Source organism: Vanessa cardui, chromosome 28 (assembly GCF_905220365.1).
Source record: "Vanessa cardui chromosome 28, ilVanCard2.1, whole genome shotgun sequence".
Lineage (NCBI taxonomy): Eukaryota > Metazoa > Arthropoda > Insecta > Lepidoptera > Nymphalidae > Vanessa > Vanessa cardui.
In genome coordinates this window covers 6714673-6786761 of record NC_061150.1, presented here as the reverse complement: position 1 = coordinate 6786761, position 72089 = coordinate 6714673, and the positions used below count along the sequence as shown (strand labels likewise).

General features: G+C 34.7%; 4 protein-coding genes across 4 annotated transcripts in view; 1 reads left to right on the top strand and 3 right to left on the bottom strand.

Moving 5' to 3' along the window:
* LOC124541729 (serine protease snake-like) overlaps positions 1-433 on the bottom strand; it is a 13875-nt gene extending 13442 nt beyond the window's left edge. Inside the window, exons 1-2 of the mRNA XM_047119666.1 lie at positions 317-433; positions 155-237 (exon numbers count right to left, since the gene is read on the bottom strand). The gene's annotated coding sequence lies outside the window, so the exon portion shown is untranslated. The remainder of the gene's footprint in view (positions 1-154; positions 238-316) is intronic.
* A 27813-nt stretch (positions 434-28246) lies between these two features.
* On the top strand, positions 28247-32632 carry LOC124541666 (cardioactive peptide). The gene is made up of 4 exons (XM_047119593.1): positions 28247-28367; positions 29641-29722; positions 30220-30287; positions 32200-32632. The coding sequence occupies exons 1-4, from the start codon at positions 28296-28298 to the stop codon at positions 32353-32355; spliced, it is 378 nt and encodes a 125-aa protein (XP_046975549.1). The 5' UTR covers positions 28247-28295; the 3' UTR covers positions 32356-32632.
* Positions 32633-34101: 1469 nt separating this feature from the next.
* On the bottom strand, positions 34102-38723 carry LOC124541514. The gene is made up of 5 exons (XM_047119429.1): positions 38711-38723; positions 37932-38051; positions 37100-37168; positions 35213-35346; positions 34102-34410 (listed from the first exon to the last, which is right to left on the bottom strand). The coding sequence occupies exons 1-5, from the start codon at positions 38721-38723 to the stop codon at positions 34249-34251; spliced, it is 498 nt and encodes a 165-aa protein (XP_046975385.1). The 3' UTR covers positions 34102-34248.
* Positions 38724-49567: 10844 nt separating this feature from the next.
* On the bottom strand, positions 49568-70377 carry LOC124541709 (serine protease snake-like). Its single transcript, XM_047119644.1, has 10 exons — positions 70056-70377; positions 66460-66560; positions 58641-58735; positions 57122-57237; positions 55724-55875; positions 54642-54751; positions 54026-54178; positions 52078-52207; positions 50657-50788; positions 49568-49860 (listed from the first exon to the last, which is right to left on the bottom strand). The coding sequence occupies exons 1-10, from the start codon at positions 70120-70122 to the stop codon at positions 49693-49695; spliced, it is 1224 nt and encodes a 407-aa protein (XP_046975600.1). The 5' UTR covers positions 70123-70377; the 3' UTR covers positions 49568-49692.
* Between the last annotated feature and the right edge of the window lie 1712 nt (positions 70378-72089).

The following is a 72089-nucleotide window of genomic DNA, read 5'->3' as shown; positions in this document are numbered from 1 at the left end:
AGGCAATGAGGCGAGGTTATACTTTTGATGAAGCTTTTTGCACCACTACTCCAAGGGCCAAGCGTTTCGACAGCAAATTACTATAAATAATATATATATACAGACAAATTGTAAACCTACTTTTTGAAGTCGGTTGAAATAAAATAGTACGTACCATTTATAAATACAATTTCGTGCTCTTTGAAAACGTCTTCTTATTTCTTCAAATCTAACAAAAATCACGATTTTCTTCTATATCTGATCACATACACAATTATTATTAGATTAGATATAATATATATGTATATATTAAAATTATATATTATAGTTGTTCAACCTTAATAATATATGTGTTTATTGCACTGAAGCTATATCTCGAACTGAATCACAAACAAGAAACTAGTGATGTGCTTATAAATATCTATACATAAAATAAAATTAGAGTGTCTGTTTGTAATATTAAAATAGTCCTTATTTACTCAATACATATGTATACACGGTACATATAACAAAATAATGTTTTTTACTATTTTTGGTTGTCTGTCTGTTTGTTCCGACTAATCTCTGGAGCAGCTGTACCGATTTTGACGGGACTTTCACAGGCAGATAACTGATATAATAAGGAGTGACTTAGGCTACAATAATATTTTGTTTTTGTTAAATTCAAACGCGTACAAGGTCGCAGGCTAGTCGATAATTATTAATTTGCTTGATTTTATTTAGACATTTTCGTTTTGCTTTATCTGTTATATAGCGACGAGGTCATGACATGACCTTTCGCGAATATTATTTATAAACATTTAGTATTCATATGTTTGTATGTTGAAAATAATAAAACATAACAATTTTTATTTCGTACAAATCATTTCCTTATATACTAACGACCGGCCTCGGCTTCGCACGTGTGCAATGCTGATACTAAATATACTGCACCACTCCGAAGTCTCTGGTTCGATACCCGGCCTAGTCGATGTAGAAAAAGTTCATTAGTTTTCTATGTTGTTTTGGGTCTGAATGAGTGTTTGTGGTATCGTCGCTTCTTCTGATTTTCCACCACACAAGTGCTTAATTAGTAATGTATGTGATGTTGTCCAATATTTTTAACTTTGCAGCTACAGACAAATTTAACTTTGCCGTTTCATAAATTTAAATAATTTGTAAAAAATACGTCAGTAAAGAAGGTATATTATTCAATACAAGATTACACAGACGATAAAAAAGCGTAGAATTAATACTTGTTGACTTCCAGGCAGGATATATTACATACTTATATAACTGTAATTAACTAACATGGCTGTATTTTTAAGTTTTAAAAAAGAGTAACTACTGAGTTTGTTGGCCGTCCTTCTCGGTAGAATGTACTTTCCGAACCGGTGGTAGCTTCGCTTAATTGTTAAATGACGATTCGAAAGTCCTTGTAAAAGCCCACTTGAATAAAGTATATTTACTTGGTGGTAGGGCTTTGTGCAAACCCGGCTGGGTAGGTACCACCCGCTCATCGGATATTCTACCGCTAAGCAACAGTACGCAGTATTGTTATGTTCCGGTTTGAAGGGTGAGCGAGCCAGTGTAACTACAGACACAAGGGACATAACATCTTAGTTCCCAAGGTTGGTGGCGCATTGACGATGTAAAGAATAGTTAATATTTCTTACAGCGTCATTGTCTATGGGCCATAAGCTCGTCCGCCAACCTATTCCATAAAAAAATATTATTATTACATTGTTAATGACAAATTTATTATTAATAAATACAACCGAAGTTTGACGCTAGTGTATTCTACAGACAAGAGCACGTTTATTGAGTGTTGCCATCAAGAAATATTTCGATAAACAATAATTATCAGCTGTTATGACAGTTATTTTTGGCGCTAATGAGATAATCAGTTATCAGGATTTGAAGTGTGAGTCAGCTAGTGTTACTACAGGTCAATTTAGAAAAAAAAATCATAACGTTCTAATTTCAATAAACAGTGGTGACCACATACCATCAAGTGGTCTATATCATGACCACCCACCTATTATAAATGGAGGTTCAATCAAATTTTACATAATGATATTGATTCATTATTAATAATTAAAAAATATGCATGTACTTATGAACGGTCTTTATTATTTAATAATAGCTATTGATTACATGCAAATGATTATTTTAATAAAGTAAATTAACAGCCTGTAAATTTCCCACAACCCTCTCCTTAATGGACCAGGAGGCCTTAGCCCAGCGCTAAGGCCTCCTCTTCCATTAAGGAGAGGGTTTGGTACATATTCCAGCACGCTGTTCCAATGCGGTTTGGTGGAATGCAAATGTGGCAGAATGTCAATGAAATTAGACACATGCAGGTTTCCTCACGTTGTTTATCTTGACCGAGCACGAGATGAATTATAAACATAAATTAACTACATGAATATTCAGCGGTGCTTGCCTGGATTTGAATCCGAAATCATCGGTTAAGATGCACGCGCTCTAACCACTGGGCCAACTCGGCTCATTGTCGGAAACCGCATTAAAATCCGTTGCGCAGGTTAGAAGTCCTAAGCGTAATAACAGGAAGCGTAGTTCTATACTATGTTATGATATATGTATATGCAAAACAAATCTATGTGCAATTAAAAATACATAGTTTGAGAACCGGTATTGATTGTAAGGCGAAATCAAATTAATATCTCTAGATCTAAATCAAAGTTGTTAAGGCATTAGGTTGTTTTTACATGTGCGTTTAAAAAAACGTCCGTTTTATTACTACCACTAGACTACCACCGCCCATGGACATCTGCAGCACCGCGCAGCAGCGTTGTCGGCCTTTGAGGAAGGAGTAAGATTTTCTTGAAGGGTCCCATGTCGCATCGGTTCGGAAAAACCGCCGGCGAAAGCTGGTTCCACAGAGTGATTGTGCGAGGCAGAAAATTACTTAGAAATCACGCTATTGTCGATTTTCGGACATCGAAGTGGTGCGGGTAAAACTTCCGAAGGTGAAATTCAGCAGCCTTGATTCATCCGAACAATTGATATATATATTATGTAATATATATATGTACATGAGCAGTGGTCCTCTTACCACCAGGTGAGCCATTATGAACTAGCGACTAAATATACCACATAATTTGTTTATTTGCGACATCACTTTAGAAACATCTATAGTCATCAGTGTTTCTTTATTATATTATCCATTATACACAAAAAACCCTCCTCTCGAATCACTACTTATTAAAAAAACTTCATCAAAATCCGTTGCGTAGTTCCAAAGATCTAAGCATACAGGGCAGACAGCGGTAAGCAATGATATAATGATACTGTGCAATGATAATGAAGAAAGTATGACCAATAAATGTATAAAACGCCCCGTTTGAATACAACCTTAATAACTCAAGGTCAAAAGATTCCACCAAGAATTATTATTGATGCGAAGAATTTTTATATGCAACTATAAATATACATATACATAAATATTTTACAGATTATACTAGCAAAATACAACAGACTTGTAGCTGTATAATATACTAGGAAAGCGCCACGGAGTTTCACGAAATTATATGCAATTTTGTTGTTAATTTTATTTATGTAATACTAGCTTTTGTCCTCGACAAAATAACCCACAATGATATAAAATTAAAAAAAATAGAAGTAACAAGTTGATCCTCGTTGATTTCTTACATCTTGTGTCCGAAAATCCGAAAAAAAATAAATAAAATAAAAATATATTAAATATAATTTGGCGCTATAAAAATGAAACCTTATTTAAATGAAATATTTATTGTCAAATAGTACACATTAGTTCACATAGAATTTATATTAGTTAATAACAATTTACTATAATATTGTTTACATTTTTATTGATAACTTTAACCGACCAGTAAGTATATTTCACTCTCTAAAATTAATTATTTTATTTGTTAATAACAATTTAGACAATCGCAATCAAGAATCATTAATCTTTTCTTTCTTTTTTCTTTTTGGTATAGGTTGGCGGACGAGCATGGGGGCATCTGATGGTAAGTGGTCACCATCACCCATAGACAAAGACGCTGTAAGAAATACTAACTATTCCTTACATCGTCAATGTACCATCAACCTTGGGAACTAAGATGGTATGTCCCTTGTGCCTGTAGTTACACTGACTCAGCCTTCAAATCGCAACACAACAATACTGAGTATTGTTTGTCGGTAGAATAACAGATGAGTGGGTGGTACCCAGACGGGCTTGCACAAAGCCCTACCACCAAAGAAATTTAATTTTCTGCTACAGCTGGATCTCTTAAAAATGAGACCAGAACTCATGTTTTATGTGCCATCCCTTAATCACTGGGACAGAAATCGGCTCACGCTATCATTACATAGTATAAAACAAAGTCGCTCACCGCTGTCACTATGTATGCTTAGATCTTTGAAATCACACAACGGACTTTGATTGGCTTTTTTTTATATATAGAGTGATTCAAGAGGAAGGTTTTTTGTATATAATACATGGACGATATAGTAAAGAAACGCTGACAATTTAGACATTCCCTCGATAGACAATATAGTAGAGAAATACTAAATTTTAGAGGTTTCTTATGTGCAAAAAACAAATTCTGTAGTATATTTAGTATCAGCATTGAACCCGTCCAAAGCCGGGGCGGGTTGCTAGTTATATAAATATGGTCAGTAACATTAACATGTACTATAAAATAATATTGAATAAGACATTTATATCTATACATAGAATAAAATTGGAGTGTCTGTTTGTAATATTAAAATAGCCCTCTTTTACTCAATGCATATGTATACACGGTACATATACCTAAATTTTACAATTTTTTAACAGTCTGTTTGTTCCGCCTAATCTCTAGAACGGCTGTACCGATTTTGACGGGACTTTCACTGGCTGATAAGTGATATAATAAGGAGTAACTTAGTTTACAATAATATTTTATAGTTAAATTCAAAGGCGTACCATGTCGCGGGCACAGCTTGTATATATAAATGTTTAGTAACATTATTTGCGTGGCTATAAAATAATATTGAATTAGTCATTAATATTAAGGCCTTTTTCGAAATTGTTTCTTAATGCAACTTCGCTGTTAAGAAAACGTCATTGTGATGGGGTGAGTCTTAAGTGGGCAGCTTATTTAACCTAAGTAAAATGTTTCATAAAAGTTAGCAAGAACGACACTTATGTACTTACACACTAGTACATAACGTGGCTTCGCTTGTTTTTACATTTTTATACGGTTCGGAAATTTTAAAGATCATAATTTGACTGGTTTTTAAAATCCATTTTATATTACTTAGTAGAGGTTAAGGAACCCAGTAAAAGTTGATTTGTTATTTCTAGTACATGTTTTCCGAAAAATATTATAATAATAATTCGAAATAGCTACTTAGACAATATGGCGCTGCAATGGAGTCGGTGACGTCACCTGCCTGTATTTTAATCTGTGGTACACATATGACTTCGTCATAACCCAATCAAGAGCGTTTTGTGTCACGTGTCAAACGTTTGAATAAATTGCATTTTTATTTATGAATTTATGAATAAATTAAATATTATTTTCAACTTTCGTATTGTAGATGATAAAAAAGCGTGGAAATAATACCTGTTGACTTCCAGGCAGGATATATTACATACATATATAATTGTATTTAACTAATGTGATCGTATTTTTTAAATGTCGAAGAAGAGTGAATACTGAATTTCTTGCCGTTTCTTCTTGGTAGAATATACTTTTCAAACCGGTGGTAGCTTCACTTAATTGTAAAATGACGATTCAAAAGTGCTTGTAAAGGCCTACTTGAATAAAGTTTATTTTGATTTTGATTGCAATAAATGACACTTTATTTTTCGCATTGTCAAATAGCCTTTTATGTAAGATCAGCAAAACAATACATTGTTGTTGTCAATTACGTACGATATTCTATATCTATTCTATAGTATATAATATTATAAATGTTAAAGTAACTCTGACTGTCTGACGCTCTTTTACGACCAAACCGCTGAACCGATTTTGATGAAATTTGGTGTGAAGCAAACTTGAACTCCATGGAAGGACATGGGCTACTTTTTTATTAACACATGACAACCAACACCGTAAAACGCGAGCTAATCCGCAGGCAACTACTAGTAAAAATATATAAGTATAAGTTTCTTCTTTTTACGCTTAGATCTTTCAAACTACGTAACCGATTTTGATGCGGTTTTCATCAATAAATAGAGTAATTCATGAGGAAGATTTAGATGTACAACACATGTATATGCATGATATAGCAGAGAAATGCCGAGGATGTGAATTTTCCTAGCTGAAATAGATCTATATGTTTTATTTTTATGTTAGTTCTACAATGTAAAATTTGTATATATACCCTTACGTACCCGTGTGACGGATGTGTGATGGTTATATATAAAAAAAGTAAAGTAATAGCCTGTAAATTTCCTACTGTTGGGATAAGGCCTCCTCTTCCATTAAGGAGAAGGTTTATATATAGTGGTGCATGCCTGGATTTGAACCCGCAATCACCGGTTAAGATGCACGCGTTCTAACCACTGGGCCATCTTAGCTCATAATAGTTATATATATAAATAGATATATAAGCCCAACATAACTTATCGCGAGTTCTCCGAAATTATAAATTGACATGATATTTTTAACCGACTTTTAAATAAGGAAGTCATCAGTTCGACATGTATGTATGTAACATTGTTAGAATTGAATTATATTTGAGTATAACGATCCATTTATGCTTCCGAGCATGTGTGCTTGATTTCGTATGTGTATGTATGTCCACGAATTTCTCGAAAACTAAAAGTCGTATCGAGATGATGATTTTTCATCTAAGTTAGCTACACTTCAACTTAGCGAACAGTGTAATTTTATAAATTATTTATATACCTAGCTATTTACTCGATATTAGTTCATATAAATACTTAAACATGATAACTGAAGGCTGTATTTTTTCTTTAAACAATTAATAATATAACTATATACATATAACATATACATGAGTAATTGTTAAAGATAAATCGTAAAACCACACATGAAAACACAAACAATAGCATTAATCACAAACATAATTAATAAACCAATGAATAATATAATATTAGTCTATATGTATAATAAAATTGGTGTGTCTGTTTGTATTGCAAACGCTGGTTGAACCTTACGAGATAGATCAAAATACTACAGAATTGTACAGCTTCAAAAGCTCTTCAAAAAAGTCCGCCATGGTATATGTCTATCTCTTAGGGATTTAACCCACCATAACCATTTCTATCCTTTACTTTTTACCACAAATAATGGCTTATTTTCGAAGCGATTTGAAGCAAAACAGGGTTAATCCTTATTCAATTTAGTACCTTAAATACATTGTGCATTTCTAATGACCAAAAAACTGTGAACGTTAAAAGACATTCTGTATTATATTTAGTACGGGACGGGTCGCTAGGATAATATTTATTTTATTTATTTATTTATTTATAAACACTTTATTGCACACAAAAGACAAAAGATACAGTGTACATAACATTACAAGAACATATAACAAAAAAGAGAAGCGTGAAAAGGCGGTCTTATTGCTTAAAGCAATCTCTTACAGACCCTTTAGAGTAAGAATTTGTCTGTGGGAAACGGGATGGTGCAAACAAGCATGTTTTATTCTTAAACAACTAAAAATTAATCTTTAAATAATACAAATAATATATAACAAAATACATATATGTAAGTTTAATAAATACGTATGTATTATATATACCAAATAATTATATAAAAATAAAACTTACGTACATAAAATATAATACTTAATAAATAAATACTAATAGTATGATAATATAGGAAATAGTATTTACGCAGATTGAATAGATAAATAATACTTATGTAACCTATTTTTAAATATATAAATTGACTCAGATTGACGAATTTCGGCAGGGAGGGTATTCCATAGCTTTGCAGCTGTCATCGATATTTAATATATTGAATGTACTTGTTAGAAATGTTTTTAAGTAATGCTTCAATCCGATCAATAATAACGTGCAAGCAAGCAACAAAGAATTATTAATATTGTTGGAACTACAATGTCTGCGGTAAGTGCCTTGGACAAGCGTTAAATTAAATATTTTTCAATCTCTTTATAATATGTTTAAAACCACAAAACTTAATATAAATATTTTTCTGAAGCACCTTTCTTATATATGTATATTGAATAGCGTCACGCCCCGGCTTCGCACCGGTGCAATACTGATACTACATATATTACAGAATTTGTTTATTTACGACATCACATTATAAACTTCTTAAATTATCAGTGTTTCTTTACTATATTGTACTATATTGTTGTGTTATATTACACATATAAACGTTCGTTTTGAATCATTCTATGTAATAAAAAATTAATTAAAAAAATATAAATTAATAAGTTAAGCATATTAGTCAACACAATTATATAAAAAGCGTGGAAATAATACTTGTTGACTACCGGACAGGATATACTATATTTAATTGTATTTGACTAACCTAATATAAATCAAGTGTTAGAAAAGACTAACTATTGAGTTTCTTGGCGATTCTCGGTAGAATCTACATTTCGCACCGGTGGTAGCTTCACTTAATATAATTGTTAAATGACGATTCAAAAGTGCTTGTAACAGCCTACTTGAATAAAGTATGTCTTGATATAGATTTTACATACTATATAACGTACTAACTATGTTATTTCTTATCAGTATAAACTAGTTACTACTTTGACGTTAAATAATAAAAGTTTCAGTGAAAACAAAACTGTAAAACAATGCTGAGTTTACGAGTTCAGAAATGCTGAGCTGAGTTATCTAAATAGCTTTATTTTTTATCTACATACCCTAATTGAACATAATAAAATAAACTTCTGCTGAGGTGGCCCAGTGGTTCGAACGCGTGCATCTTAACCGATGATTTCGGGTTCAAACCCAGGCAAGTACCGCTATATATATGTGCTTAATTTGGCTTTATAATTCATCTCGTGCTCGGCGGTGAAGAGAAACATCGTGAGGAAACCTGCATCTGTCTAATTTCATAGAAATTCTGCCACATTTGCATTCCACTAACCTGCATTAGAACAGCGTGGTGGAATGGTGGAATGAATGGTACCACCCACTCATCAGTTATTCTACCGCCAAATAACAGTACTCAGTACTGTTATGTTCCGGTTTGAAGGGTGAGTAAGCCAGTGTAACTACAGGCACAAGGGACATGACATCTTAGTTCCCAAGGTTGGTGGCACATTGACGATGTAAGGAATAGTTAATATTTCTGACACCTATGGATGGTCTATGGATGATGGTGACCATACCAGTTATCATCAGGTGGCCCATATGTTCGTCTGCCAACCTATACCAAAGAAAGAAAGAAAGGAAAAGAAAAAAAATGGAACGACATTTAGAAATAATTGTAAAATTTCATTTTTTACCTTCAGGGGATTAATATTTAATAAAAACAAAACCAATAATAAAGTAAAATAAAGTAACAGCCCGTAAATTCACACTCTTGGGCTAAGACCTCTGCTTCCATTAAAGAGAGGGTTTGGAACATATTCCACCACGCTGCTCATAATGTCTATGAAATTAGATAAAAACAGGAAGAATGATGATCTTTTGCTGTTTTCCTTCCCCGAGCACGAGATGAATTATAAACACAAATTAAGCGTGTGAATATTCAGTGGTGATTGCTTGGATTTGAACCCGCAATTATCGGTTAAGATGCACGCGTTCTAACCACTGGGCCATCTCGGCTCGTGATATTTGCGTTATATAATAATAATAATTATATCAGATTTTAAATTAACATGGTTATTTTTATTATTAAAGTTATTAATTTCGGGATATTTACCATGTTTTTTATTTCTGTTCGGTGGAGCTCGATATTTCGACATTATCTACGAATGTCTTGTTAAATATATAATGTTTTAAGAATAAAAAACATGGTAAATATCTCGAAATTAATAACTTTAATAATAATTATTATTATTTCCAAGCAAATAAATCAACAAAATCCAATTCCATCCTAAAAACTTTTGTGTAATGGACACCATGATAAAAAATCTCTTAAAAAGTACGTTTATACGATTTCGTTATAATATTTCATTAATATAGTATTTCTATTTGTTTTATTTATCATATTTATATCTCATTTGTGTGTACATATACTATAACTGAACCTGCGACTTTACCTGCGTGATATAGATAAGTCAAAAACTTCCAAGCCCCGTTTTACCCCCTTAGGGAGTGGAGTTTCGTAAAATCTGTTCTTAGATATTTACACCCTGTAGGGATACAGTGTGACTTAAAGATGGGTGCAAAGCTTAGAGGAGAAGCTAGTATAGGCAGTTCAAAACTATTTAGGCAAAGGTTGTCATAGACAAAGTCTGCTACTACTTACTAGATCATAACTTTGCTAATGTGTAAGATACCTTCATAAATAATACCTCAAAAGAAAGAGGAATAATCAAGTATATTTTTAGAAAGCATTGAACCAAAAAATATTATCTCCTTTTTTATTAATGAATGTGAAATCAACTCAATAGAATTTTGTTTGATAGATTTCACGCACTTAAAATGACTGTGTTTTTTTTTTCTTATGACGTACTAGCTTGATAATTGCTTTCCGAAGATTGGCATTAACTTAGTAAAATAAAATAAAACTTTGACTACTTTTTTTATATTAAGCTAGGTATTTTTAAAAAAGTGCAGATTTTTGGGTCTTTTTAAAAAAAATCTTTAATTCTTGCTAGAAAAACAGGCAGACTTTGTCTATGACAACTTTGGTCTAAATAGTTTTGAACTGCCTATACTAGCTTCTCCTTAAAGCTTTGCACCCATCTTTAAGTCACTCTGTATATATATCTATTAGTTAGACACTGAAGTCCGAAAGAAATCCGAACTCAATTAAACAAAAAAGGCCTTAAAAACTAAATTATATTTATAATTCTTGAAATCTTATTGTACATTGTCACGTTGACATTAATAGTTAGTGAATGAATAAAAATAAACAAAAGAAGATCACAGAACATTCGATTTCGCACATTATATTGTCTTTTTAAATATTGTTAAAGAAGGTTTTATATGTGTTGAAATAATGTTAATTAAAATTAAATTAATTTAGATGTATACATAATACGAGTATATATTATTAAAATAAAAATCGTAGGCGCGAACAATATATATATAATTATATAGATGTATGTCTATTTAACATAACATAAATTAACTGTCAAAAATAGTCTTTCTTTATTGGCGGACCAGCAAAAAACCAATTGCTGTTCAGTGGTCACAACCACCCTCAGACAATGGCGCTGTTAGAAATATTAACCATTCCTTGGGTCGCCACCAACTTGGGAACTAAGATGCTATGTCCCTTGTGCCTGTAGTTACACTAGCTCACTCACTCTTCAAACCGGAACACAACAATATTGCGTACTGTTGTTTAGCGGTAGAATATCTAATGAGTGGGTGGTACCTACCCAGGCACGCTTGCACAAAGCCCTACCACCGAGAGGGTTCACTCACCCTTCCGACCGGAAACCGACAATGCGAAGTATTGCTGCTTCGGTACCATATCTGATGGGAGGGCTCAATTCTGTCAGAATTTCATTAATTTCTAGATATCTTAAATGTTTATGTATGTTGCGTATTATTTGAAGCTAAATAGCTCCATATGACTTTTAGCTTTCGAAAAATTCGTGGACAAACATACATACATACATGTCGAACTGATAACCTCCTTATTTTGAAAGTCGATTAAAAACAAATGAAATACTCGAGGCAAAATACAGATATATTGTTGAAATAATTTTTTGAATGTTGAAAAAGAGAAACAACTGAGTTTCTTGCCGGTTCTTCTCGGTAGAATCTACTTTCCGAACCGGTGGTAGCTCCTCTTAATTATAAAATGACGATTCAAAAGTGCCTGTAAAAGCCTACTTGAATAAAGTTTATTTTGATTTTGTAAAGGCCAACAGTAAATCCATTCGAAAAAAAAGGGGACTGCGCTTTTATGTATTGACGTCAGCAACATTAGTTAGCTTAGAACAATCATATTCTAATAAACAGATATGTTATATCCATACTAAACAACAGAAAAAAGTGTGCCGCGCCGGGGACCGTTTATTTTACATTTCGTTACAAGTAAAAGGGATAGCCTGATAAAAACAATAAGTAAAAGGGATTACTAGATGTTTTGATTACGCAAAACGTATTACTACGTAATTATGATGTATTATAACGTATTACTACGTAAAACACTAAAGGCAAACGTCCCAATTAGGACGTTTTTTAGTCTTTACTTTTTGCGCGTTAATAACATATCTGTTTACTAAAACATCATTGGCTTAGAACATATTGGAAGTCATTCGTCAAAATCATTCAATCTTCAAATTTCGTAGAACGTTCCCGAATTTCAATAAAGGAGTAATCGATGGAAAAATTGTGTGAACACTGTGATATTATATGCGCCACTGTCTCTCACGTCCTTGTTCCTTGACCTTGCTACAACAAGAGCCTGTAAATTTCCCACCGCTGGGCTAAATACTGAGCGGAGAATGCCCAGCGATTAGAACGCGTGCATCTTAATCGATGATTGCAGGTTCAAACCACCAAGCAACGCTGAATGTTAATGTGCTTAATTTGTGTTTATAATTCATCTCGTGCTCGGCGGTGAAGGAAAACATCGTGAGGAAACTTGAAATTCTGTCACATGTGTATCCCACCAACCCGCATTGGAACAGCGTGGTGGAATATGTTCCAAACCTTCTCCTGAAAGGAGAAGAGGGCTTAGCCCAGCAGTGGGAAAATTACATGTTGTTGTTGGGCTAAATCCTCCTCTGCTCTTGAGGAGGAGGTTTGGAAGATATTCCACCAAGCTGTTGGAATACATATGTGGCAGAATTTCTTTGTAATTAAACACTTAAATAATTATTTAAAAAAGATTTAACACTGGATATTTGTCAATATTTAAAGGATAATTATCGATCTGAATTTAGAAACGAATACGATATTACTATTAGACGACCTCAGTAGGTCCCGGGTTCAATTCCCGGCCGAGTCATTTTAGATTATCATTAGTTTTCTATGTTGTCTCGGGTCTGGGTGTTTGTGGTACCGTCGTTACTTCTGATCTTCCACGACACAAGTGCGTTAGCTACTTACATTGGGATCAGAGTAATGTATGTGATGTTGTCCAATATTTAATAAAAAAGCAAGTAGCAAAATTCACGGTTGCATTCTTTAAATAAAATTTTTATTTTAAACAGTAGGTTTTCTGCATATAAACTTTTAAACAGACTGTACACCACCTAATGATTTTTAATAATCAGATTGTATGCTAGTGTATAATAACACTGAATATGAATGAACGAATATTCTTTAAATAAGTATACTAAGCATGGCAAAGACAGTCATTAGCCGTTTTTAAAAGCATGGTTAAGGACTTTTACTTATCGCATTAGTCCTAAGCAGTCGTTGTTGTTGTCAATTTCTTGTTTAGTTAATATCTCCTATTTTATTATATATATTCTATGTATTTATTTATGTATGAATATATTTAATATAGTATATATGTATATTTATATTATATATATTTATTGTTATTTGTGTATTATGTATTATTTTATTATATATTTATACCACATATTAGTAAAAAGTTATTGTACCCTTCCCATTTATATTAACATTATGATCCTTTACCCAAAGGTGGCCTGGAAGAGGCCGCCTGTTGCACCTCATGCGTGTAACTACAACTTTTGTGTAACAAAAATGTTATTTTTTAGTTTTAAGATTTGGTGCAATAAAGAATATATAAATAAATAAAGACTGGCAAGGTCTTTGGGATTTTCCCATGTGTAACCAGCACAGTACAGCACTGAAGGTTGGAGTAGGAACAGTGCAAAATAGTGGCTTTATCGTTGTGAAAACACATACCTGCGCTTTAATGGTACAAAATGTCACAAGAGCCTAAACGTTGAGATGGCCCAGTGGTTAGAACGCGTGCGTCTTAACCGATGATTGCGGGTTCAAACCCAGGCAAGCACCGCTGAATATTCATGTGCTTAATTTGTGTTTATAATTCACAACATCGTGAGGTAACCTGCATGTGTCTAATTTCATAGAAATTCTGCCACATGTGTATTCCACTAGATATAATATGTTACAAACCGTCTATAAGAGAGAGGGGGCCTTATATCAGTAGTGGGAAATTTACAGGCTGTTGTTGTTGTTGTATCAAACCCGTGTAAAACCAGGGCGTGTCGCTAGTTTCTCATGAGTTACCCTTCCCTATCAATGATGTGATATGTACATACAATGACAATTACATTCGTAAAAGTAAAAAGTGACAGCCCGTAAACTTCCCACTGCTGGGCTAAGGCCTACTAATAAGGAAAGGGTTTGGAACATATTCCACCACGCTGTTCCAATGCGGGTTGGAATACACATGTGGCAGAATTTCGATGAAATTAGACACATGCAGGTTTCATTCAGGTTAAGCACGAGATGAATTATAAACACAAATTAAGCACATATATACAGTGGTGCTTCGCTGGGTTTGAACCCGAAATCATCGGTTAAGATGCACGCGTTCTGACCACTGGGCCATCTCGGCTTACATTCGTATATATAATAAAATATTATTTCTGCGGTTTATGGTATTAGGCATGGGTTAATTTATCACATATAGCTTTCATCATCCATAGCTTTGTAAATGAAGTAAAACCGTACTCATTGACTTGTATTAGACTGACATCGCGTACAAAAACAGCGGGTCTTTGAACAGAGGTGAGGAGTATCTCATATTATAATATATTTTATGTTATTGTTTACAGTTATGGCATAACAACAACAGCCTGCAAATTCCCACTGCTGGGCTAAAGGCCTCCTCTCCCTTTGAGGAGAAGGTTTGGAACATATTCAACCACGCTGTTCCAATGCGGGTTGGTGGAATACACATGTGGCAGAATTTTTATGAAATTTGTCACATGCAGGTTTCCTCGCGACGTTTTCCTTCACCGCTGAGCACGAGATGAATTATAAAGACAAATTAAGCACATGAATCAGCGGTGCTCGCCTGGGTTTGAACCCGCAATCATCGGTTAAGATGCACGCCTTCTAACCACTGGGCCATCTCGACAGTTATAGCATACAGTTTCATAATTATATATATAAAAGATAAAAGATAAGATTTTTTACATAATTCAAAAAATAAAAATAGCCTAAGTTACTATTTATTATATCAGTTATCTGCCAGTTAAAGTCCCGTCAAAATCGGTACAGCCGTTCCAGAGATTAGCCGGAACAAACAGACAGACGAAAATTGTATTTTTTTTTATTTTGGTATATGTACCGTATACATACAATATGCATTGAGTAAAAGAGAGCTATTTTAATATTACAAACAGACACTCCAATTTTATTATATGTATAGATTAAAAATTACAATGATTTGTAGTTTGCAATGAAATTAAATAAAAACAAAATGTAAACCGAATTATGAAAAGATCTTAAATCTCTCTAACCAAAATAATATATTACATAATTTATAGTTCTAAATTATTTATCTGTAGTTACTAAATAGACTGAAAAAAAAAACATTTTAATTTAAAAATAAATACAATGTAAAAAACTTTTAGTATCAAAGCGCTACTCCACGCATGCTCCTATTCTTCAGAGCCCGCCCGCCCTGAGTTTGCTTATATAGCGCGACTCAGCAACCCTGCTGCATTCCGTGTTCGACTCCCGGACGAGGTAAGTCGATATTAACCTTATTATACCCTAAGTCACTAATTTTAAGATATGGGAATGAAACGATCGCCTGCTGGCTATTTCTATTCATATTAAAAATATGTATTTAACCAAGTTTGAAAAAAAGGCGCGCTGAGTTTCTTTCGCCGGTTCTCAGGTCAGGGTGTTCCCTTTTCCGAACCGTTATCAGTGTTTAAGCCGAGATGGTCCAGTGGTTAGAACGCGTACATCTTAACAGATGATTTCGGGTTCAAACCCAGGCAAGCACCACTATATATATGTGCTTAATTTGTGTTTAATTCATCTCCGCAAATATATTCAGGATATATTAATTTACAGGATTTATTAATCCACCAATCCATTTTGTAGTCGCGCGGACTAAACTCCAAGACTTATAATATTGAGTTCCTAAGGTTGGTGAAGCATTGCTTTTTCATAGGATAGGCGATCAAATGCCTTATGATCAGTTATATCATAGCTTTTTTTAAATCGCCCTGAGACCTAGGAAACGATAGGTAATAACTCTTTTATGGAGCAACAAGCAACCCGACCCGGCTTCGCACGGGTGCTATGCTGATACTAAATATACTACAGAATGTCTAACAGCGTTCACAGCTTTGTAGTCATATCTAATGACTGTAGTACAAACCGCATTACATACATTATTTTGATCTATCTCTTAGGAATTAGCTTCAGTTTACTTTTATTATATTTATTATAAATATAAACCTTCCTCTTGAACCAATCTGTCTGTCTGTAAAGATCTAAGCATACATAGGGACAGACAGCGGTAAGCGACTTTGTTTTATACTGTGTGAAGAAGATATATGTTCTTAGAACAGAAAATCGGTCAAAATATCTAATTAAAGCTCTTTTTTATGGTATAAGTTGGCGGACGAGCATATGGGCCACCTGATGGTAAGTGGTCACCATCACCCGTAGACAAGGACGCTGTAAGAAATGTTAACTATTCCTTACATCGTCAATGCGCCACCAACCTTGGGAACTAAGATGTTATGTCCCTTGTGTCTGTAGTTACACTGGCTCACTCACCCTTCGAACCGGAACACAACAATACTGAGTACTGTTGTTTGGCGGTAGAATAACTAGCTCATTAAAAAAAGAAGAAATATTACTCAATAAAAGATTATAATACAGATAAGAAAGCGTGGTCCCAATCATTTGTCAAATTCTTTATTCGAGTAGGAGTCATAAAATTAAATCCAAAACTGCGACCGGTTCAGAATGTAGATTCTAACAAGATTAACCGGCAAGAAACTTAACAGAAAAAAAAACAAGATTATAAAAATGATAAAAAGTTTGGAGCTAATTCTTGTTGGCTTTCAGGCAGGATACATTATAATTAATTGTATTATTAACATTATGTAATTCAAACGTTAAAAAAGAGATTCTGAGGTTCTTATCGGTGCTTTAAGGTAAAATCTACATTCCGAACCGGTGGTAGCTTCACTTAACACAATTGTTAAACGACGATTCAAAAGTGTTTGTAAAAGTCTTGGTGTTAGGGCTTTGTGCAAGCCCGTCTGGGTAGGTACCACCCACTCATAAGCTATTCTACCGCCAAATAACAGTACTCAGTATTGTGGTATTCCGGTTGAAGGGTGAGCGAACCAGTGTAAGGATTAGTTAATATTTCTTACAGCTTCAATGTCTATGGGTGATGGTGAGCACTTACCATCAGGTGGCCCATATGCTTATCCGACAACCTAAACCTAAAAAAAATCTCTCCTAAATTGTCCATGTAATATACAGAAACCTTCCTCTCGAATCACTCTATCTATTAAAAAAGACCGCATCAAAATCCATTGCGTAATTTCAAAGATCTTCACACATAGAGACAGGCAGCGGTGAGCGACTTTGTTTTATATTATCGATATAATTACTTATTGAATTTAGAAGGTCCATAATGCCATTAATAATTAATACTTAATTATCCATATTACTTATCATTATTATTTTTATTTTAGTTTATTAATTTTTATTCATTGATTTGATTTGTAACTTGTTATTTTGATTTAGTGTTGCCCAAATGCAAGAACAAGACGAGACTTAGCCAGTCTTGGTCTTGGTCTTGCGCCAATACACCTGGTCTTGGTCTTGGTCTTGGTCTTGCACTCCCAGTCTTGGTCTTGGTCTTGGTCTTGCACTCCCAGTCTTGGTCTTGGTCTTGCGCCAATACACCTGGCCTTGGTCTTGGTCTTGGTCTTGCACTCCCAGTCTTGGTCTTGGTCTTGGTCTTGCAGCAAGAGTCTTGCAAGTCTTGCAATTACCTATTAGTCTTTTACTATTTATTAAAGTTTATTTTAAATCTTAGAAAAACGTATTAGAATTGGAACATCGTGAGCTTGAATTAACATAGCCATAGTAAAGATCAAGCAGATTAATAAATTACTGAAGATTTGATAAGAAATTTTGATAAATCAACTGACCTATATGTCGTTTAAAAACTTAAGAAATATAATGACTGAATGTACAATAATAGTACCTAAGTAATTAGTTTAAAACCATATAATCAATATTATAATATATACTTACTAGAATAAATTATTATGACATCCACTACCTATACTTACCATTTTATCGTAATCATAATACTACTTGCGTGATCATTATAATATATTCATTTTCATTCTAAGCACTCTGAAACTTATTTATTCTTTGGAATACCTGTAGGTACTCTTAAAATTCGAAATTATTTTGCATGAGTATACCTACGCCCTGTGGCGGCCATAAAATAGTGTCAAATGTTGTCTTTTCGGCGCTGCGGCAACGATTGTTGTATATGATTTCAAAAGAATCCGCCGGCACGTCTATCATAACCATGTACTTCCGAAAAATGGCAAATTTCTTTGAGAAGTAAGTACAAAACCTTTGATGCCGCATTATTAAAGTGCCAATGATTAAAACATACCTATGCATGCACTCAGTTTGATTTTAATGGATATTTTTTTATTCGCTATGTAGGTATGTTTATAGTATTAGTCGTAATGCGCATAGGTCCAGTTTTTCATATTCTTTGATACCGTTTTTTGCGCCTCATACAATTCCTAAGCGTACCTATACACCGAACTGTTACACCTAACTGCTCCGTGAAATAGCGCTAAGTCCTAGCTGCAAGACGCGAGACTCTTGCAGGCTAAGTCTTGTTCTTGCTCAAGTCTTGCACGGTCAGTCTTGGTCTTGGTCTTGCTAAAAATATGCGGTCTTGTTCTTGGTCTTGGTCTTGCAAAAACGCAAGAACAAGACCAAGACTGCAAGACCAAGACTGAATTTGGGCAACACTACTTTGATTAGTCTTTTATTGGCTTTTTTGTGTTTTAATGTATATGTTGCCTTACTGTTCATGCAGTTATCACCTGTAATTAAGGTACCACTTCTTTTATTTTTTATTTTACGAACTGTGTGCTATCATGTATCAGTGTGTACCAATGATATTCTAATAAACAGATATGTTATATCCATACTAAACAACAGAAAAAAGTGTGCGGCGCCGGGGACCGTTTATTTTAGTTTATTTTTACATTTCGTTGAAAGTAAAAAGGATAGCTTAATAAAAACAATAAGTAAAAGGGATAACTAGATGTTTTAATTACGCAAAACGTATTACTACGTAATTATGATGTATTATAACGTATTACTACGTAAAACGACTAAAGGCAAACGTCACAATTAGGACGTTTTCTAGTCTTCACTTATTGCGCGTTAATAACATATCTGTTTACTAAAACATCATTGGTGTGTACTTTGTTCGTGATCTAGTAAATAAATAAATAAATAAATAACGCTACCTACTAATATAAAATTAGAAATGTCATCGAGAAAATAAAGAAATGGAAACAGTATAATTATCAACTTAAATAATACCGTTTCAATTAAAATGACTTACTTAGAATTTTAAAAGCCCTAATGATCAACGCAATTAACGCGATAAGCTACATTAGTATTGAATATAATATCGTTATGACGTGACAAGAATTCAGAGTGACATCTGTTACGGTTTATTCTTTAACGGGTTCGTTACAATAGGCAGGCTGACTAGCTAATAAGTCACTTGATTTGGTCAAACTGCCGAAATTCAAACGTACCTGTACATTTATAATTGTAATTAACTAACATGACTGTATTTTCAAATGTTGAAAAACTAGACTAAGTTTCTTACCAGTAAAATCTGCATTCCGAACCGGCGGTAGCTTCACTTAATTGGAAAATGACGACACAAAAGTGCTTGTAAAAGCCTTCTTGAATAAAGTATATTTTGATTTTGTTGGTGCACTAATTAGACTACAGTACAGCTTAGATTATTTAGATATTTAAGAATGCGTAATATAGAAGAAGTAATCCAAACAACCTTTTCTAATGATTACAAAAATCAACTGTTATTATCTATACTGTGACGCGTTAACCTATAAAATCATAATCGAAATATACATTATTCAAGTAGGCTTTCGAGTCGAGATGACCCAGCGGTTAGAACGCGTGCATCTTAACCGATGATTGCGGGTTCAAACCCAGGCAAGCACCGCTGATTCATGTGCTTAATTTGTCTTTATAATTCATCTCGTGCTCAGCGGTGAAGGAAAACATCGTGTGGAAACCTGTATGTGACAAATTTCTGTCAAAACACGTTTTCAAAACTTTATTCAACGTTCTCATCTTTGTTATTATTATTTATACATATAAATTAACATGTACAACAACAGCCTGTAAATTCCCACTGCTGGGCTAAAGGCCTCTTCTCCCTTTGAGGAGAAGGTTTGGAACATATTCCACCACGCTGTTCCAATGCGGGTTGATGGAATACACATGTGGCAGAATTTCTATGAAATTTGTCACATGCAGGTTTCCTCACGATGTTTTCCTTCACCGCTGAGCACGAGATGATTTATAAAGACAAATTAAGCACATGAATCAGCGGTGCTTACCTGGCTTTGAACCCGCAATCATCGGTTAAGATGCACGCGTTCTAACCACCGGGCCATCTCGACTCTTATTAACATGTACGCATGTTACATTATAAATAATTAATATTTACAATTAAGACCATAATATGTTCAAAACTTATTAAATTAATTATTTTATTATCTTACTGATGTGCGTGTAATTAGTGGCCAAACGTTGGACTCTTCGATGCGGTTTCAGCTTTGACAGTGTACAAATGAATAATCAAAAACTTGATTATAAAACTGACATACTGGCTGATCTCTCCTGTTAAGACTTTGAATTTATTCTACCAAGGTTTCTCAAGAGATTTATCTCGACCATACCAAGATTTCTCACGATGTTTTCCTTCAAAATCGACATAACTTAACAATTCTGTTGGGAAATTTACAGTCTGTAATCTATTCCATGATCTTCAGTTAATATCTTTATTTGAGTTTTGTACCCAAAAAATGTTAAAAACGAGATCATATTATTAAGCTGTCGCTGTCTGTCCGTCTGTCTGTCACAAGGTTGTATCTCAAGAACTGCGATAGCCAGACAACTATAACAACAATTAGTAAAAACTAAATATTTAAGGGCCTCCCACACAAAAGACTGTCTATTTTTGCTCAATATCAATAAATGTACATTTGTATCCCTAGTCTATGCTACGGAACCCTTTCTGTGCTAGTCCTACACACACTTAATTGTTTTTCCATCCCCTGAGAATTAAACAAGACGACCTATATGGTCGATTACTGTGTACCGGTTTTCATGGGTACGCAATTCCGAGGTCCTGGGTTCGATTCCCGGCAGAGTTAATATAAAAAAAAGTTCATTAGTTTTCTATGTCGTCTTGGGTCTGGGTGTTTGTGGTATCGTTACTTCTGATTTTCCACAACACAAGTGCGTTAGCTACTTACATTAGGATCAGAGTAATGTATGTGATGTTGTCTCATATTTATTTTATTTTATACACGATTATAACTAAGAAAAGCAACTATCAAACACAATTAAAATTAGCAATGACAACATTTTAAACCGTCATCGTTTCAAAAGAAACTGTACAAAGAGAAAATCTCTCTCATCAGACAGATGAAACACATCAACGGTGACGCATATAAGGGTTGATCTTGCCTACGAGGCATTAATTTATTCTAAATTATAAAGTATTCCAGCTTTGCGAATGTCAGGGAATTTTGACAGCCCTAGCTTTATAACGATACAAGAACGCGCCACTACTTTGCTGAACTATTCCAGCAGTATAAAAAAAATCCACAGACATTTTTAACTTTGCCGTTTCATAAATTGAAATCATTTGTAAAAAAAATGGTAAAGAAGGCATATTATTCGATACAAGATTTTAAAGATGATAAAAAAGCGTGGAATTAATACTTGTTGACTTCCAAGCATAGTATTACATACATTATAATTAATTGTATTTAACTAACATGACTGTATTTTTGAATTAATAAAGAGTAACTATTGAGTTTCTTGCCGGTTATTCTCGGTAGAATCTACTTTCCGAACCGTTCACTTAATATAGTTGTTAAATGACTCAAAAGAGCTTGCAAAAGCTTACTTGCAATTATGTAGTAAACAGATATATTATTAAAGCGCAAAAAGTGAAGACTAGAAAACGTCCTAATTGGGACGTTTGCCTTCAGTCGTTTTACGTAGTAATACGTTATAATACATCATAATTACGTAGTAATACGTTTTGCGTAATTAAAACATCTAGGTATCCCTTTTACTTATAGTTTTTATTAAGCTATCATTTTTAATGTAAAATAAACGGTCCCCGGCGCGGCACATTTTTTTCTGTTGTTTAGTATGGATATAACATATCTGTTTATTAGAATATCATTGCCTACTTGAATAATGTATATTTTTATTATAATTGGGCTTAACACAGGATGATACATCAGAAGCTAATACTGCTTACATTGATACACACGTAAATATAACGTGGAATTACACCAAACTACCATCCATAGCCTCTCCCCAAAATTGTCCAGTGGACGTAATTGTATCTTTATGACGATCATATTGTTACATGATAATTCTATTAACGTAATGTCATATGGGCGTATAATAATCCCGAACGTCATATACGACTCGAATTATGATAAACGTACTTTACTGTAATGAATATATGTTAGTTTGAAAAGGTTACGTGTTTATGTAAGGCTAACTCTTTTATGTATTTTTTATATAATGAAGTAGCTTACCGCTGTCTGTTCTTATGTGCTTAGATCTTTGAAATAACGCAACGGATTTTAAAGCATTTTCTATAATAGATAGATTGATTCAAGGGGAAGGTTTTTGTATATAATACAAGGACAATATAGTAAAGAAATACTAATAATTTTACAAGTTTGTAATGAGATGTCGAAAATTAATACAATTTTTTGCGCTTACATTGCAAACGCTGGCTGAACCGTAAGAGATAGATCAAAATAATGTACTACAGTATTGTACACATTAAAAAGGTCTTCAAATATCTTCTGAATTGTAAAGTATCTCCTAGGAATAACCCACAATAACCATTTTTTATATCTTACTTTGTAAAAGTATTCTTTTAAAGTAAGGGTTAAAAGTTAAACTTCAAATTAAAAATTATAATGCAGGGTCATAGCGGTTAGATTTGTGTGATGACCAAAAAACTGTGAACGTTGTAACAGTAACAGTATTGCACCCGTTCGAAGCCGGGGCGGATCGCTAGTTCATAGTATAAAACAATGTCGCAGCATTGAACCTATGATATAAAAATAAAAAAAATTTACTTGGTGGTACGACTTTGTGCAAGCCCGCCTGGATATTTACCACCCACTCATCAAATATTCTACCGCTAAACAACACTACGCAATATTGTTGTGTTCCGGTTTGACGGCTGAGTCAGTGTAACTACAGGCACAAGGGACATAGCATCTTAGTTCCCAAGGTTGGTGGCGCATTGACGATGTAAGGAATAGTTAATATTTCTTACAGCTTCATTGTCTATGGGTGATGGTGACCACTTACCAACCGCCAACATATACCATAAAATAAAAAATCCGTATCTATCCCGAAAGTCAAAGTGTCCCGTGAAATTAAGTACTCTTAGGATACAAAGATACACAGATACAATAATTTGATTATAAAAGTAAAGAGAACAACTCTCTCTGTTATATAACTGTCTTAACTAGTTGATCTTCGGCCTCTGTAATTGTTGAGTGTTTAAACAGATAGATAGATATTTACCCTTGGACCCGAAAGATAAAACTTGTTCAAAAGATAAAAGTCAATTTAACAATTAAACTTCATGTTGGGTTAGTAATATTTATTTTGGTTAAAGGTCTTCAAAAATTGTGTTTATAATTCATCTCGTGCTCGGCAATGGCAAACATCGTGAGGAAACCTGCATATGTCTAATTTCAACGAAATTCTGCCACACGTGTATTCCACCGCATTGGGACAGCATAGTGGAATATGTTTCAAACCCTCTCCTTACTGGGAAAGGAGGCCTTATCCCAGTATTGGGAAATTTACAGGCTGTTACTTTACTTTACTCTTTAAAATGTATTTGAGAATTTGACAAAAAAAAATCTATCGTTTAAGAACAAAAAATCTGCCATACCAACAAGAAACTAAGTAGTTACTAGTTTTAAAACATTGGCAGCGGTATTATTTTTTTATTTTTTCCATTCCTGCAATACGGAGTGCTTAAGACCTCGTATGAAAACTATCATAATACAGTTACGGACCTTATTAGACCTGGTAACGTTTAATGAACTAAAACTCGATGTGTTGGGATCGAATTTTAATTCTATTTTTTTAACATACAACCCTCGTTTTAACCCTTCAGGGGTTTCGTGAAATCCGTTCAAAGCGGATGTTTACATAAGTATAACAAAAATAATGCAAGTAATTATTTTTTCATTTAATCAACAACAATATTGTTGGTTGACTGTACCACATACATATTATACAAGGTTAATGGTAACTCGACGTACATCCGCTAGGAGGTGATGGGAGTGACTATTTGCAATAATTTAAACCCCCATACGCATGATCCAAAAGTGAACCATTTCTGAATTATCAAGTTTTTTAGGTTTTTCAAAATTTGTCAAAAACGCAACTTCAAAATTTTTTTTTAATAAAAGTAACAATTAATTTTTTTTTCTTCTTTTTTATAAAAACGATTAAACACTGGACATTTGTCAATGTTTAAATAATAAATATCTGTCCAAATATAAAAGCGAGACTAAAAACTAAATTGTTTCAATATTTTTTTTATAAGTCCCTTTAAGGAACCTGGTAAATTTCAATTTAGTACGATACTTTGTTACAGTTTCTGAGATTTCCTGATTGATCACTAAGTGGTTTTTCCCTTTTATTTGTTACACAAACCGTTACCTCAAATTTTACCCCTCGAGGAGTAAATTTAAAAATCTTGTCAAATTTCATCTAAGCATTTTTATGGTAAAAAAGCGTGGAATTAATACCTGTTGACTTCCACGCAGGATATATTAATTTAAATAATTGTATTAACTAACATGACTTTGTATTTTTTAAATGTTGAAAAAGAGTAATACTGATTTTCTTGTCGGATCTTCTGGGTAGAATCTACTTTCCGAACCGGTGGTAGCTTCACTTAATTGTTAAATGACGATTCAAAAGTGCTTGTAAAAGCCCACTTGAATAAAGTTTATTTTGATTTTGATATTGATTTTATGAACAATTAACAAACAGTTAATTTCACATTTAATATTAGTATATCTACATATATTTGCGTTATTTTATAAAATGCATTTTATAGACAAGATATCCCGCTGAGCGCCACGATTTAATATAAATTTAAAGCTTAAGATCTAAGTGGCATAGTACGCCATAATGGTATTAGTAAATGTGTTATGTGTTAGAAGTGTTTGCCGATTTATAAATCGAAATATTTGTATGAAATAATTAACCTTACATAGTATAAAAAAGTCGCTTACCGCTGTCTGTATCTATGTATGCTTAGATCTTTGAAATTACGCAACGGATTGTGATGCGGTTTTTTTAATAGATAGAGTATTTCGAGATGATGGCTTTTGTGTATAACACATGGAAAATCTAGTAAAGTAACAATGATAATTTTCGTAGTTTGTAATGTGATGTCGTGAATAATCAAATTTCGTAGCATATTTAGTATCAGTATTGCACCCGTGCGAAGCTCGGCAGATCGCTAGTTGATTATAAAAATGCGTGGAGCTAATACTTGTCGATTTTCAGGCAGGATATATAACATACATATATTTAACTCATTGGACTTTGTATTTTGAATCTTAGAAAAAGAGTAAGTAGCTACTTCTTGCCGGTTGTTCTCGGTAGAATCTATATTCCAAAACAGTAGAAGCTTTTAATATAGTTTGTAAAATGACTATTAACCTTTAAGTACCGACGTGCGGTCTCACAGGCCCCAACAGGTATACGAATTGCTAGTTTACCCCTTTCCCTGCACATTATCGAATCCAGCTTTTCAGTAGCTGCATGGTTAGCGCCTTCATTGATATTGGAACAGGAAATATTGTTGTAGCGGGCATATTTGGTGAGTAATCACCTTTTGAAATTCCGACGCGGCCTCACAGGCCTCACGTCGGTACTAACGTAAGTTTTTCTATTAATTTATATTTTAAATAATATGTTATTTTTAAAGATATTATGAGATATAGATACATCAGGGACTTCTGTCTATTAATGAAATAATTAAAAAAATAATGAATTAAAAAAAATACCCCCCAGGGTTTTTCCCTACTAACATAAGAATAAACTTTATTTGGTTTTTACAAAGGATTCAACGATCTGGTCTCATCTTCCGAAGAAGGGAAAAGCAGTCATTTTAACTTGATTAATGCTTCATAACGACAAAACAAACAGTAAAGACTGAATTTAAATTTTTTTATAATTCTATGAAAAGCGGTATAGATAAATAAATTGATACAGTATACACATGCAGTCGCCGAGCAAGACGGTGGCCTATGTCAATTTTCACCGAATTTTAGATATTTGTTGCGTCAATTTTTGTCTTTTAAATAATATTAATACGGGAAAACATTTTGATAGAGATACATTTGTAAAAAAAGCCAACAATTAGTATTAGAGATTATAAAGCAAAGATTTTGTAGCCTAAGGTTGCACGTGAACGTAGAATGAGTTTGGCAGGACTACTTGAAGCTGTGGAAGTCAATAATTGTGTCTCCTCAGCTTATATTTTCTTTCACATCAACCTAAATTCAAAAGAAAATCGATCTATGCATACTATTCGTGTAATATATACGTTTGTTTGTAGTGCGCTAAACAAGTGTGACCTGACAGGGCTTAAAATTTAAGGAGAAGTTAGACTGTGGATGTTTTTTTATTCAGAAGGTTTATGACAATGTATTATTTTTTATCTAAGAGGTATATTAGTCATAAGTTAGAAATGCTATTTTTTGCTATTCTGAAAGGAGTATTTTTTGTGTTTTGATTTTTTATATCGAATGGTCTAAATTTTTCCCGAAATTGAAGCCAAATAATATTATTGTGTTATAGTTACATGTTTCATAAAGTAGAATTTATTTCTATGGTTATTTTTGCGTAAAACCCTTTAGTTTTCAACATAATATAAGGAAAAATATTCAACTCATACTTTTGATATAAAAAACTGATATTATATACGCGGCCTCTCAGGCCTCACGTCGGTACTAACGTTACAAAAAATGCACGTCGGTACTTAAAGGTTAAAGGGACATAATATCTTAGCTCCCAAGGATAGTAGCGCAATGGTGCTGTAAGATGGCTAATATTTCTTAAGGTACATTCTATGGATGGTGACCACTTACCATAAACACTGTCTATGGTAATAAAGTGTACCATCATTCGTTGCTTTCCATAACTAATAAATGGTAATCCATGGTAGTTAATTTCCAATGTAGCTTAAATTACAAAAAGGGTTACTACTGATTTTGTACCCGTAGTACATCTCGATTCAAAAATACTTTCTTGAATAAAGTATATTTTATTTGTTATAAAACACTATTAAATAAGGCATATTATAAAATTCAAGATTATGTAATTACTTATTATTAATCAAATAATAGTAATTTGTAACTATTAAACCGCCATCTCGAAGAGTCGAGATGGCCCAGTGGTTGGAACGCGTGCATCTTAACCGATGATTGCGGGTTTGAACCCAGGCAAGCACCGCTGATTCATGTGCTTAATTAATTTGTCTTTATAATTCATCTCGTGCTCAGCGATGAAGGAAAACATCGAGAGGAAACCTGCATGTGACAAATTTCATAGAAGTTTTGCCACATGTGTATTCCACCAACCCGCATTGGAACAGCGTGGTGGAATATGTTCCAAACCTTCTCCTCAAAGGGAGAGGAGGCCTTTAGCCCAGCAGTGGGAATTTACAGGCTGTTGTTGTTGTTGTCAAATGATTTGATAGAGATATCTTCCGTCATATTTAATTTCAGAGATAATTAAAAAAAAGATATTTCATGTTTCGAGCTGAACCTTACCATCTATATTATCTGTCAACAGTATTGCAGATTAAATAATATTTTTTCGTTTTATTTCAGATACGCCATTTTGTTTTTCAACTGTCAGCTGTCAACTGTCAACTTTTCCCGCCATGTCAGTCTGCCGCGTTTCGTTAATGCTCTTAATCGCATTATGCGCCTTGGATTGCTGTCTTACAGCCACAGTATGTATACATTATTTTTTTATTATAATAAATTAACACGTCAATAGTTCATAGTATACAATTATAATCGACCATTTACTAAAACATTTAATTAAATGTTAACAATTACTGATGAACAAAGTTTTAATTAATTTATCAAGAATGCAACTGATATTTTAAATTTGTTACCATGACAACCCAAGGTGGATGCTGTTTTCTTTTTCACATTAGAAAGGTGACGCCTTGACCATCTCAGCTTTCGTTCTACAATATAATAATATTATACATTAAACCTCTTTAATTATTATTATAAATAAAAACGGCTTAATAAATAATTTAAATGTAATACTATAAAAAAAAGCTCTCATAGTGAGCCGAGATAGCTCAGTAGTTAAAACGCGTGCATCTTAACCGATGACTGCGGGTTCAAGCACCACTGAATATTCATGTGCCTCATTTGTGTTTATAATCCATCTCGTTCTGGTAAAAAAAACATCGTGAGGAAACCTGCATTTGTGTAATTTCAACGAAATTCGGCCACATGAGTATCCACCAACCGGCATTGGAGCAGCGTAGTGGAGTATGTTCCAAAACTTCTCCTCAAAGAGAGAGGAGGCCTTAGCCCACTAAATTTACAGTCTGTTAAGTAATACTATAAAAAAATACTCTAATTAATAATTTTTCGTACAGTTTTCATTGTAAGTCCGATATTATAACATCGGATCCTAATGGAAGGTTTCTTGGAATACATAATATTATATTACATACCTATATAATCGTATTTAACTAACGTGACTGTATTTTTAAATTAAAAAAGAGTAACTACCTACTGAGTTTCTTGTCCGATCTTTCGGCTATTGGTAGAACTTTCTTGGTGGTAGGGCTTTGTGCAAGCCCGTCTGGGTAGGTACCACCCACTCATCAGTTATTCTGCCGCCAAATAACAGTACTCAGTATTGTTGTGTTCCGGTTTGAAGGGTGAGTGAGCCAGTGTAACTACAGGCACAAGGGACATAACATCTTAGTTCCCAAGGTTGGTGGCGCATGGACGATGTAAGGAATAGTTAATATTTCTTACAGCGTCATTGTCTATGGGTGATGGTGACCACTTACCATCAGGTGGCCCATATGCTCGTCCGCCAACCTATAACTTAAAAAAAAAAAACTTTCCGAGCCAGTAGCAGCTTCGCCTAATGTAGTTAGTAAATGACGATTCAAAATTGCTTGTAAAAGCCTACTTGAATATATTTTGTTTTTGAACACATCCATGATGTAAATGGTTTCCTGTTTTCAGATCCCCAGATCTTACGACCCACGGCTCAGTGATGACGTCATCCTGACAGCAAAGAAGAGGCCGTTCTGCAATGCTTTCACTGGTAACTCTACAATTTACTTGACAATAAGAAAGAGAGAGATAGAGAATATTCTCTTACACTCTCACACCATAGCAAAGCCTTATGGCGACAGCTGTCACTATATAATCGGTCTTAGTCAAGTTTTATTTTTTATTTTTGGCAGGTGACAAATCCGCCAATATGTTAAGTGGTCACCACCACTTATTGACTCCTATTGGCGCTGTAAGAAATATTACACAGACAAAGAAGCATCAGGGATTTCCACCTTTTTAAGTTGTGTTTTTAATTCACCTCATACTCAGAAGTAACGATACCACAAACACCCAAACCCAAGACGACATAGAAAACTAATGAACTTTTTCTATATCGGAGTGGCGTACCCATGAAAACCGGTGTACACACTACTCGACCACGGAGGTCGCCATTCCGAGAAAACTGTAGGTTTTTTCGGAATGACGATTGTGTCTTATGTTAATGTGATTCTGGGATTTGTTCTTCAAACGTTTTTATAATTCCAGGCTGTGGACGCAAGCGCTCTCAGACCATCCCTGGAATGCCAGTCCAGGAGTTATACAGGCAACGTCAGGTAAAACTAATTAATTAATCAAGAAAAAAGAAAAAAATAGTTTAACGTTAATAGTCACCACCGCGCAATTAAGAAATACCACCGTACATCTGCACCATAACTGATGCGCCTAACTAGGAACTAAGATGTTATGTCCCTTGTACCTATTACACTGGCTGACTCACCTTTACAAGAGCATACCAATACTGAGTACTGCTGTTTGAAATACCTAATTAATGGGTGATACCCATGCATAACATCCTATCAAAGAACTGAGGGGTAGAATCAACTCAATTAATGAGTCATATATACCCAGGCAAGCATTAAGCCTGGCTACCAATTAAAACGATAAAGAATTTGAATTTATTTAAAAATTCAAATTTAGAAAGTTTTCGATTTTGGAATATATCCCAAAAATTTCGAATAGAAATCATCTCTCTACTTCGCGCCAGTCTGTTGTGTAGTTCTCACGAAGACAGAAGTCTTTTTATTTTGACGCGTGAATCTTCATGATATTTTTTGACCTTTCACGATCGTATTGAGATTCGAAATTGTTCTTCAGAATTGCGATACCAACTCGATTTATCTGTACAGTCAGAGTAAGAAAACCTTCGTCAGTTTTCAAATTCATTCCTTTATCTTAGTCTTTAACTCTTAGTACCTTTTGAATCTGAATATCAAATCATTGCGACGCAATATGTCATTCTCGAACGAAAATAGATCTTAAGGTGACGAACCTTTTCTTACCCCGACTGTACATATCAATATATAAAATCAATCTTATTCAAGTAAACTTCACAATGAAGCGTTTTTGAATCGTCAACAATTAAACACTACCACCGTTTCGGAAGGCAGCTTCCAGCGAAAAGAAACGGCAAGAAACTCGCATAGTTGCTCTTTTCATATAAACAAATTTACAATGCTGTTATTTACAGTAATTAGTGCCCTATTATGGAACCCAAAAACACCAAGCGTTTCTTTCCAAAAAGTAATCTTTTAATGAATAATACGATTTATTTATTAATTTAGTCTTATAATCTTTTACATAGTTTAAAACAAAGCCCCTTCCGTTCTGTAAGCTTGGATCTTTTAAACTACGTAACGCATTTTAATGCGATTTTCATAAATAAACAAAGTAATTCACGGAGAAGATTTATGTGTATAATACATGATGTGCATACTATAGTAGAGAAAAGCTCAGTATATCAACTTTCCTAGCCGGAGAATACAAATATTTCTGTTTTATATTTGTTTTTAAATCGACAAATTGTATGTAAAGCCTTGTTGAACTCGACTTTGCTTTATACTATTTGTAGATATTGATATATATTTTAATAATATTAACATAGTTCAGAAAGCTTTTGTTGCCAAATTAAAAAAAAAACTGTTAAGGAACGCTTGGATGCGAAAGGTATATACAATTAATGTGTTCATGATTAATAGCACACTTTGGGAATGAAACGATCACCTCCTGGCTATTTTATTTAATTTAAATTGTTTATATTATAATACATGAGAAAAAAAAAACGCTGAGTTTCTTTCGCCGGTTCTTCTTAGGTCAGGGTATTTTCTTTTCCGAACTGGTGGTACTGTTTCAATTGACCATCAATAGGAAATTGTAAAACTTCTATATCGAATAAAGCAATTTGAGTTTGAGTAAGGCTTTGTGCAAACTTTTGGGTAGGTACCAATTCGTCAGCTATTCTAACGCCACACAGCAATACTTAGTATTTTTTAGAAACGACCGCCTCCTGGCTGTTTCTATTCATATTCAATATGTATTTAATAAATTAGCCAAAAAAGAATCCGCTGAGTTTCGCCGGTTCTCAGGTCAGGGTGTTTCCTTTACCAAAACGGTAGTAGTGTTTAATATGATGCTTCCATATTCAATAAAGGAATTAGAGTTTGTGTTTGATATCATTAATTTTTCTAGTTCGGAGATGATGACGTGATGGCGCCCATGGATTCTGAAGCTAATGCCATCGACGAACTCTCCCATCAGATATTAAACGAGGCTAGATTATTCGAAGCTATCCAGGAAGCCAGTGCCGAAATCGCGAGACGGAAACAAAAAGAACTCTTCAACTAAAAACACGAAACAAAATGGCTGAATAAAAAAAACGAGTGCATTTATTGAAATAATAAGGAATAATGACTCTTATATTTTGTATATTAAGGCTTATAATAATCGAGCGAAATATTTTACTTACCGTAGCGTTTGATTTTTAAGCGCCATTTTGAATGAAATTTGACGTTATCCAAAAGCGCCATTTTGAATATTTCGGCGCGAAAATGTTTAAGGAAAAGTATGCGCTGTCTGTTTAATAAAATTATATTCAAATTTAAACTAGGAGGTGACATTATTAATTATTGTATATATTTTTAAATTAATATAATATAGTTATTTAATAATTTAATTTTAATCAATGACAACATTACAATTTTATCTACGATTATTATTTAATAATTTTTAATACATAATTAACATACTCCCTTAGTTTAAGAGCTATATTTGTTAATAATTGTTATTATTTTAAGGAATATTGATGTTTAAATCGAGAAAATAAACAATTCTCACGAAAAATATTTATTTTAATTAACTCATCATTTCCAAAAAAGCACATTTACCTAGAATTGGGTATTTTACTATGTTGGCAGATAGCTATTATATAAGAAGTAAGTCAGGCTGTAACAATATCTCTTTAAAAAAATGCCCCATTTTAAGTTGGTTCAGTTCTCAAAAATCAAAATCAAAATTAACTTTATTGTAAATGTATATGTAATATGTAATATCCTGTCGAGTTAGTCAAAAAGTATTAGCTCCACGCTTTTTTATCATATGTATAATCTTGTATTGAATTACATGTCTTATTTACCAATGTATTTTTTACAAATTATTTATAAAATATCATTAATTCTTTTAATTTAGGAGAATATCTTGCTGTTTAAGGTCTGAGTTGGCTGAGACCTTGCTGGCTGATTCTCATATGCGATTTTTATTAAATCCCTTGCAAGTTCTAAACCCGTTACAATTGAATTATAAAGACAAATGAAGAACGCAAAAATTAAATGGTACTTATCTTGGTATGAACCCACTGTTTCTGGTTAAGATTCATGTGTTTTAAGTTCAATTCCATTCAGGACTTACAGCTCCTAATGTACGTTCGAACTGTCCTCAATTATTTTTAGATGTTATGACTTGTAATTTTTATTTTAAGCCGAAATTATTATGAACACATATCATAGTCTTTGCTTTTCTCTGATGGATCTCATCAGAAATGAGGCGATATGTCAGAGAACCAAAGTCATCGACATAGCCCATCGGATTAACAAGCTGCAAGCAAGTGGGCTGGCCATACTTGAAATTGAATCCGAAATAATTTTGAAAACTTACAGAGTACTTTGCAGTCAACGTGTGCACTGTTTGAGAGAAATAGTCCTTTCAATCCCTGGGCACGCGCTCCCTGTGCCCTAATGGATACGGTAATGCATTATTTTGATCTTTCTCGTAGATTTCAGTCGGCGTTAGCATAAGAACACATTGGAGACCTCTAAAATTATCAGTGTTTCTCTACTATATTGTGAATGTAATATACATATAACACTTCCTCTTGAATCACTCTATCTATTAAAAATACTGCATCAAAATCCATTGCGTAATTTTAAAGATCTAAGCATACACAATGACAGACAGAGTTTGTTTTACACTATGTTATAATCGTATTATAAGTTTTGGGAATTTCAATAATGTATCAGAATGAAATAATAATACATCATTAAAAGTTATTTATTTTCTAATTAATATTCTACAATATAAATTATAACATGCTTTTAAATATTCAAGATTTTATATCTCTCCAGCCATTTAAGATACAAAGTCTTTTAAAAGGACAAACAATGTTAAAAGTATGTTTTCTTTTACATTTTATTACAGTTTAAATCTATATACAGATTTTACATGATATTACAGCCGTAGAACCATTTATGTTTCGTATGCTTGCAGTCTATTTTCAAACATGTCGTCATAGGGATACGACTTAAATTCCCCTGGCATCACGCTCCATATGTCAGGGATTTCATCCATGGCGAACGACCTTGGTTTCATGCTGTTATCATACCAGTCGTGGAAATTATGCGGCAGGAACTGTAAGAGAAACACGCTATGAAACTTTTTGGAACATTTTGAGTAAGACCAGCTCGTATGCCTTGATGGAAGACATATTTTCTTATGACGTCATCACGAAAAGCGTTTTGATACTTTATGATGTCATGACTCCCTTCCAGTCCTCAACTGCTTTTGACTTCTTCAAATATACTCTTTCAATAATATCCTCATGAGTAGGTCTTTGTGCAAGGCCGTATTGGTAGTCATCAGCAAACAGCAATGGGTATCAACAAACAACAACAACAATAGACTTTTTACCACTGGGCTACGGCCTCCTTTAAGGAGAAGTTTTGGAACATATTCCACCGCACTGTTCCAATGCAGGTTAGTGGAATATACATTCCCTCACGATGTTTTCTTTCACCGTCAAGCACGAGATGAATTATAAAAACAAATTAAGGACTTGAAAATTTGTTTTGAACCCGCACTCATCGTTTAAGCACGCGTCCTAACCATTGGGTCATCTCGACTCTTAGGTATCATCGTGTTCAAATCAATGGGTTAGTGAACTAAGTACAAGCACAAGGGACATCTTAGTTCCCAAGGTTTGGCACATTGGAGTGTGGAATGATTAATTACAGCACCAAAGTCATAATTAATAACCATTAAGTGGCTTCTTTGCTGGTCCATATATTATATATATACTACAAGAACAGCCTGTAAATATTGCTGCTGCCTAGGCATCCTCTTCTACTAATCCAATGCGGGTTGGTGGAATACACGTGTGGCAGGATGTCTATGAAAAAAAAAGTCTAAAGAGACAAATGATTGGATAGTTCACCTTAAGGGAGTCAGGTCCTCGCTTCTTCCTCAGGTAGTTGAAGCAGCAGGACCGGAAATGTCGGGTTCCACACGCAGACGCACATTCGCTTCCACAAGAATCACAGGAAATGCTCGCAGCCCATAGCGAACTGCCTACAGGAGACAATCAATATTAATGTATTATTATTAATAGTTATCATGTCACAGAATTACATTACAAATAAAACCAAAATAGGCATATGTACTTTATTCAAGAAGGCTTTTACAAACACCTTCGAGTTTCATATGAAGTAAAGCCACAAGTTCAGAAAGTAAATGATTTCGAGAAGAATCGTCATCAAACTCATTTTCATCATTTGATTATGTTAGTTAAGTATAGTAGGACACAACTTAGATCACATCGGCAAAATTCGTAAAACCAATCACATCCGAATTGAGTAAGCTGTCCCAAATTATCATTATTTATTTCTTATGCGAATATGATCTTTGCACAAACGTAATAACTTGTAATATCATATGAACTAATATATTCGTCAATTTGACGCGTCGATTTACACGCACTCGCTGTCTCGGGTCGAACTGACGCGAGAATCTATAGCGACGAATGGCGTCAAATAGCGCGATAGGGAGCTGTTTCTATTGGTCGTGTAAATCAGCAGTAATCGGTTTTATTTCCATTTCATTGCATTTTCCGATGCTACATCTACTTTGTATCGTACTATACTTTATGTAATATATCCTGTCTGGAAGTTAAGAAGTATAAACTCCACGCTTTTTTATCATCTACTTAATTTTGTGTTGAATAATATGCATGATTCATTAATGTTAATTTAATTACATTAAACAATATATCTTACGACTTAACTTATGCCGTTACTTTTCTTTTTTTTATTTATGCCAATAAGGCCCTGGCTATTTCCGCCAATGTCATGTGCGAATAATAAGGTTCTATATAAAAAATTTCGTCTTAACATATAGCTCAAATTATAAGCTAGTAAAACTTTTAATTAGCATGACTTTTTCATCTCATTGTACAATCATCGCCATATTTGATATAATTTACACAAAACTATAATAAATAATACAATAAAAGCTGGTGAAAATTGTAAATTAGTAGGTAGTTTTTGAGATTAACGCTTTTAGACAGACAAACAGACGCAGAGAGATTATTATATCGTATAATATAAAGCAATGGATACTTTCAAGGCTTTATTAAAATATGTTACTAATATTCCTGTTTCCCTCAATCAAATACAGTAGCTCAAGAGGTCAGTATCTATCCTCTACTTTTTACATCCCTTATGTTTATTCTAGTTTATTCTAATGAGACTAGTATGATATGAATGCAAAATGGCGTTTCAATAATGATATCTAAAAACACACGATCCCATCAGTAAAAACCACATATATACTTTGAAAACTTTTTCTAAATCGATTCGGCTGGGAGTCGAACCCGGGACCTAGTGGCGTATCCATGAAAACCGTCGCCATCTTCTACAAGCTCCTTCTCCTAATGTAACCCCCCCCTTCCCTCTTTTCTCTTAGTAATTATGCCTTACGTAGTCCAATCAAACGAGTTATGATAATCGGTCATCGGAAAAATAACTTAGTAACCTTTAGATAGGTTCAACGGTTTTTCGTCCAGTACTCTGGCCTGGTTCCATTTTAAAAAATATGGTCAACGACAGTTACGAAACACTTAATATATATAACGTAGCTTATATCACGATTGCTCTTGCAAACGATCAACGAAGGACCACATTGCAAAGCCGTGTTATGCTAATAAATTAAATTTCAAACATTTAGTATGAAAACGACACAAACAGTACACCTCCTTAAATCGATCAACATGCACGCTAACATATTCATGCATATCTAGATTCTAGAACATTCCATATTGGAATACCTGTGTCGGTGTCTCTGGACGAGGCGGCTTCTCTTTTATAACGCCTACATTCAGCCTGCGACCATGTCGCTGGCACAAAATAATATCAATTTAATATGAATTAATGATCACAACCTCAAAATTTCCCACTGCTAGACAAATGCCAGGTAATTTAATAAAAATGCCATCACCACAAAAAAAGATCTTTTATACGGCCGATATGTATTTTTGGTATTGGGTTATCATATATGTGAGTTTATTTTTGAAACTGCCTGGAGGCTAATGTTATGAAACTTTAATAACGGTCATGTTCACCATCAGTTAGTTGTCACCACTATAGAAATAGTGGTGAAAGAAATGTCATACACTATTAACTTTACTAAAACTATTGGAAACTCAGATGTTATATCACGAGTGCCTGCAGTTACACTGGCTCACTCACGTGAAACCTAAACCGCATAATAATAAGATTTTAGTTGATTATGTGATAAGTGGGTGGTACCTACCCAGACTGACTAAGGCAAAATTCCCTATTTTTTTTTATCTTTACAACAAATATGGGCTAAATAGTGGCTAAGGCTCCTCTCCCTTTTGTAGAAAAGGTCTGGAACACATTCCACCACGCTGTTCCAATACGGATTGAAAGAATTCACAATGTGTCGGAATTTCTATGAAATTATACACATGCAGGTTTCCTCACGATGTTTTCCTTCACCACCGAGTATGAGATGAATGATGAACACAAATTAAGCGCATGAGTATTCAGTGGTGCTTGCCTGGGTTTGAATCTCATCTTTACAAACAAATGTTTTATTGTTTTTATAGCTAATTAAAATAATTAAATAATTCTTACCGATTAGCATTAAGGATACAATTGCAACCAACTTCAGCATGACTGAAGCAATAACGAAACGCTTCACAAGATGGCTGTCCCGCAGTTGAGGATGAAGTGACGATCCATTGGACCAACCCCCTTTTTATAAGGAAGCTGAGTTTGTTTACTACGTGGGAGGGAGGACGCGTTTTAAATATTTATTCAACGATATTATTTTACATCTATAGGGAAGATTATTTTTTTAAATAATTAATATATATTTATATTTTTTTAATTTCAAATCGGTGGTAGGTTTACTTTTAATATAGTTCTTTAAAAGTATAATAATAATTTATTATCGCAAAAGGTAAATACTACAAAAATAAGTTTCTATATATATGAGTTAACAATATGTATAACTGTGATTAAACTTATATTCTTTTATGGGTTATTTACATATAAGGGATAACAATTCAAAAGTGCATGGAAAAGCCTACTTGAATAAAGTATATTTTTATTTTAAACCAATTCAATCTGATTGGGGGAAAGAGCAAGCCTTCTTAATATGATGATGAATTAATTAAATAAATAATTTAAAAATTAAAATAATTTAAACGCAAAATAATCAACAAATATAATAATAAATAAAATGTGTGTGGATCTCCTGAACACTGCGCACCACCTTCCTCCAGCCATTCCTATTCTGTGCCGTTCGTAGGCAAGCCTGGGCACAGGATTACTATTCATTTAATTTGTAAAAAAAGAATTATATGGTAATACTAACTAAAAATGCTTAATCGCACAAACGAACAAAATACCATCTACTATCATCATTTACTTATAGTAAAGTAAAGTAACAGCCTGTAAATTTCCCACTACTGGGCTAATGGCCTCCTCTCCCATTAAGGAGAGGGCTTGGAACATATTCCACCACGCTGTTCCAATGCGGGTTGGTGGAATGCATAAGTGGCAGAATTTCAATGAAATTAGACACATGCAGGTTTCCTCACGTTGTTTTCCTTCACCTCCGAGCACGAGATGAATTATAAAGACAAATTGAGCACATGAATATAGTGGTGCTTGCCTGGGTTTGAACCTGAAAACATTGGTTAAGATGCACGCGTTCTAACCACTGGGCCATCTCGGCTCTTACTTATAAAATGTACAAATTAAATTTGCTAATATTATATATCAAAGAGTTACAAACTTATGCTTTCAAAGTTTTTCGATGAATACGTTAAAAATTGATGGAAAAGGAAACATGTATTGAATATATAATTACTTAATGTAACTCGCTGTTACGGTCAATTTTTAAACATCACGATGGATTAATACAGGGGAGTATTTAATCTATATTAATAATTTCGTTGAGAGCCGATATAGCCCAGTGGTTAGAACGCGTGCATCTTAACCGATGATTGTGGGTTCAAACCCAGGCAAGCATCACTGAATTTTCAGGTGCTTAATTTGTTTAGTTGTGTTAGGTAAAAAAAAAAACATAGTAAAAAACTTTCATATTGTGTTTAATTTATAGATATTCTGCCACATGTGTATACCACCAACCTGCATTGGAACAGCATGTTGGGATATGTTCAAAACCTTCTCCTCAAAGAAAGAGGAGGCCTTAGCCCAGCAGTGGGGAATTTACAGGCTGTTGTTGTTGTTGTAATTACGTGCAGGTCTCAGACCGATCGAAACCTATCCCTACGCTTCCATATCGCTTTGATAAATTAAAAAACTAAACAAATACATCCTTTACTTTTCATATAACATATAACTTTTTCCAAAATTTTGATCGATAATTTATATAACATCATTATCATAGTATAAAACAAAGTCGCTTGCCGCTGTCTGTGCCTATGTACGCTTAGATCTTTGAAATTACCGAACGGATTTTGATGTGTTTTTTTTTATTAGATAGATTTTTCAAGAGGAATGTTTATATGTTAAATGGTACACCTTTTGGTAGAATACGTTAATTATCATTATTTTGTTTTGTTGTTGTTTTTTTGTAGATTAAGTTTGTCAGTAGTTACTTTTTTTATTTTTTAAACTTTTTATTATGTTTCGTGTCCTAATAAACATTTCTTTCTTTCTTTCTATATATGATACATGCATAACAGTAGAGAATGACTGAAAAAATATTGTGCGATCTTCTGCAGTATATTTTTATAATTACAGCGGGACGGGTCGCTACTATAAATATTTATAATTTTTTCACCTGCACCAAATTATTATTAGGAACACGCTTACTGAACGCAGCCGTAAACATCAAACATGGCCGCCAATACAAACATTTGAACTGTCATGTCATTGAATTTCACGGACTTAATACCGTAATATCTTGATTATAGAAAATTTTGTATAGACTAAAAATCATAATTATTTAACGATCTATAATTGGTGATATATTTCGGTGTGGTTACATTATTAATATTTATTAAATTTAAGAAATTTAGCTATTCGGATTTTCAACCGCGAAATTCGCTTTTCTTACCAAAGCTTTACTAGTCGACGTACTTATGTTTTCAGTATGTAAATAAGGAAAGAGTTCTTTGCCTTAGTAGTTGTTTGTGTATCGTTTTCCCATTGTTTACACCGGCGAAGTGTTATGGGGTTGAAGTGCTTTGGAATTACTATGGCATGTTTTGTATGAGTTATTTGTTGATGTTTTAAATGCCTTATTGGTGCAGTGGACAAAATATCTCAGATCCTGAGGTTCAAACTTTAAATAATTATTGTTAATTGTCGAAAATTTGTCAGTAATAAAAGTACACAGAATATTTATTTATTATTTGTTTCATATTATAAATATTATAGTCGTTAATTGACATTAAATAAATTAACAAAAAATGAACGAAAATGACAATTTTCGTTCCATGCGCGACTCTCTTTTGTTTTTTTTTCCTTTAATATTTTTTTTTGTGCGGGAAAACACCTGTATTATTTTATACAGCCATTTATATAACGTTCTATAATCGATTAGACTTTTATGAAATCCGATGCAATAACAAAATATTAGTTTATTAAATAGTTATAATATAAACGTATTAACATAAGCAAGTATTTCTAAGACAAGGAAAGGAAATTTGTAAATAATTAAATTAATTATTATTTGGTATGGTATAAAACTTAAGACTCATTAATTTAAAAAAATACTTTCACAGAACATAATGAAATTTTACTACTCTATTCCAACCACGAATAGAAAAAGCCAAATAAACAAAATTTAACAGCAAATTGACGCGATACCATTGGTCGAGTCATTGTGGATTTAAAATATAGCAATTAGTACGTCAACGAAACCGTTATCGAAATTTTGGAAGTAAAATCAAAGTGTATATAAGTAGTGTGTTGTAGTAGTGTTGTATTATAAATAGAGATATATTAATCATAAGCTCTTAGTAGTGCACAGTATAGCTGAGTTAGCAAATCGCATGAATAAGCTATTTTTATATTCATTTTAATAATTGTATTAACTAACATGACATTGTATATTTTTAAATGTTGAAAAAGAGTAACTACTAAGTTTTTTGCCGGTTTTTCTCGGTAAAATCTACTTTCCGAACCGGTGGTAGCTTCACTTAATTGTTAATTGACGATTCAAAAGTGCTTGTAAAAGCCCACATGAATAAAGTTTATTTTGATTTTGATATTGATTGATAATGAGAAAAATAAAATGTCAATTACTGTAATCAGTATATAAGAGTTTAAAAATGTTTATTTACTAACGAAAGTTGAAAATAATACTTAATTTATTCAAAAATCCATAAATAAAAACGCACTTTATAAAACGTTTGCCACGTGACACAGAACGCTCCTGATTGGCCGGGCTTATGATGAAGTCACTTGCTTGTTAACCTTGCTTGCCTTCTATATGTACCACAGATCAAAATACAGACAAGTGACATCACCGACCTCATTGCAGCGCCATATTGTCCAAGTAGTGTTTTTGCGTGCCATTTAAATATGGAATTTTTAATTAAAAACCAGTCAAATAGCCTATTACGTAAATCTATTAACGTAAGGCTTGCTTATCTTTTTTCAGTAGTTATATATAGAAATAAAACAATTATATATTTAGTATCATTTTAATAAAAAAATAAAATTTATAATGTGTTCTATATCTTATATACTATTTTATATAAAACAACCATTTGTGACTATTAACTAATGCGATCAGCGATCCCACATGTGGGATAAAGTCTTGGGAATACTTGGAGCTTACTCTACGTTACTTGGCGTATAGGTACCAACCACACATCAAATATCTTACACCAAACTGGAATAGTGAAGTGAGCCAGTGTAAAGGCGACATTTTTTAAGTGGTCACTACCAACAGACAAAAGTGCTATGAGAAATATTAACTATTCCTTATTTTTTGCGTGTAGTTACACTGGCTCACTCACTCTTCAAACTGAAACACTATTTATCAGCTGTTCGGCGGTAAAATATCTGATGAGAGGATGGTAACTACCCAGACGGGCTTACATATGGCCCTAAGCCCAGGACATAACATCTGTGTTGCCAATAAGTTGGCAATGAAGTTCTTAGTGCTTATTCTATAGCGATGGTGACTTTCCCATCGCATTAAATATGGCAGAATACATGTGTAGGTTGCCTCACGACTGTTCCACCACGGTTTGAACCAAAGATTTTTGGTTACGTCATAAATGTCCAACTTTACGTTTTATAAATAAACTTATTTATAAATTTGCAATAATAAAGCCATTTTGAATATGAATTGGTTTTTTTACAGTCTTAATCTCTTGTCTTTTAAATTGAATCTCAATTGATTTATAATCTTATATAATAAAAAAAGCCAAAACATTGGCAGGAAATTCTTAATATTACATTCATAATATTTTACAAAATTAAGAAAAGTGAATTATTTAGTAACAAAAAGTTTATTTTTAATTTATTATATTACTAGCTTACAAAAACAAAATTATGGCCTAAGATACTTATTATATCAGTTATCTGCTAGAGATAGTCCCATCAAAATCGGTCCAGTCGTTCCAGAGATTAGTCGGAACAATTAGACAGACAAAAATTATAAAAAAATGTTATTTTCTTATAATATGTACCGTGTATACATATGCATTGAGTAAAAAAGGGCTATTTTAATGTTACAAATAGACACTCCAATTTTATTATATGTATAGACATGGCCGTATTTAGGGGAGGGCAACCGGGGCAACTGCCCTGGGGCCTCCACGTGGGGGGCCACAGTTTTCAGCAACTTAACAAATACCGAAATATAGTCAAATTATAATAATATTATTATTTAATATTTTAAAACTTAACGATACAAGTAAATAAATCATAGCTACTGATTGAAATATAAAAAGTAATTAATTCATGATAATATAATTATTAGGTTTTTCACGCTTCTGTTTATCTAGGGCCCTATGCTTTGTGGCCCGGGGGCCTCCAGAACTTTAAATCCGGCTCTGTGTATATATGGCTATAGTGTTTTTATTTCATTTTATTTTATTTATTAGATAGGTCGCTAACAGAGCATACATTCTTACAATTGTACATGCTAATAAACAAAAGAAGATCTAGACTAAATGATGCCCCAATTATAAGCAACACTGCATTCTAATAAGACAACAACATAATACTTAGTAATGTTGTCTTAAATTTTCGCGATTATTACACATTTAAATAAAACTAATTATAACGGATGAATCGCGTATATTAATTACCTACCTACCCGTCTACCCGTGACCACGAACACTGCAAAGTGCTCGAAACGTCGGGATGTTTAAAAATAATTAATATACGCGATTCATCCGTTATAATTAGTTTTATTTAAATAATACTTAGTACTAATAGTTTAGTGAGCAAAGTTTTTTTTTTTTTAAATATAAGTTAGTATTTGTGTTATATATGGTTCAAGGCCACACGATGCTCTCGATCCAGGGCACGTAGGCCGCCACGCGCGTGTATATGCCCGGCTCGCCCACCAACCCGCAGGCGTGCCCGTATGACGTCACGCCCACCACTGTGTACATGCAGTGGATTTGCATGTGTTTCAGCTGTAAGGGGCCCCCGCTGTCGCCCTGCAGAATCGTTAAGGGGACACTGAGTTATGAATCAAAATAAACTTTATTCAAGTAGGCTTTCACAAGCACTTTTGAATCGTCATTTTACAATTAAGTGAAGCTACCACCGGTTCGGAAAGTAGATTCCACCGAGAAGAACCGGTAACTCAATAGTTACTCTTTTTTAACATTTAAAAAAGTCATGTTAGTTAATACAATTATTTAAATTAATATATCCTGCTTGGAAGTCAACAGGTATTAACTCCGCGCTTTTTTATCATCTATAAAATCTTGTATCTAATAATATGCCTTTTTACCAATGTATTTTGAACCAGTGGTAGCTTCGCTTAATTGTTAAATGACGACTCAAAAGTGCTTGTAAAAGCCTACGTGAATAAAGTTTATTTTGATTTGAGTAGCTTATGAGAATATTCCACTACGCTGCTGATGGTTGCACTTGTGGTAAAATTTCGTCGCAATAAGTCACATGCAGGTTTCCTCACGATGTTTTCCTTCACCTCCAAAAAGGACACAATATAGAACACCCTTAGTTTGGGTATAGTAAAGGACTACACACAGACACGATTGATTCCTTAAGGACAAGTAGAGAGGCAATAAAAAAAAAGGAAAGGAAAGATTTTTCCTTTATTTCTGTGTGGGGAATTGGATCATATTTTTCCCCGAATTTGGGGAACTTTGCTTAGATTTTTGGGGAATTAGGTGAATGGGCACTGGCAACCCTGGATTTTAGATAAGTTTCAGAGTAGTGTCGTGTCACTGGGAGCTGTCACTCATCAGAACTGCCCTCGGTTACCTGGCACGTATCCCTGGACGTGGTCTTGTCGCCGTAGCATATCTGCGTGCTCGTGTTGAGGCCGTTCCTCAGGTTGCGCTCCGGGGGGAACAGCTCCGCGCACTCTTCAGGCGAGAACTCCTCCAGAATCACCTGAAACGGGCGTTTGATACCAATTTACAGGTCGTCGGAGTATTTGATACCAATTTACTTGGTGGTAGGGCCCGGTAGGTACCACCCACTCATCAGTTATTCTACCGCCAAACAACAGTCAGTATTGTTGTGTTCCGGATTGAATGAGCCAGTGTAACTACAGTCACAAGGGACATAACTTAGTTCCCAAGGTTGGTGGCGCATTGACGATGTAAGGAATAGTTAATATTTCTTACAGCGCCATTGTCTATGGGCGATGGTGACCACTTACCATCAGGTCCATATGCTCGTCCGCCAACCTATACTAGAAAAAAAATCTAATCTACCGTAACCCACACAAAGTTATCATTAGAAACACGCTTACTGAACGCAGCCGTAAACGTCAAATATGGCCGCCATTACAAATATTTGAACTGTCATGTCATTGAATTTCACGGACTTAACCGTTACCGTTACCGTAATATCTTGATTATAGAATTTTACTATAGACTAAAAATCATTATTATTTAACAATCTATGTATTATAGGCTATTTGACAATGCGAAAAATAAATTGTGAATTATTGCAATCAGTGTCTATTATGAGTTTAAAAATGGTTATTTAGTAACGAAAGTTGAAAATAATCCCTAATTTATTCAAAAATCCATCAATAAAAATGTATTTTTTCAAACGTTTGTCACGTGGCACAAAACGCTCCTGATTGGCCGGGCTTATGATGAAGTCACTTTCATGGTAACTTTGCTTTTCTACTGTATGTACCACCTATTAAAATAAAAGAAAGTGACGACACCGGCCCCATTGCAGCGCCATATTGTCCAAGTAGCGTTTTTGCGCGCTATTTAAATATGGATTTTTTAATATGATATTTTTCGGCAAATATGTACTAGAAATAAAAAACTCAACTATTACTGGGTTCCGTAACCTCTACTAAATAATATAAAATGGATTTTAAAAACCAGTCAAATAGCCCATTTCACTGACTTAATACCGTAATATTTTGGTTATAGAAATTTTGCTACAGACTAAAAATCATAATTATTTAACGATCTATGATTGGTGATATGCTTAGGTGTGGTTACATTATTAATATTTATTAAATTTAAGAAATTTAGCTATTTGGATTTTTAACCGCGAAATACGCTTTTCTTACCAAAGCTTTACTAGTCGACGTACTTATGTTTTCAGTATGTAAATAAGGAAAGAGTTCTTTGTCTTAGTAGTTGTTTGTGTATCGTTTTCCCATTGTTTACGCCAGCGAAGTGTTATGGGGTTTGGAATTACTATAGCATGTTTTGTATGAGTTATTTGTTGATATGTTTTAAATGCCTTGTTGGTGTAGGGGGCAAAATATCTCAGATTTTAAATTAACGTGGTTATTTTTATTACAAAAGTTATTAACGATATTTCGACATTATCTTCGAACTGTCTCGCGAACAAGACATTCGTAGATAATTTCGAAATATCGAGCTCCACCGATTAAAAATAAAAAACATGGTAAATATCCCGAAATTTATAACTTTTAGTAATAAAAATATCTCAGATCCTTAGGTTCAATCTTTAAATAATTATTGTTAACTGTCGAAAATTTGTCAGTAATAAAAGTACACAGAATATTTATTTATTATTTGTTTCATATTATAAATATTATAGTCGTTAATTGACATTAAATAAATTAACAAAAAATGAACGAAAATGACAATTTTCGTTCCATGCGCGACTCTCTTTTGTTTTTTTTTCCTTTAATATTTTTTTTTGTGCGGGAAAACACCTGTATTATTTTATACAGCCATTTATATAACGTTCTATAATCGATTAGACTTTTATGAAATCCGATGCAATAACAAAATATTAGTTTATTAAATAGTTATAATATAAACGTATTAACATAAGCAAGTATTTCTAAGACAAGGAAAGGAAATTTGTAAATAATTAAATTAATTATTATTTGGTATGGTATAAAACTTAAGACTCATTAATTTAAAAAAATACTTTCACAGAACATAATGAAATTTTACTACTCTATTCCAACCACGAATAGAAAAAGCCAAATAAACAAAATTTAACAGCAAATTGACGCGATACCATTGGTCGAGTCATTGTGGATTTAAAATATAGCAATTAGTACGTCAACGAAACCGTTATCGAAATTTTGGAAGTAAAATCAAAGTGTATATAAGTAGTGTGTTGTAGTAGTGTTGTATTATAAATAGAGATATATTAATCATAAGCTCTTAGTAGTGCACAGTATAGCTGAGTTAGCAAATCGCATGAATAAGCTATTTTTATATTCATTTTAATAATTGTATTAACTAACATGACATTGTATATTTTTAAATGTTGAAAAAGAGTAACTACTAAGTTTTTTGCCGGTTTTTCTCGGTAAAATCTACTTTCCGAACCGGTGGTAGCTTCACTTAATTGTTAATTGACGATTCAAAAGTGCTTGTAAAAGCCCACATGAATAAAGTTTATTTTGATTTTGATATTGATTGATAATGAGAAAAATAAAATGTCAATTACTGTAATCAGTATATAAGAGGTTAAAAATGTTTATTTACTAACGAAAGTTGAAAATAATACTTAATTTATTCAAAAATCCATAAATAAAAACGCACTTTATAAAACGTTTGCCACGTGACACAGAGCGCTCCTGATTGGCCGGGCTTATGATGAAGTCACTTGCTTGTTAACCTTGCTTGCCTTCTATATGTACCACAGATCAAAATACAGACAAGTGACGTCACCGACCTCATTGCAGCGCCATATTGTCCAAGTAGTGTTTTTGCGTGCCATTTAAATATGGAATTTTTAATTAAAAACCAGTCAAATAGCCTATTACGTAAATCTATTAACGTAAGGCTTGCTTATCTTTTTTCAGTAGTTATATATAGAAATAAAACAATTATATATTTAGTATCATTTTAATAAAAAAATAAAATTTAATGTGTTCTATATCTTATATACTATTTTATATAAAACAACCATTTGTGACTATTAACTAATGCGATCAGCGATCCCACATGTGGGATAAAGTCTTGGGAATACTTGGAGCTTACTCTACGTTACTTGGCGTCTGGGTACCAACCACACATCAAATATCTACCACCAAACTGGAATAATGAAATGAGTGAGCCAGTGTAAAGGTGGACGAGCAAATAGGTCACCTGATGGTATGTGGTCAGCAACAACCATAGAAAGTGCTATAAGAAATACTAACCATTCCTTATTTTTTGCGTGTTACACTACGTTACTAGTTACTACTAAGTTACACTGGCTCACTCAATCTTCAAACTGAAACACTATTTATCAGGTGTTTGGAGGTAGAACATATTGATCAGCTATTTGCCGGTAAAATATCTGATGAGAGGATGGTAACTACCCAGTAGGGCTTACATATGGCCCCTACCACCAAGACATAACATCTGTGTTGCCAATAACTTGGCAATGAAGTTCTTAGTGCTTATTCTATAGCGATGGTGACTTTTCTACCGCATCAAATATGGCAGAATACATCCGGCATATGTAGGTTGCCTCATGACTGTTCCACCACGGTTTAAACCAACGGTTTTTGGTTACGTCACAAATATCCAACTTTACGTTTATAAATAAACTTGTTTATAAATTTGCAATAATAAAGCTATTTTGAATATGAATTGTTTTTTTTTACAGTCTTAATCTCTTGTCTTTTGAATTTAATTTCAATTGATTTATAATCTTATATAATAAAAAAGTCAATCCATTGGCAGGAAATTTTTTATATCATACTATTTTAGAAAATCAAGAAAAGTGAATTATTTAGTAACAAATGTTTTTTTTTTAATTTATTACATTACTAGCTTACAAAAACAAAATTATGGCCTAAGATACTTCCTATTATATCAATTATCAGCCAGTGAAAGTACCATCAAAATAGGTCCAGTCGTTGCACAGATTAGCCAGAACAAACACAGACAAAAATTATAAAAAAATGTTATTTTCTTATATGTACCGTGTATACATATGCATTGAGTAAAAAAGGGCTATTTTAATGTTACAAATAGACACTCCAATTTTATTATATGTATAGACAGGCCGTATTTAGGAGAGGGCAACCGGGGCAACTGCCCTAGGGCCTCCACATGAGTGGGGGCCACAGTTTTCAGCAACTTAACAAATACCGAGATATAGTCAAATTATAATAATGTTATCATTTAATATTTTAAAAGTTACCGATACAAGTAAATAAATCATAGCTACTGATTGAAATAAAAAAAGTAATTAATTCATGATAATATAACTATTAGGTTTTTCACGCTTCTGTTTATCTAGGGCCCTATGCTTTGTGGCCCGGGGGCCTCCAGAACTTTAAATCCGGCTCTGTGTATATATGGCTATAGTGTTTTTATTTCATTTTATTTTATTTATTAGATAGGTCGCTAACAGAGCATACATTCTTACAATTGTACATGCTAATAAACAAAAGAAGATCTAGACTAAATGATGCCCCAATTATAAGCAACACTGCATTCTAATAAGACAACAACATAATACTTAGTAATGTTGTCTTAAATTTTCGCGATTATTACACATTTAAATAAAACTAATTATAACGGATGAATCGCGTATATTAATTACCTACCTACCCGTCTACCCGTGACCACGAACACTGCAAAGTGCTCGAAACGTCGGGATGTTTAAAAATAATTAATATACGCGATTCATCCGTTATAATTAGTTTTATTTAAATAATACTTAGTACTAATAGTTTAGTGAGCAAAGTTTTTTTTTTTTTTAAATATAAGTTAGTATTTGTGTTATATATGGTTCAAGGCCACACGATGCTCTCGATCCAGGGCACGTAGGCCGCCACGCGCGTGTATATGCCCGGCTCGCCCACCAACCCGCAGGCGTGCCCGTATGACGTCACGCCCACCACTGTGTACATGCAGTGGATTTGCATGTGTTTCAGCTGTAAGGGGCCCCCGCTGTCGCCCTGCAGAATCGTTAAGGGGACACTGAGTTATGAATCAAAATAAACTTTATTCAAGTAGGCTTTCACAAGCACTTTTGAATCGTCATTTTACAATTAAGTGAAGCTACCACCGGTTCGGAAAGTAGATTCCACCGAGAAGAACCGGTAACTCAATAGTTACTCTTTTTTAACATTTAAAAAAGTCATGTTAGTTAATACAATTATTTAAATTAATATATCCTGCTTGGAAGTCAACAGGTATTAACTCCGCGCTTTTTTATCATCTATAAAATCTTGTATCTAATAATATGCCTTTTTACCAATGTATTTTGAACCAGTGGTAGCTTCGCTTAATTGTTAAATGACGACTCAAAAGTGCTTGTAAAAGCCTACGTGAATAAAGTTTATTTTGATTTGAGTAGCTTATGAGAATATTCCACTACGCTGCTGATGGTTGCACTTGTGGTAAAATTTCGTCGCAATAAGTCACATGCAGGTTTCCTCACGATGTTTTCCTTCACCTCCAAAAAGGACACAATATAGAACACCCTTAGTTTGGGTATAGTAAAGGACTACACACAGACACGATTGATTCCTTAAGGACAAGTAGAGAGGCAATAAAAAAAAAGGAAAGGAAAGATTTTTCCTTTATTTCTGTGTGGGGAATTGGATCATATTTTTCCCCGAATTTGGGGAACTTTGCTTAGATTTTTGGGGAATTAGGTGAATGGGCACTGGCAACCCTGGATTTTAGATAAGTTTCAGAGTAGTGTCGTGTCACTGGGAGCTGTCACTCATCAGAACTGCCCTCGGTTACCTGGCACGTATCCCTGGACGTGGTCTTGTCGCCGTAGCATATCTGCGTGCTCGTGTTGAGGCCGTTCCTCAGGTTGCGCTCCGGGGGGAACAGCTCCGCGCACTCTTCAGGCGAGAACTCCTCCAGAATCACCTGAAACGGGCGTTTGATACCAATTTACAGGTCGTCGGAGTATTTGATACCAATTTACTTGGTGGTAGGGCCCGGTAGGTACCACCCACTCATCAGTTATTCTACCGCCAAACAACAGTCAGTATTGTTGTGTTCCGGATTGAATGAGCCAGTGTAACTACAGTCACAAGGGACATAACTTAGTTCCCAAGGTTGGTGGCGCATTGACGATGTAAGGAATAGTTAATATTTCTTACAGCGCCATTGTCTATGGGCGATGGTGACCACTTACCATCAGGTCCATATGCTCGTTCAACCTATAACATAATAAAATGAGATATATATGCAGACGATATCAGTCGAACTCAAACTATCTCCAGAGCAAATGTCATCTCAATCGGCTCAGCGTTTAAGCGTGAACAGCTAACAGGCGAATTACTTTCGTATATACAATACTAGTAGTTTTTGGTCTACTGTGGTCTTCGCTCATGTTTTAGAGTTTTGGTTGCCTGTGATGTGTCAGGCAAGAAAAGTAGCCTGTCTCCTTTCTCGGAGTTCAAGTTTCATAGCAAATTTCATCAAAATCGGTTCAGCAGTTTCGTCGTGAAAGAGCGACAGACAGACAGCGTTACTTTCTCGTTGATAGTGTTAGTATAGGCGAGGTGTTTAAATAAAACTAGTTATAACGGATTTGAATCGCGTATATTAATTATTTTTGACATCCCGACGTTTCGAGCACTTTACAGCGTTCGTGGTCACGGGTAGACTGAGGTGGCATTTGTCTATTTGAAGAACAAAAAAAAATATTATTTGCAACTACCACCAACGATTTCTCAATTTGTATCTTATCGGTATTATATCCAAAATAATTACGCGAATATACGCGATTAAAATCCGTTATAACTAGTTTTATTTAAATGTGTAAACAACAACAACAACAACAACAACAGCCTGTAAATTCCCACAGCTGGGCTAAAGGCCTCTTCTCCCTTTGAGGAGAAGGTTTTGGAACACATTCCACCACGCTGCTCCAATGCGGGTTGGTGTAATACACATGTGGCAGAACTTCTATGAAATTTGTCACACGCAGGTTTCCTCACGATGTTTTCCTTCACCGCTGAGCACGAGATGAATTATAAAGACAAATTAAGCACATGAAACAGCGGTGCTTGCCTGGGTTTGTCGCAATCATCGGTTAAGATGCACGCGTTCTAACCACGCGGCCATCTCGACTCTTAAATGTGTAATAATGGCGAGAGTGAGTGTGTGGCGAGGTGTGTGTGGCGAGGTGCGTGTGGTGGTGACGGTACCTTCTGCAGCTGGTCGGCGGTGGCGCCGCGGTTGAGCGTGGCGCCCCAGCCCGAGGCCAGCGCGCGCGCGTGCTCGTTGGCGGCGCCCGTGTCCAGGCACGCCGGCACCGCGCGCGCGTCCAGCTGCATACTGCGCGTGGCGACGTGTGAGTGTGGGGGAGGTTGAGGGTATAGACACAGACATGCTCACTCACGCACACAAAGATAAACACTAAAGAACGTGTGAGTGTGGGGGAGGTTGAGGGTATAGACACGGACATGCTCACTCACGCACACAAAGATAAACACTAAATAACGTGTGAGTGTGGGGGAGGTTGAGGGTATAGACACAGACATGCTCGCTCACGCACACAAAGATAAACACTAAATAACGTGTGAGTGTGGGGGAGGTTGAGGGTATAGACACAGACATGCTCGCTCACGCACACAAAGATAAACACTAAAGAACGTGTGAGTGTGTGGGAGGTTGAGGGTATAGACACAGACATACTCACTCACGCACACAAAGATAAACACTAAATAACGTGTGAGTGTGGGGGAGGTTGAGGGTATAGACACAGACATGCTCGCTCACGCACACAAAGATAAACACTAAAGAACGTGTGAGTGTGTGGGAGGTTGAGGGTATAGACACAGACATACTCACTCACGCACACAAAGATAAACACTAAAGAACGTGTGAGTGTGGGGGACGGATGGAGAATAGACACAGACATGCTCACTCACGCACACAAACACGTCAAAATTAAACATTAACAGATAGAGCGTTTGGGCGTGTGAGTGTGTGGGACAGATCGAAGTTATTGATACAGACATTCTCTCTCACGCATACAAACAAGTAACAATTAAACATTAACAGATAGAGCGTTTGGGCGTGTGAGTGTGTGGGAGATTGAGGGTATAGACACAGACATGCTCACTCACGCACACGAACACGTAACAATTAAACATTAACAGATAGAGCGTTTGGGCGTGTGAGTGTGTGGGAGATTGAGGGTATAGACACAGACATGCTCACTCACGCACACAAACACGTAAAAATTAAACATTAACAGATAGAGCGCTTGGGCGTGTGAGTGTGTGGGACAGATCGAAGTTATTGACACAGACATCCTCTCTCACGCACACGAACACACAAAGATAAACACTAAAGTAAAGTAACAGTCTGTAAATTTCCCACTGCTGGGCTAAGGCCTCCTCTCCTATTAAGGGGAGGAATGTGAGGGTTTGAGCGTGATGTTTTCCTTCACCGCCGAGCACGATATGAATTTTATACTCAATTTAAGTATATATATATAGTGGTGCTCGCCTGGATTTGAACCCGAAATCATCGTTTAAGACGCACGCGTTCTAACCACGGCCATCTCAGCTCATAAACACTAAAAGATAGAGCATAGAGAACAAAAGAAAGAAGCTTTCATGCTCCCGATATTCGAATCTGGTGAAAAGCATCTTGTTTGTAATTGTACATGTCAATCTCATTACTACCAACTTGAGGCAAAGTTTACTGAAAGATTATGTCAAACATAAATTCAGACAACAACTCCCCCCACCCTACGCCCTCCTCCCAAACAACACGGTTTTATAAAGTCAAGCTCTAACTAACTTATGGCGTTACCTATAGATGTTATACGCAGATATCAGCAAAGCTTTCGACAAAATCGATCACTTGCTTTTGATTCACAAACTTCCACAAATGGACGTTAGTGGAGCGCTTCTTAATTGTTTTAAATCATATTTGTATACTAAAACTTTTGAGGTTGCCATCAATGATCATTGTTTTATATCATTGTAATTATGTCAGGCGTTCCGCAGGGGTCACATCTCGGACCGATTACATTTAACATGTTCATTAACGACATTACTACATATTTTTACACACAATTTATCTAATTATAGGAATATTTATTTAGTGGGGGGGGGTAACAAGTCTGGAGGTCACACTTACTCCCTGTCGGTCTCCAGTAAAGCGATGTCGTTGTACTTCGCTGGCGGACGGTACTCCGGGTGCTTGAAGATGTTTTTGATCTTGTAAAAGCGGCTCGGATCCACCGGATCCGTTCGTCTAAGCACAGATGTTCTAGCGTATTTCACTTGACGACTGAAATAATAAACATATCTGTCGTTTATTGAATGACAATAACACAAGTATAGTACGACACAACTTAGGTCACATCGGCAAAATTCGTAAAACCGATCACATCCGAATTAAGTGCGCCATCCCAAATTATCAATATTGATTTCTCATGTGAATATGATCTTGACTAAAATTGATTTGACGTGTATGATTTGAATTTAACAAAAAAAATATATTATTGTAGCCTAAGTTAATCCTTATTATATCAGTCATCTTCCAGTGAAAGTCCCGTCAAAATCGGTCCAGCCGTTCCAGAGATTAGCCGGAACAAACACACAGACAGACATTTTAAAAAATGTTATTTTGGTATATGTACCGTGCACATACATATGTATTGAGTAAAAAAACGGTATTTTAATATTACAAACAGACACTCCACTTTTATTATATGATATGGGCATATCCCAAAAACGTTGGAAAAACTCACTATTCCTTGCTGAAAGTGCAATGTCCCGCTGTCAGGATGAACCGTTCGCTCAACAACGACCCGCCACAGAGCCAAGCTATGGAATCCGGTGTTTCAAAGCCCAACAGTACCTGAAAATGGACCAAAGCCCAGTGGTTAGAACGATGATCGCAGGTTCAACACCACTGAATATTCATGTGCTTAATTTGAAATCCTGCAAGTGTCTACAACAACAACAACAACAGCCTGTAAATTTCCACTGCTGGGCTAAAGCCCTCCTCCCCCTTTGAGGAGAAGGTTTGGAACATATTCCACCACGCTGTTCCAATGCGGAACTTCAGAATTCCAGAATTTCTATGAAATTTGTCACATGCAGGTTTCCTCACGATGTTTTCCTTCACCGCTGAGTACGAGATGAATTATAAAGACAAATTAAGCATATGAATCAGCGGTGCTTGCCTGGGTTTGAACCCGCAATCATCGGTTAAGATGCACGCGTTCTAACCACTGGGCCATCTCGACTCAAGTGTCTAATTTCACACAAATTCTGTACATGTGCATCCTACCAACCCGCATTGGAACAGCGTGGTTGAATATGTTCCGGACCCTCTCCTCAAAGGGAGAAGAGCTAAATTATGAATGTAGTAACAAGTTTTTAAAGGATAAAAGAGTCGAGATGGCCCAGTGGTTAGAACGCGTGCATCTTAACCGATGATTGCGGGTTCAAACCCAGGCAAGCACCGCTGATTCATGTGCTTCATTTGTATTTATAATTCATCTCGTGCTCAGCGGTGAAGTAAAACATCGTGAGGAAACCTGCATGTGACAAATTTCATAGAAATTCTGCCACATGTGTATTCCACCAACCCGCATTGGAACAGCGTGATTGAATATGTTCCAAACCTTGTCCTCAAAGGAAGAAGAGTCTTAGCCCAGCAGTGGGAATTTACAGGCTGTTATTGTTCTTCTTTTCTTCAGTCTAAATTGATTAAATTATGTAGTAACTAGTTTTTAAAGTCTTGTTTGAAATTTGATCAGAGCAACGCGGACGCATTCGGACCCCATGATCCAGGGTATTAGTCCTGTTAGGCTGCCATACGTACCATATGAGGGAATTCATCAGATGACGCTGGAACACCACCGATGATGAGTTCGTTGGCGTTGTGCTTGCAATGGTTGCCTCTGGCTGGGTTTCCGATCAGGGCCACCGACCTCTCGCAGGGGTAGATCAACTTATGCTGGTACTCTATGCACTCTGTAAAGATTAATTATTTTTTGACCCATTCTACCCTTTTCAGAACAACTGCTTGAGGAAGGTTCTGGAAGGACTGCGAATCGGCCAGCGTACTGTTAGTAAATATAATGGAATGAATGATGTAAGGAAGACTGGTGGAAATTGAATGAGAATGGCTATTTCGGGAAAGCCTTTGTCCAGCAATGGGATAATATTGATAATAATTTTGATGTCCTGGAAGCATAAATGGGCTAGTCCATAGTAAGATAGGAAGGTGGAAAAAATTGATCACTAATTGTTTATCCAAAAGATATGGAAACCAAAGATAAAGAACGCTGAAGAATGCTGGAAAAGGCTGGATACGGCCTTGAGGCATGTAATTTAAATGAATATTTTCGAAGATATTACACAGGCAATAGGCCATTTGACTGGTTTTTAAAGTCAATTTTATATTATTTAGTAGAGGTTAAGGAACCCAGTAAAAGTTGTGTTTTTTATTTCTAGAACATATTTACCGAAAAATATCATATTAAAAATTCCATATTTAAATAGCGCGCGAAAACGCTACTTGGACAATATGGCGCTGCAATGGGGTCGGTGACGTCACTTTGCTGTATTTTAATCTGTGGTACATATGGTAGAAAAGCGAGGTTTACAAGAAAGTGACTTCATCAGAAGCCCGGCCACTCAGGAGCGTTTTGTGTCACGTGACAAACGTTTGAAGAAATGCATTTTTATTTATTGATTTTTGAATAAATTAAGTATTATTTTCAACTTTCGTTAGTAAATAACCATTTTTAAACTCATAATATACACTGATTACAGTAATTCACAATTTATTTTTCGCATTGTCAAATAGCCTATTGTACTGTCTGGTGACTGAAAAGCTATAAACGCTGTTTTTTTTATGTTATAGGTTGGCGGGCGAGCATATGGGCCACCTGATGGTAAGTGGTCACCATTACCCGTAGACAATGACGCTGTAAGAAATATTAACTATTCCTTACATCGTCAATGTGCCACCAACCTTGGGAACTAAGATGTTATGTCCCTTGTGCCTGTAGTTACACTGGCTCACTCACCCTTCAGACCGGAACACAACAATACTGAGTACTGCTATTTGGCGGTAGAATAACTGATGAGTTGGTGGTACCTACCTAGACGGGCTTGCACAAAGCCCTACCACCAAGTAAAGTACCACCGTTGTAAGACATTCTGTTGTATATTTAGCATCAGCATTGCACGTGAAGCCGGGGCGGGTACTTACTATCCCAAGCCTTCTGACCGGTCGGCTTCGCCGTCAAATTGACAGATATCGGTGCACAGCCATCGTTCATGACATATGACACCGGGGGTACATATTCCGTCGTAGTCGAAGTTGGTCTGCAATGGGAAATAATCATTTACTTCAGAAGTGAGACTTCTCAAAATCAAAATGTGCCTTTCACAAGCACTTTTGAATCGTCATATAACAATTAAGTGAAGCTACCACTGGTTCAGAAAGTAGATTCTACCAAGAATAACCGGCAAGAAACTCAGTAGTTACTCTTTTTCAACATTAAATAATTAACTTTTTAAAAAAAATAAAACCGGCTTCAAATGCGTGAACACAAAAATAATCGTTCAAATTTATTCATAATCGGCGGAGATATTGCGTATAAAATAGTTCATCCCCAATTTTCCACCCTTCGGGGTGAAATATTTTCTTCAAATTCGCACGAAACTACCCTTTTGATAATACATATTCAACAAAAAAAATAATATTTCAAATTGGTTTATAATCGGCGGAGATATTGCGTATAAAAAAGTTCATCCTCAATTTTCCACCCTTGGGGGTTGTTTTTTATTATTAAATTTAAATGGGACCACCCTTGAGGTATTACCTATACGCCGAAAAACGATTTGTTTAAATCGGTTCATAATTGGCGGAGTTATCGCGTAACAAACATAGAAAAAAAAACATATGGGTCGAATTGAGAACCTCCTCCTTTTTTTGAAGTCGGTTGAAAATACAGTAATGTTAGTTAAATACAATTGTACTTACACATATGTATGTAATATATCCTGCCTGGAATTTAACAAGTAATTATTCCACGCTTTTTTATCGTCTGTATAATCTTGTACTATATATGCCTTCTTTACCAAAGTATTTTTTACAAATGATTTGAAGTTACGAAACGGTAAAGTTGAAAATGTCTGCGGAATTTTAGTATAGAAACGGGTACCTTGCCCCAAGAAAGATTTATTGACTTTGCGGAGTCGAAAACTTGGCGTTATAAGCTTATCCTTACTCCTAGTGCACATACAATGATTATCACTGATCTTATCAAAGTGATCAATGTTACTGAAATGTACAGGCAGTTTTTGTTGTGATCATCAACCTCCAATTCTTTTGACCAACGCGAAGTTTGCGAGATCCAGTAGTATGCCACAAAAATCTGGTATTTTTTATGGTATAGATTGGCGGACGAGCATATGGGCCACCTGATGGTGAGTGGTCACTATCACCCATAGACAATGACGCTGCAAGAAACATTAACTATTCCTTACATCGTCAATGTGCCACTAACCTTGGGAACTAAGATGTTATGTCCCTTGTGCCAGTAGTTACACTGGCTCACTCACCATTCAGACCGGAACACAACAATACCGAGTACTGTTATTTGGCGGTAGAAAAACTGATGAGTGGGTGGTACCTACCCAGATGGGCTTGCACAAAGCCCTACCACCAAGTACATAAGTAAAAGTATTATAGGTATTCTTCTGATACCTGATAGTGAACTTACCTTCTTGTAGTTGTAGTGGCGACAGGTGGGTAGGTAGTCGGGTTATTATCGTCGAAACAGCACACAATGGGGTCGGTGCTCAAAAACGAACATATCTGTAACAAAAACAAACATATAACATATAAATTTCTCATAAGACAATGAAATATTAAAACAAATGAAATCGCTTATTTATAATCTTATAAATATTGCTGTTTCTTTCGTTATTAATATCTATATATGTTAGCGTAAGATTGCAAACATCGTTAGATAACAATCTATCTCGTGAGATTGCAATCTATCCATATATTGTGAACCGTGAAACATGATTGCAATTTAACGCATAATTTTTTGCTATATTATAATCTAAGTTAAGCTGTTAGATTACAATCTGTCCGCGTCAAATTGTCAACTTTCGAAAGCTCCTGATTGGCCGGTATTACTGTAAAAGCGATTAGCGCTGGCGAACTCCAATGACATGAAAAAGTAACAATATATCCATTTGACTTTACTCTTTATTATTAGATATAATCACAGAAAAAAAACGAACAGCTTTAAACTCAAACTAAAATAACTTTGTTAAATGTTGTAGAATCATAACTCTTACTTATTGATGGTAAAATCAAACACTAACACCGTTTCGGAAAAAGCAAAAATTTCTATTACCTATAATAAAGTACAACGCTACATAACAAAATTATAAGAAATATATTTTTTATCGGTTTCGATAAATTAATTCGAAATGCCTCTGTTGCCAAATTAAAAAATATATATTAAGGAACGCTTGTGTGCAAAAGGTTATTTATTATACAATTAATAAGTTTATGGTCGATAGCACACCTTGGGAATGAAACGATAGCCTCCTGAATATTTCATCTCATATTAAATTGTTTATATAATATATGAGACAAAAAAAACCTTCTTTTCGAGTTTCTTTCGCCGGTTCTTCTCAGGTCAGAGTAATTTCTTTTCCAAACCGGTGGTACTGTTTCAATTGACTATCAAAAAGATAGTGTAATACTTTTATATTGAATAAAGCAATTTGAGTTTGAGTTTGATAACGTGTACGCTCCAGCCGAGCCGAGATGTCCCAGTGGTTAGAGCGCGCATCTTAAACGGTGATTGCGAGTTCAAACCCAGGCAACCACTGAATATTCATGGGCTTAATTAGGGTTAATGATTCATCTAGTGCTATACGGTGAAGGAAAACATCGTGAGGAAACCTACATGTGTCAAATTACATAGAAATTCCTGACAAATTTCAAATTTGTAGGTGTTATAATTTCTGAGATTTCGTGATTCATCTGTGGGTGGTATTTCTTTATATTTATTCTATATATACACAAGACGCACGTGTTACAATACGCACACACAGAAAAGTTGAAGGGGCACATGAAGAGCGTCATATGTTAGCTGTAACGGTATACGAATCCGTCTTAGGGGAGAGTAAAATATATCGATATATTTTTTGGAAAATAATCAATGTATCGCGGATACTTTTAATTTCGAATTATTGATAAAATCGATATTTTTTATCGATATTCTCTCCAGCTTCTTCACATAATCCATCCATCGTTTCATTGGTCGTCCCTTACGGCTATATCCATTCACGTTCTTCCTTACAATATGTTCCTCATTCCTCAGCATTACATACCTATGCCATGACAGCTGCCTTCCACACAACTTCTCGGCTATCGGTGCCACTTTCAAACTTCCTTAAATACGTATATTTAAAATAAAATTAAGATATGAAGGTTCTTTTTTTATTTACAAACATTGGTAGTTTTTTTTTAATGTGTTTGTTATTTAATACGCAATATATATTGAAAGCTTCTTCGTTCCAACAAAGTATCATAGAAAACATATTTTGTTTAAATGAAAAAAAAAGATATGATACCATTTCCATTACGAAATTATTCCTTGAAGTCTTGAAGTATCAAGGTCATACGCTATGTACTTGCGTTTCGTACATACCCAGACTATACAGAGAGAGACAGCGATATATTTGTCCAAGTGCGAGCGAGACGAACATCTATTGTAGTGAGTACTATAACGTGTGCAGTTACGCCGGTAAAACCGTATGTTAATTGAGGAAAATAGACGTATTATTCTTCTTGTCTAGGACTTAATTAACGTTTAAGTTTTCTATTTAATTAGGAATGATAACTGACGTTAATTATAATTAATATTTTTAGGACAAATAAAGCACGTGGTAGACAGCCATCTCGGCTTATAATGTTGGACACAAGAGACTTCATTACATAGTAGTTAGTACAAAACAAAGTCGCTTAACGCTGTCTGTCTTATTTATGCTTAGATCTTTAAAATCACGCAACAGATTTTGATGCGGTTTTTTTAATAGCTAGAGCGATTCGAGGGGAAGGTTCTTGTATATAATACATGGGCAATATAACAAAGAAATACTGATCATTTTAGAAGTAGTAAGTAAGAGTATGTTTGTCCACAAATTTCACGTAACGTATTGAGATGATCGTTTTTAATCTAAGTTAGATACACTTCAACAGTGTAGGTTTCATTAATATCTGTCTAGTAGTTACATAGATTTTTTTTTCAGTTCACTAGCTGTTTCTAATTTTGAAGATTATAATAATAATAGCATGAAGTTAACGATTGTTACGAAAATAGTCCAAATTGAAAGCGAAACTGCGAAACATACGTTTAAATTAATCGTAACAAAAAAGTAATACGAAAATAGGTGGCCTTGAAAACTACGTATACGTGGATACGTAGTTTTCTGTGACGTCATTCATGTTTACTGGCTGACCGCCCTGAGTCACCTTTGAAGTTTAAATTTAAAAAAAAAATTTTTTCAACCGTCGATTAAACTAAGAGCCAAAATAACCCAGTGGTTAGAACAGGTACATCTTAACCGATGATTGTTGGTTCAAACCCAGGCACCACTGAATTATCATGTGCTTAATTTGTGTTTATAATCCATGTAACATAATTTATAAATGAAGCACCTATATATAATGGTGATTGCCTGGGTTTATACACATATAATTGTATTCAACTAACATGACTTTATATTTTTATTTTGAAAAAGAGTAACTACTAAGTTTCATACCGTTTCGTATCATTTCGAAACAGTGGTAACTTTACTTAATATAGAAACAAAACATATAAACGATGAAACAAAAGTAAAAGTCTAAATTTCTTATAGTAATATTCTACATAGTATTGGAATGCATCGATAAACTGAATACATAAGGATACTTGAACAAAATTCATTAGGATCCATGACTAAAGAGCGATAACTAGAATTAATTAAAACACAATTAATCTTAATTACAAAAAATTACAACATATATATGTATATTTGAGGAAAACATAATATGACCAGTTTGTAAACGGCTTTAAAAGCTATATATGTCATTAATTATACAGTTGTCCCAATGACATTGGCAAAACCCACAATACACTGCAAACGGTGCGTCATTCCTCCAAAACAAGCGTAACTGACATTTTACAAATAACAAAAACGTAATAAATCTATAAAAGTAAAAGTAACAGCCTGTACATTTCTCACTGCTGAGATAAGGCCTCCTCTTCCATTAAGAGGGTTTGGAACATATTCCACCACGCTGTTCCAATGCGGGTTGGTGGAATGCACATGTGGCAGAATTTCGATGAAATTAGACACATGCAGGTTTCCTCACGATGTTTTCCTTCACCGCCGAGCACGAGATGAATTATAAACACAAATTAAGCACATATATACAGTGGTGCTTGCCTGGGTTTGAACCCGCAATAATCGGTTAAGATGCACGCGTTCTAACCACTGGGCCATCTCGACTCTTTAATGCTTTAAAAGCGAAGCCTCGTTCGACAACTAGTTTATCATAATTCCTTTGTAGGTATTGGTAAGTGGGTATTTACCTACTCATCAGATATTCTACCACTAAACAATTGTACTCAGTATTGTTGTAACCCAGTTTGAAGGGTGTCAGAACTACAGACACATGAGACATAACATCTTACGTTTCCAAATTTGGCGTATTGGCGATGTAAGGAATGGTCAATATAACGACGTCATTTGCAGTGGTGACCACTTCCCATAAGATATAAGTCCATTTGTTCATCTTCTGTTGAGAAGAACCGACGAAGAAAGTCAGTAGTTATTCTAACATTGAAGATACAAAGTTATAGCATATAACATATACTGCCTGAAAGTGTTAGCTCGGTTAATCCTATTGCTATTACACGCAACGAGAAGCTAGCAATACTGAGCCTTCCGTTTTATATCACAATAACTAAAAGAAAGTTATAATTTAGACATATGTGAATAACTAAATATTATGAAATAATAACAAAAAAATGGAAAATTTTTAAGATAGGCCATTTTGCCGTCAGTCGACTTTGCATGTGCAATTCTGTTGATATTATTATGGAACCGGTTTTTTAACGGGACAGTTGTCGCGCAAGTTTGAATAACGCGTTTTTGTAAAACGTCTAATAAAATTCGATGGAAAATATTTACAAACCGGAATATAATTGATTTCTAGAAAGCAAGTTATTCATTCGCCTCTATAACCTATTCTAATAGAAACAGGAAAAAAAGATAAAAAAACCTTAGATTGACGTATTTTTTTATGGTATAAGTTTGCGGACGAGCATATGGGCTACCTGATGGTAATTGGTCACCAACACCCATGAGGAATGTTAACTAATCCTTACATCGTCAATGTGCCACCAACCTTGGGAACTAAGTTGTTATGTCCCTTGTGCCTGTAGTTACACTGGCTAACTCACCCTTCAAACCGGAACACAACAATACTGAGCACTGTCAAATGTTGTTTATTTGGCTTTTCTCCTGTTATGGTTTAAATAGAGTATGAGTAAGTCCTAACTGCAAGAAGATGACTTTTCCTAAACCTTGGAACCTTACTGGACCAGAGTAACAATAGAGTGCTATGGAAACAGTTGGAGGAGGCCTATGTCAAGACACGCCGAACTGAGGGGTATTTTATAATAACAACACAACTATGTACCCATAATTAACTGTAAATGCTCGGAATAAATGTTTATTATTATTATTACTAAGTGCTTACTGCGTAATGCCTCATTGATTTAACTTATTATATATATATCAGCTATAAGTCACCAGATCCCAAGGTTTTTGGGTTCAAACTCCAAATCGGAACGACAACAAGTTATTGTGTTATCTGTCAAAAATATTCTTCCTTACAGTTGAGAATAGAACAGTTTGGAGTTGGAAGTGAGGACACACCTGGCCTCCAGAAGTTTTGAGAGACAGAGAGCACTCCCGTGCCTCGGAAAGCACATTAAACCCTGACCCTACCGTACCGGATTTCAGAGTGACGGAATCTCGGATCCTCTAGATTGCAAGTCTTGTCTCTCATGACTTGACGTACATATGTAACAAAATCTACAGATTCTTGAATGGTGTTCTCGTTACAAATTGCGTCTTCTTCATTCTTCCTACTCGTTTCCTCATTACTGAGGGTCGTGACCACCATGCGTGTGGCTCTCCTGAACAATTCGCACATCCTTCCTTCAGCCATTCACATTCTGTGCCATTCGTATGCAAGCCTGGACACAGGATCCTGTGGCTGTCTTTACCGTGTCTATCCACCGGGACGGCGCTCTTCCCCTACCTCTATTCCCCTCCACGTGGCAACCATTATAAGTTTACAAATTGCGTATTTTATCTTAAACTAGTAGTCGCCCGAGGCTTCGCTCACTTTAGGGTGTTGGTTGTCATGTGCTAGGCTAAAGAGTACCCTATGTCCTTGTTTGGAGTTCAAGTTTGCTTCATACCAAATTTCATGATATTCTGTTCTGCGGTTTGGTCGTGAAAGACAGACAAACTGAGTTACTTTCACATTTATAATATAAATATAGATAATAATATATAATAATTAAAGAACTGGTTTGGAAATAGACCATCGCAGTCTTTAACAACGAAATTTAGATATTTCTATTTTAATGGGAACAATCAATTATGTAATTTAGTAAATTATTACAATTAGATTAATTCTCAGTATTCAAATGATACTAAAAGAGCAATAATGTAGTTTTAATTGATTTAATAATTAATTAATAGTTATTTAATTAAACAGTTTTGAGAAGTAAACAGAATTTATCTTAGGTTATTAGTCTTAATTGAATGAGGGGAAAACCGCGAAACGCAACTGGTTATTTAATAATTAATAATATCATGTACTAAACAAGTAAAAAACTCCGAGCTGGCCTATTGGTTAGAACGTACATCAAAACCGGGTTGCGGGTTCAAAACCCGGCAAGCACTATTGAATTTGTGTTTATAATTCATGTCATGCTCGATTTTGAAGGAAAATACCGTGAGGAAACCTGCGTGTGTCTAATTTCAAAACACAAGACTAACCGAAACTAAACTGGAGTGGCGTGGTGGAATATACTCATAACTTTCTCCTCAAAGGAAGAGGGGGCCTTAGCCCAGCAGTGGGAAATTTACTGGCTGTAAATGTTGTACGTTGTTGATAATCAATAATTAGTATAAGGCAGATCATCATTGTAAAGAAGTAAATTTTGTATGTAGTTTTTAATCTCAGGAACTAAATACACAAAAAATTCTGGTAGAAAGCTACATTATTCCTGATATGACACTACAAAAATAACTTATCATCGAACCCAGCTTCTAGGTGTCCACTGGGTGACCAAAGATTCGTGCAGCACTCGAAAGTCCACTATCATTTTTATAATAAAAAAGATAACGATATTTTTTTTATTGACATTGGTGTCCGAAGAGGCTGTTTACTAAACTGATTACAAATTTTATTTATTTATTAAATATACATTTTATTTTATGTTCAACTGTTATTAGAAAACGATGTAACAAAAACCCTATTGGATTTGTCTGTACATTGATGGTTTTGTTATCAACATATATAACATAACAATAAGATAATTAAGAGTCGGTGCCGCTGTGGAAAAAGCTGAAACAAAAACAAAGATCTTAACATTCGTGTCTTATGTCAAATTACTATTTTGTCGCATTTGCTATCACACTTGACCCTTGGAGTAGTGTTGCAAAAAGCTTCATCAAAAGTACAACAGCTTATTACCTCCACTGGTGACAGGAGGGCTGGTGCGTTCGCCCAGAGGATCGGAATTGCGATTCAACGGGGAAACGCTGCTCGCATTCATGCCATTACACGCGGACAACATACCGTAACTAGTTTTAATTCATACTTGTATATATTAAAACATTTAATGTTATTAATTCTATTACAAGATAATACAAAAGAATGATAAAATAGAAGGTACATTACAAATAATCATATCAATTTCTGCAGACGAGCGAAATCAAGTCTTTATATACGTCACAGTGATATTACAAACATCGTTAGATTACAATCTATCTCGTGAGATGGTAATCTATCGATATATTGTAAACCGTAAAAAACTGTTTACAATTTAACGCATTACTTTACGGTTAATTATTAACAATTTTACATGACATAAGAGTCGAGATGGCCCAGTGGTTAGAACGGGTGCATCTTAACCGATGATTGCGGGTTCAAACCCAGGCATGCACCGCTGATTCATGTGCTTAATTTGTCTTTATAATTCATCTCGTGCTCGGTGAAGGAAAACATCGTAAATACACATGTATCTAATTTCATAGAAATTCTGCCACATGTGTATTCCACCAACCCGCATTGGAACAGCGTGGTGGAATATGTTCCAAACCTTCTCCTCAAAGGGAGAGGAGGCCTTTAGCCCAGCAGTTGGAATTTACAGGCTGTTGTTGTTGTTTGTTACATGACATATATAAAAGTCCTGTCCGTGTTAGAACATGTTTTAAGATACTCACCTGAGGCGGTCCTCTGCGATTCTTAATGTCGTCTACAGCGGATTTGCAGTTACGTAAGTTCCTACATACACCCTCCACTCCATTCTTCTTACATTTGTCACCTGGAAAATAACACAATAAAGTCAATCTAGTAGGCTTTTACAAGCACTTTTGAATCGTCATTTAACAATTAAGTAAAGCTACCACAGATTCGGAAAGTAGGTTCTACCGAGAAGAACCGGCAAGAAAATCAGTAGTTACTCTTTTTCTACATTTAGAAAAAATACAAAGTCTTGTTAGTTAAATGCAATTATTAATATTATATGCCTTTGATACCAATGTATTTTTTACTTGGTGGTAGGGCTTTGAGTCTGTCCGTCTGGCTACCACCCACACATCAGTATTCTTCTGCCAAACAACAGTACTCAGATTTGTTGTGTTCCGGGTTGAAGGCTGAGCCAGTGTAACTACAGGCACAAGGGACATAACATCTTAGTTCCTAAGGTTGGTGTCACATTGACGATGTAAGGAATAGTTAATATTTCTTACAGCGTCATTGTCTATGGGTGATGGTGACCACTTAGCATCAGGTGGCCCATATGTTCGTCCGCCAACCTATAAAATAAAAATAAATAAAAAAAATACAAACTATTTGAATTTGCGATACCGTAAAGTTAAAAATGTCTGCAATGCTGTGCAAATCTGAATTTATACAATTCCAAGATAGAAAGCACGCCTTTTTACATTTGAAGTCTTTAAGTTTCCATAGAGACCGGGTAACGTTTCCGGGTTTTTCAATTGAATCAAAAATATAAGCGTAGAAAATGTAATAAAAAAGCAAAGGTACTCCAAGTATCGTCATATTTATATTTGAAACTGGTTTTCTCGTGGTAGGGAGAAGAGTTGTATGTTTTAGATATAACTAGTGACCCGCCCCGGCTTCGCACGGGTGCAATTCTGATACAAAATATACTATAGAATTTGTTAATTTACGACATCAAAGTAAAACATTTCTAATATTTTCAGTGTTTCTTTACAATATTGCCCATTAACGAGCACTGGAGCCACATTGTCGTGAAGAATGTGGACGGTACTGAAAAGGTGCTTGTTATATATAGTTGATAGAAGACTTGTACCCTTTTGGAAATGACAAGCGAAGTTTACTTGGTAATTGTAGCTTCAGCACACCTTTGTTTATTATTTCCTAGCTACTTTCTCCGGCTTCGCACGGGCGCAATGCTGTTACTAAATATTCTACAGAATTTATTTACGACATTACATTAGAAACATAAATTTAGATGTTCAATCAGTGTTTCTTTACTAAATTGTCCATGTATTATATACAAAAACCTTCCTATTGAATCATTCTATCTTTAAAAAAAGAAACCGTATGATAATCCGTTGCGTAATTTCAAAGATCTAAGCATACATAGGGACAGCGGTGAGCGACTTTGTTTTATACTATGTTGATAAATATCATTATATATCTCATGACTCACGTTGTAAACATCTATCATTTAAAGATGGGCTGGCTATGCAGTCATATAACAGTATATCTTATTTAAATATATGCTCGTAACATGACTGTGTCGTCGGTTCGATGACCAGATGTTAATGATAAATTATACGAGTCCTCACAACATACATACATATATGTACTTCACATCGAAAGTATTATTTATGTTTCTTGATAAAATTATTAATAAAAAAAAAAAAAATTAAAAATGGATATTTTAACACATGTGTTTCGTTTTTGATAACGTATTATTAAACTTTTACTTGGTGGTAGGGCTTTGTGCAAGCCCATCTGGGTAGGTACCAGACACTAATCAGTTATTCTACCGCCAAATAACAGTACTCAGTATTGTTGTGTTTCGGTTTGAAGGGTGAGTCAGTGTAACTACAGGCACAAGGGACATAGCATATTAATTCCCAAGGTTGGGGGCACATTGACGATGTAAGGAATAGTTAATATTTTTTACTGCGTCATTGTCTATGGGTGATGACCACTTACCACCAGGTGGCCCATATGCTCTTCCGCCAACCTGTACCATAAAAAAAGAACAATAATCTCATCTCTCATAATCAAATATCCTTACGGTTTTTACTTATGAATGGAGTGAATCATAAACGTTGAGTCTTTAATTTGTGATGACTATTGTAGATGTCGGAAAAAAACATCCTGGGAACTTGCTGACAAGCGTCGCGTAAGTAATATAGATGTGTATAGTACGACACAACTTGATGTAGCATCGGCAAAATTCGTAAAACCGATCACATCCGAATTAAGTACGCTCTCCCAAATTATCAATATTTATTTCTCATCTGAATACGATCTCAACACAAACGTAATAACTTGTAATATCACATGACATAATATATTCGTCAATTTGACGCGTCGATTTACACGCACTCGCTGTCTCGGTTCGAACTGACGCGAGAATCTATAGCGACGAATAGCGTCGAGTGGCGCGATAGGGAGCTATTTCTATCGGTTGTATAAATCAGCAGTAATAGGTTTTACGTATTTTGCCGATGGTACATCTAAATTGTGTCTTTCTATACGGTATTACGTTATAATAGTTTCATTCGGCACTGTTTCCACCCGTACCAAGCGGGGATGAAGTTAATTCTGGTAGTAACGATAAATAAGTAAAGGTAAAAATATCATAAAGGAGTAATATATATACTAAATTATAATTAATATTACAAAAAAATAATTTAGTTCTTTAGTCTCCAATAAAAATAAACCTATCGATAAAATTAAGTATGTTGTTATGTTATATAAAAGTTAAACGGTCTTTAAAGTATTTCGGTGTACAATTCAATAGGCTAAGTAGGCTGGATGGAGCCTAGGGCGGCAGATTTAGAGGGGCGGCAAATTTAGCCCAAATTTGTTATTATCTTACCGAAATAAAAAAAAATCTTATAATTATATGTATACACATTACGTCCGTAATCCGTATACTCGTCACTACATAGCGGGTTGGAAAAATAATTTAATAACTGACAGAAATATCACCTAGTTTATAATCATACTAATAACGGGAAAAAACCGATGTAATGAGGACGATAGAACACAAATCATAAGTGTGCCAAAAAAAAAGTAGGAGCGGCAAAAAATGACTAGCCTATATAGATTTGTAAATCCGCCGCTGAGTTTCATATCAATCTTTGCCACAAAATGATCAAAATAAACAACAACAAATATATTGTTGTAGTTAGGGATCAAACCTCTATCAATATGTATACAGTAACACAAATCATAAATGTTGCAAAAAAAAAGTAGGGGCGGCAGAAATTGAATACCTACTAGCCTACTAGCGGCAGATTTGTAAATCCGCCACTGGTAAATATTACAAACATATCATTCGATCTTCGAATGACGATAAAAAACAAATCAAATCAAATGTATTTTATTCAAGTAAACTTTACAACGAAGCATTTTGAATCGTCAATATTTAAACACTGCCACCGTTTCGAACATAAAATAAACATACTAAAAATACATTTACAGGAAAAAAACTTATAAATTATTTGTCCAGTCATTGAATAAATGTTTTAATGTATTTTTTATGTCTTACTTTAAAAATGTTTTTAAAAAACACAATACGTACCTTCATATTGTCCGTTTGTTTGAATAACAAACAAGAAAATACAACTTAAGAACACTTTACAATACATACTATATAAATATAAAAAAACACTCTCTAATTCTCTTGTTATTAATTTGTAAAAACAAACTTTCGTTAGTTAAAACATTTGACAAGCGTCATTCCCGCGAACTAATTAGCACAGATAAAATATTATTTTTTAATACGTTTAAATTGTACTGCCACAGTGTAGTATTAACTTAATTTTTTTTTTTTAATAATAAAAAATACAACAGGCAAATACGTGCAACCTACACAGAGATTGGCACTACACTGAATAATAATTCTGTGGTGAGGAACTCTGATAACAAAGCTACAGTAATATTAATTTTGCCTCCGTATAAATATACTAGCAGCCAATCTGGACTTAATAATGGAAATAACGATTTTATACCTAATATTTTTTAACCAATATTCATTCATTCATTCGTCCATTAATTGGTTAATTTGTAATGACATGCCATATAACCTGCAGTTCTAGACTAATAATTCGAGTGGGGAATAAATAAAGTTATTATTGGGTTTTTTTTAGCAAGTAATTGATGACTATGGGAATATGTAAAGCTATTTTAGGGATCGAAGAGAGAAGCGCCAGTATATTGCTCGCGCCTGGATGTTTGTGGATCTTAAGACGTTTGTGTGCATCTGTGCTTGTCACATATGTGCAGGATAATATTCCCCTGCGTAGTTGGCTGGTCTAATGGAAGACTTAACTTAACCGAAATCAGTCAGGAGGACTAGGGCCAGATTATCCAATACGGTGCTAAGAACAACTGATTAGAAGCATCGTATTGATGTAAATTAAAACGTTATTTCTTATATGAAAGGGATAACAGAACTTAGTTATTACGAATAAAATGCGTTTACATAAGTTAATTACATGCGTTTAAAAAAAAAGGTACATACGTGTAAACGGGATACACTTTTGTGACTTCTTAGAAAAAAATTTAAGAAGTCACCGTGTCGTTAATCCGGCCAAGACGACGTCATCGTATGACGTCACTTTTATAAATAAAAGCGTTAGCAACAGTTTTGCTTATAATAAAGATTTTAATATGTCACTTTAAATATATTACTGAGGCGAGCCCGTTGAAATATGTACATGAGTTGAATTTTAAGTCATGATTACGGGTTCTGAGTCAAGAATCAGTGAATTTCCATATGCTTAATTTGTATTTATAAAATTATGTGTCATTGAGCTGAGATGGTCCAGTGGTTAGAACGCGTGCATCTTAAATGATGATTTCGGGTTCAAACCCAGGCAAACACCACTTTATATATTATTACAAATAGGATTACGAAATTATATTTTTTTAAATATTTCAATTGCGGCTAACAGACATTTTCATTCTATGACAGACAAATCGCTGGATATTCTGACAACTAAGCGGATGGACGATTGTCGCTAACCGTCGTCCTTATATATCCTGTCGCAGTGTTGCTATTATATTTGTGATTTTAATTTTCTTCTTATTATATACTTGTGCTTAATTTTAGCCCAGCAGTGGTGAATTTACGGGCTGTTACTTCCACTTCTATGTGTCATTACAAAGCCTCCGTCTGTCTGAACGATATACCCAAAATCGTTTTATTATGAACCTTATTTTACTCGTGTACAGGGCCGCCGGGGGCGCCCGTATCGTGGTTTGCGAGAGAAGTTCCGGACACACGGCGTTCCTGTTGCGGAATCGCTACCGCCAGATCTTCTGCGACTGGTCGGAGATTTATTTGGAGGTCGGGAAACAGGGCGGATCACTCAATTATCGATCAAAATCAAAATCAAAAAATCAAAATAAACTTTATTCAAGTAGGCTTTTATAAGCACTTTTGAATCGTCATTTTACAATTAAGTGAAGCTACCACCGGTTCGAAAAGTAGATTCTACCGAGAAGAACCGGCAAGAAACTCAGTAGTTACTCTTTTTTAACATTTAAAAAATACAACGTCATGTTAATTAAATACAATTATTTCAATTAATGTACCCTGCTTGGAAGTCAA

What these genes read in the sequence shown, in the direction of transcription:
- LOC124541666 (XM_047119593.1), top strand. Translation starts at nt 28,296, where the DNA reads ATGTCAGTCTGCCGCGTTTCGTTAATGCTCTTAATCGCATTATGCGCC. An exon ending in GTTCTGCAATGCTTTCACTG is followed by an intron (nt 29,723 to 30,219) that starts GTAACTCTACAA and finishes TTATAATTCCAG; the next exon opens with GCTGTGGACGCAAGCGCTCT. An exon ending in AGTTATACAGGCAACGTCAG is followed by an intron (nt 30,288 to 32,199) that starts GTAAAACTAATT and finishes TAATTTTTCTAG; the next exon opens with TTCGGAGATGATGACGTGAT.
- LOC124541514 (XM_047119429.1), bottom strand. An exon ending in TGTATCCTTAATGCTAATCG is followed by an intron (nt 37,169 to 37,931) that starts GTAAGAATTATT and finishes ATTTTGTGCCAG; the next exon opens with CGACATGGTCGCAGGCTGAA. An exon ending in GTCCAGAGACACCGACACAG is followed by an intron (nt 35,347 to 37,099) that starts GTATTCCAATAT and finishes TGTCTCCTGTAG; the next exon opens with GCAGTTCGCTATGGGCTGCG.
- LOC124541709 (XM_047119644.1), bottom strand. Translation starts at nt 70,122, where the DNA reads ATGTATTGTAAAGTGTTCTTAAGTTGTATTTTCTTGTTTGTTATTCAA. An exon ending in CTGATGAATTCCCTCATATG is followed by an intron (nt 54,752 to 55,723) that starts GTACGTATGGCA and finishes GTCCATTTTCAG; the next exon opens with GTACTGTTGGGCTTTGAAAC. An exon ending in TGCACTTTCAGCAAGGAATA is followed by an intron (nt 54,179 to 54,641) that starts GTGAGTTTTTCC and finishes TTATTATTTCAG; the next exon opens with TCGTCAAGTGAAATACGCTA.